Genomic DNA, 55,902 nt, shown 5'->3' with positions numbered 1-55,902 from the left:
AGAAGAAAGCCTAGGAGGCTAACCAGGCTACCCCTAAAGGGCAGTGAATGAATCTCTGAGTGATGCAGAAAGTGCAGTAGAGACTCCAGACATCTGGAAACGCCAAATGGAACATCTTGGATATCTACAAGGATTGAAGAGAGCTAGACGAAAACAGAAGCCATGAGGATTAAGATCACCAAAATCCCACAGGGGTGGAAACACATAAACTCATCGGCTTTCACATCTTAACCAATGACTACCTCCCCAATTTACTGGATGTGGAACTAGAGGATCAAAGTTTATTCTGCTGGTTTTCAGTCTTGCTTTGGTCTCATTACTTTGCAACCCCCTGTTGCTCCTGTTTGGAATTAAAATATTTACCCCATTCTGTGGCCTGTTGGCAGTGTTTAATGTTCTAATTCTTATAGGGACCCACAGGTAAGAGTTTGAAAGTCTTAGAGGAGACTTTGGGTTTAGAGGTTTTAGCAATGCTGGAACTATTACAACTTAGGCAGCTCTTAAGATGAATTAAATGCACTTTGCATGAAGAGGAATACATGACTCTTTTGGAGGCCAGGGGTAAAATGCTATGGCTTTGATCTAAAAGAGGTGCCCAAGCCTCATTTTTGGAAAGTGATTGGATTATGGGGACATTAAAGCTGACTTGTTGATGGAAGGTGAATTCTGTTCAGAAGAGGCAGGTCACTGAGGGTGTGTGCTGTGAGGTTATAGTGGTTACAGCACCCTTCCTGGCTCCTTCCTTCACTCTCTGCTACTTGGATCTCATAAAGAGAGCAGTTTTGCTCTGCCACAGCCTTCTATGCTACTTCTCCTGGGATCCAGCTGAACAAGCAAGCGTTCAGACTTCTAAAATATGTACCAAAATGAACTTGTCCTATTTTAAGTTTCAACTGGGTTCAAACTGGCCTTCAACTGGGTTCCAACTCCTAACAGCACGTTCAATTATAATTAACTCCCTGGAGAACAGAGCCTCATAATAAGAGAATTAAGATTACCTGGCACAAGTATACCCTTAAATACATCTTTTTAAACCATTCCTTGTTATCAATTAAAAAAAAAATAGGTCTTGGTCCCACCAAACATATTGTAAGTGGCCAGTGTTTGGACAAAAATGCAATAATCTTCCCCAAAGTCACAACAGCTTCAGCATTGCTTACAAGTCTGAGTTCACATCTTTTCTGAAATTGAAGTAAAATCTTAACTGTGAGCTTCTATAAAACTAAATGGGGGCCTGCCAGTTAGCTCAGTTGTTTAAGTGCCTGTTTATGCAAATGCAGTCAGGCTCAGGATAGCATGGTTCCATTCCCAGCTCCACGGGCCTTATCAGGCCCGCCCTTAAGGTAACCTGAGCCAGCCAAAAAAAAAAAAAAAATCCTGTAAAACTAAAAAACAAGTTACGTATACCCAAGATAAAATGGCATGGCAAGCATTTTCATTCTACAAAGGAGGACTGGAGGATATAAAAGAACCTGACTAAGGTCAGACAAATCCCAGCAGGGCAAATAACCCCTGTAGGTCTCTATCCAGTATATGGGGCTAATGGAGGTTGGATGTGAGCTCTAGTGGGCTTGGATACTTGCAGCAAGTATCCCTGGCACCTCTGAATTCCTCGGATCTCTGTGCACCTGCTCTCACAGCTTCACCATCTCCTGCATAAAGTCACATTGCTTGGCTTCCCAGGCCTCCTTCTGAAATCTGGGTAGAAGCTTCCCTTGCCCCACAATTTGTGCATTCTGCATTCTGGTAAAAACATGATCATGTAGATGATACTAACATCTGCTACAAACCAAAGCACTAGCCAGGGCTTCTTGAACTACAGCTCAGTGGCCACTGAGTACCTGAAAGACTGAACACAGTAAAAGAGAACCCCAGGAAACAATTATCTGGGCATACTTTGTCATGCAGGTCAACCAGGCAACGTTTCATATCTGAAATGAAGTGTTTATATTTTTGTACTCTTGAACTGTGATGAGTGGGGGTCTTGCTGATTCCTAAGATATCCTAAAGATGTCTTCTTGTTTCAGTTCAAATTATTCTCTGTTTTTGATGACACTAATCTCTTCAGCAACCGTAACTCCATCTATGCTGGTAGTTTTTTACAAGCCAAAGTTTGTTTTTTATTTTTTTCAGTTTCTCACTCTGCCTATCAATCTGAATAAAAAGAGCTAGATATACCCATGCCAAAGTGCCAGATATTGACCTGCCTTGAAATTTCCTCTATCTGATCAATTAGTCCCCAACTTTAAATTCAGGCTCACATAAAATCTTAGAATATGGACAAAACATAGGCAGATTATTTGCTAGAAAAAAATACACATAGCCTCTAATCCATTTCCTATTCCCCTATGAAACTTCACTGTCTTGACCCTTAATGTTTGCATCCCTACCATCATTTTAGTCTTGAACTCCAACCAGAATCACTTACCAGGCTCACAGAATTTCGTTCTTTTTCTGGTCTTGTCCCCCTACATTTTCCCAAACTCCTCTTGCAAACAAATTCTGAAGGTTGCTGAGCCACATGGTCCGTGATAAACACTGAAAAGCCCCCATTTGAAGTTCTAATTTTCAGTAATGATGACTTTCCCCACTCCTGAGACAAAATTTTTTACACTGACTACTCAAAGGGGGAGAGATTTACTTGGCTAACAGATTTGGCTGTTTCGGTCCATGGTCAGCTTGATCCAAGGAAGCGATAACATGACAGAAAGGTGTGGCAAAACAGATTTGCTCACTTCTTGGCAGGTAAGAAACAGAAAACAGGGAAAGGGCACTAGCAAAAGAAACCCTGAAAGCTACATCTGCACTAAGCCACTACTTCCAACTGGATTATATCTACTAACTGCATTTTCAGCTGTTACTAATCCACTGATGAGTATGGCACCTCATGACCCAATCTCCTATTCTGGAGTTACTTTATCCAGTCAAATTGATGGTTATATTAACTGGCACACCATGAGATTATTCTCTGATGTACAAAAAACCCCACTTACACAGGATCTTTACGTTAGATTTTTACATTGAAGAACCAACTCAAAATAACCAGCATAAGCTTCATGTGAATTATGTGAATCCATTAATATGGTCAGATTTATTTATTTTATTTATTTTTTAGTTGTAAAAATGCAAAACATATTCCTTTTTTTAAGGAAGGAACGGTTTGTTTAGCTCAGTTTGTGGAGGTTTCATACTCCGCTGGCTCCAATGCAAATAACAGCAGTTCATTCAGCAGAAAACAATGAAGAGCAGAGGAGGAGCAGCAGCTGCAGCACCCATCAAGCCTCTCTCACAGCGAAAATCAAGCTTCTCCAAAGACTTGGATTTCTCCACAGAAGCGGGGCAGGATGGCAAGAAGCCTTCCTCAAATCCGGACCTGGGGGAGGACTGGATCTCTCAGTCAGATTTATTAGGTTAATCAGTCTTTCCCATCCACAGTAGAATTAAAGCTGAATAATATTTGACAAGCCTATAGAATTCTTTCCTGAAGCACATTAAAAATAAAATGGTGCCAGGTTTGTCTTTCTCATATTGAAAATATAACCTCAGATCAGGTTTCTCAGGAACTTGGTCTCTCTTGTACTAGAAAGAACTCTTGCAAAAAGGGCTCAGGGAGAATTTTATAGTGGGGAACATAGGGAAGTTGTTTGTCTAAGAATTTCTCCTTGGAAGCCTCAGAGACTGGAAGCAGATATCTTTTACTCCTATATCAGCTTGAGATACAATTTCATTGAAATTTACACTCAGAATTTCAAATTAGACACTTAAAGAAAACAAGGGATCTTTCATATCTAGAAATGACCTCTTTGAGACATTCTTTGCCATCAAGCAGTCTGAGCCTGAGAAACAAGGGAAATAGCTGCCTCTTAGGTCATATTCTCAGCAAATAAATAAATAAATAACCCCAGCAAGAGTAATTCTAATGGATTATTTTTTATATTTTAAATAAATTATTCAGCTTTCCATAAGATGAAATTTCCAAAGCATAAATTCTGCTTAAAATCTGTATTGTTCCATTACAAACAGTTATAGTCAACTCTACCATTTCTATACTAATTCCTTGGCTTCCTTGGTCTACTCAATGACAGTCTTTACTGTGCTTTCCATTTTATATCAAAATATAACCAAATTTATATGAGATGCTGATTATCCAGAAACTGTAGTATTCTAATTTATCATTTGCCCCATCTATGATATAAGGTGGTTTAAAAACATGCTGTTCTGTCAGTTGCCGCTAGATGGAGGTGCAAATTTTGAACTGCTAGATAAATGTTCCTTGTTTGCATGTCCTCAGAGGGCACAAAGCAATGTACAATATTGTATTTTTATATCTTTGTAAGTCTTATTACCTCAGATACTGCTTAGTCCTTGTACTGTTTTAATTTATTTAAGTGAACATGCACTCACATTATATGAAATTAGTCAAATTAGAGAAATCTAGTTTGTGCAATAGATATGTTAATGAAGAAAATGTTTCTTTGACCTGTTTATAGTTGGAGAAAATTTATTTTATATTTTTATTTGAAATGCTTTCAGGACTTGAAAAAGCACGATAGTGTTTGTTGAAATTAAGACTAAAGTAAGGTATACATCAGGGGAAAAATGGATGATATTTACTTTGAAAGCTTACCTACCTTTCTGCTCCTTTCTGGGCTTCACAGGGGATCCTTGTGTTTTCTTACATACCACACACTTTCCTTATAAAAATCTACTTTCAAGACTGTATGTGGCACACTTATACACCAAAATGTAAATGATTAATAATGTGACATATGCTACATTGTTCAAGGAAATTGGTTATAAACAGTTCTATAATACTTAGCTTAAATATTAACAAAGGAATTCTAAGCTTTAACACATCTGTGGAGAAAAACTCTTCTCTTCAGCCCTAAAATTACTTGCAAAGGAAGAAGACCAGCTCGGGCAGAACCGCAGGCAGATTGTGATTGATTTTTGCTTTTCTCCACGATGGCATTTGGTGCAGTGCAGAAGGCTCCCCAGTTCAGGTTCCTTGCAGGGCAGTGATCTGCATGCTCTCTCGGCAGGGTGACAACCGACAAGAGAGTATACACGGACTCTAGTACTTCAGGAAGAAACGTTAGAGTCCTCCACACATACACACTTTAGTCTATGAAGGGAAAACTGAAACGAGGTAGGAACTATAAATGGTTGCGACTAAGAAGGCACGTGCAAGGAAGGCTAATGTGCTCTCACCTTGTGAGCACCTGACCTAACTCATGTCTCTGTCTCTGTAAAGAAGCTGCAATCTACACTCAGAGAAGCCAAAATTAAAAATTGGGGCACTATCCAGTTATCTAGTGTTTATTCACTAATAATGTATCTCCACATATATTTATTTATTTTATTTATTTATTTATTTATTTTTTCTTTTCAAAGTTTTATTGATAAACATATAGCAATGAGACAGTTTCAAATCAAATCGAAAGTACAGTTTCAAAAATAATACACTGCATATATTCTTCTTAGTGGTTAATTGCTGTACAAGATGCAGACTTGTGATCCTACTTACAAACACCATTAGAAAAAATCATTCTATTCATTAAGAGAATGCAACTATATATCTATCCCAACCACTTTGAATACACAGATACAAAATGGACACTCATAGTTATCTCCACATATATTTAAAGCAACTATTTTTGTTTCTCTTATCCAGGCAACTTCTTTAGGAATTGTTATTAAATTCATGGAAAGAAATCTTATAGCAAGTTAAAATTTGCAGTCTCATTAAATTTACATCTTAAATTTTTCTGGCACTTTGATTCTCAAAGGCTAAGCCTCTGAATTTAACAGGCATCTGGTAATATCTCTGATTTACAATGCTTTGGAGAGAAGGAAGGGGCAACAGAAGATACAAGTCTTTTTTTAACTACTTGCTTGTAAATTGTAATTGCCTGTTTACTGAGCTCATCCCAGCTCCAGGCAATAGTTATTATGTCTGTTCTTGGCTTTTTTATTATTACAATGTAAGGAGGGGAGAGAGGCTAGCTAGCTACCATTGCTGTGGCCCATCCCTTGGCTATTTATTAGCTGTTTTCTACTGCCACAAACTGCTGCCCTCTGCCATGTGGCACTCTGCTTTGAAGCCAGCTGAAAATAGACTAAAGCCTCCACAGACTATAGCTAAATAAACTTTTCCTTCCTTAACTTTGGGTGTTGAGGATTTTATCCCAACAAGACAAAAGTAACCAAGACACCCTGAGACAAGATTAATTAACACTTACCTGGGATACTCAGATCCACATGAGCATTGATACAATTAGTCACATGAATAGGTGTGGGTCTTATAAAAATAGAAAATAACATGTTGAGTATGTGCAACTTATGTATATCATAAATTTTCCAGAGGAGAAGGACAACTTTGTAAAGTTTTGTAGAATAATGCACTTATTTTTGTATGTTCAACAAAAATTAAGTATCGGCCAGTGAGATAGCTCAGTGATATAAGCACCTGCCTGGAAAGTGCAAGGTCCTGAGTTTGATACCCAGTACAAAAAAATGAAATATCAAAAATAGAAGAAACAGGATAAACAGAATGAAACCCCCACAAAAAAAAAAACCAGAAAAAAAAAAAAAAAAAAAAAAAAAACTAAGTATATGAGTGTTGAACATTAAAGAATCAGAGCCCTCAGGAAATTATTGTCTAGCATAGGAAATACTCAAATATAATCCTTACTGTATTTGATAAGCAAAATCTTTCCTTATGGAAGAAATAATGATCCCTCATTTTCTGGACTCTAACACAAACCATTTTGCTTTTGTTTCTGTAAGACGCAAACAGGAGGAAGAAGTCCTACTCAAATTAGGATGAATCAAGGGCAGTTTAATATTTACAAACCTGGGAGTAGAGTGTAGTGAACAGATAAGACTTTGCAGTTAGCCTGGAGTCAGCAGCCATGGAACATTGCTACCCTAAAGGCAAACAGACAAGGCAAAAGCTAATATGGAATCTGAATTTGAGTGTTGTACAGAAAAGACCACCTTGAACAGAGCAATGATTTTCAGTCCAAAGAGACAGCAAGTCAGAGTGGGTTTCATAGAGAGGCAGTCCTAGTCTCCTGTCCAAGTCGGGTCTCCTAGTGAAGAACACTACTGCCTACTCTTACTTGAAGCAACAGGGAAGAGGAACTTCTTATAGCTCATATCATTCAGTTTCTTTTTTTTATTTTTTCCCCATAATTTTATTGATAAACAGTAATGAGACAGTTTCAAACTAAATTGGTAGGACAGTTTCAATAATTAGCACATTGCATACATTCTTCCTAGTGGTTAATTGCTGTACAAGATGCAGACATGATATCCTAACGCCATTAGAACAAATCACTCTATCATATCATTCAGTTCCATGTGGCAGAAAGCAAATAGATAGAAAAAGATGGTGAATAAACCTTGAGGAGCAAGTAGAAAATGTCCAGCACAGTTGCTTATTTCTATCATAAACAAGTGCCATGAAGCGAGCTGGTCTTAAGACCAACCATATTCTCACAAAGCAGAGAAAACTGTAGGCGTTCTCCATGCTAACATACATTCTTTCAATGAGATTTCTCTTCTTTATTATTTCTTTGGTCATACTGATTAATCTGCTTCTTACTAGCAAACAGTTTCTGTATTTTCTTTCAATAATATATTTTGGGAATACAGACACCAAATATCTTCCATTTTTCCATAGAAGTTTCTATATTTTGCTTGATTGTTCCTCTGAATGTGCATGGCTTTTATAAATATGATTGGATTTTCAGGCTAAGAAGTACATACAATTCACTTGGGAAACTTGTGGAAATCTTAAACACTTAGAGTCAGAAAGGTGGGCCTGCAGTTCTGGAATTTATATTTAGGGGGTTTTCTTTATGTGTTTATTTTCAGGGTCTTGTAATTTAATTCAGGCTGGACTTGAATTTACCAGGTAGACTTGAATTCACAGAACTCCTCTTATTTAAGCCTCCTGAGTGCTAGCGGCATGTGCCCTATGCTCAGAGAGAATCTATATTTAAAACAACTTGCTTTGATGAATTTTCAACAAAAAGAAATGGTATGCATTTGAAGAAATGTATAATCTTCAATAGTAATTTAAACATTGTGTAGTATGTAAATATATTTAATGTCAATTAAAAATCATGATAACTAAAAAAGCATACTAAATGATTCTTTTTTTTTTACAGAACCAGGGATTGAACTCAGGCCCTTGCACTTGCCAGGGAAGCTCTTATTCCACTGAGCCCTAACCCCAGCCCCTAAATGAGTCTTATGCATGTGATCCAAGCAATACAACATGTGGAGAAAATCTGGTACAGTTGTTCCAATAAAGAACATAATACTGAATTGGTACATTATTGCACAACGGAATGTACACACTAATATTTTTAAACAATAAATTTTGTAAAATGGGTCCATGGTCTAAGTGTTTGCCTGGCAAAGCAAGGAACCAAGTTTGATCCCTGGTACCTCATGTCCCAGAACCCCAGGTACACCATGCTGACCCCCAAACTAGGTATGGTGACGCACACCAATATTCCCAGATCTGGGGAGGCTGAGACAGGAGGATCACTACAAGTCCAAGCCATGTAGCTAGACCCTGTATCAAATAAATAAATAATAAATAATTGTTTAAAATTTTTTGATGGTAGTTGCTGTCAGAAAGGAAAAACATCTACAGTGATTTGCTTAATTGACAACAAAACCTAAAATTTTAACTTTTTCTATGATTGATCTTCTCTAAATAATGATTCATAATGCTTTGACATTGACTTCTCTAAAGCGCCAACTCCTATAGTCACCTGATGACTTTGAAACTAGTACATTAACACCCTGAAGAAGCCACACTTCTGAAAGAACTTTGAAAGCTGCTTCACGGTGTTTAATTTTAAAATTGTGAATGAGAATCTCCACAGTATATGTCAGTTTTACACATTCAGATTTCTCTGTGAGGTTTTATTGTACAGCACAAGTTAGCACACATTTTTTTTCTATAAAAGGCAAGGTAATAAATATTTCAGGCTTATGTTTCAATGATTGTGTGGGTTCTGCCACAACTCTACAAGTCTGTCCTTGTGAAAGCAGCCATCAACCATACAAAAGCAAATCAGCATGACTATGTCTCAGCAAAACTTTATATGTGGTCAACAAACTGAATTCCATACTATGTTAGCAGAAAATAAAATATTTTAATTTTTCGAGCTTCTTAAACATGTGATAATTGTTCTTGCTTCATAGACACATAAAAATAGGAGATGGTTTATGTTAAGATTGAGATCATAATTAGAACATATAAAATTTATTTTTTTCTTATGACTAGATAAAAAGGGTTAAAGAATATATGTCCTTTAATAGTCCATAATAACGGCTGGGGAGATGGCTCAGTAGAATACGCACTTGCCTGGTAAGCACAAGGGCCTGAGTTCAATCCCTGTTTCTGAAAAAAAAAAAGACAACACATAAACCCAGGATTAAGGCCCAATTTCCAGTTTCTGGCTTTACTGTCACAGTGTCATCTTGTACAGACTGATTCTCCCTAAGCCTCATTTTTCCTTATGTTACAAAGAACTGACTCTCTTTACTTCATATTTTATGAAACACTGAGCAGTAATATAAATCGTTATGTTTTCTATCTAGAATGTTACCCAAAAACCCATGTGTGCAGCACTGGGGCTTTTGGAATGTGATTGGATTGCAACACCCTGTACTCGTAGGTGGATTAACGCATTGAACATGCTCTTAGGAGGCAAGGTCTGCTTGGAAGCCGTGGGCCATTATGCCCATGACCTCTGAAAGCCCCTCCTTGCCCTCATTGCTTCCTAGTCAACATGACTTGAACGGATTTCCCTCACTAGACCTCTTGTCATGCTATGACTGCCATGGAGCCAACCAATCATGGACTTACAATGCTGAACCTACAAGCCAAAACAAACCTCTCCACAAGGTCTGGTACTTTTTCCCAGCAATGAGCAAGATATGTGTTCCACATTGTGCCTGGCACCTCAAAGATGCTCTTTAATCATTAAAGATGTTCTTTTTTTTTCTTTAGATAAAATAAAAAAGAGATTCATCTTCCAGTTAATGGTTATTGTTCTGGTTTTTAAAAGTTTGGCATTCACTTATTACTGTATTTCTCAAAGTTGGCTGTATGTATACTGGAAGTTTTGGGAAGAGTTTTAAGCTCTTAATGAAAAAGTCTAACTATATTGACATTGCCTCACTGTATTGAAGGAAATAGGACCCAAGTCTAAACACTTTAAGAATTTCCAACATGCAGCCAAGGTAGAAAAATGCCACCAACCACTACCTTCTTTCTTATTTTGTTTCTACAGTGTTTGAAGTTAGGGGCTCTCATATATTATGCAAACACTCTATCACTTGTCTTATTTTTTTAATGAAATTCCAATTCATCCACTGTGGTCATACCAATGTTTGAAACATTATCCAGCAGCCTAGTTGGTCTTTTTTCTTTCTGTCTCCAATAACCTCCTCCCTTTCTTAGGCCTGCCACTTCTGACACCTCATTATCAAGTCCTATTACTCTTGAACCCTAAGCTGCGCAATATATTCTCTTGTCTCACTTTTTGTTACCCTTTCCTTCAACCCCACATATTACCACAAAAGGCTGGGAGCAGACATAATCACAGGTCATTTTGGTTCAGCCACATTTCCACGCTGAGAAAGGCAAAGAGAGACAACAGACGTAGCCCTATCTTTGGGGATGGCAAAGAAATAAACCAAGACTGCTGACACCAGGTTTGGAAGGCTGAGCACATAAAACTAAAGAATGGGGCTGGTTATTAAAAGAATGATACTGAAGACCAATTAGTAATTGTTACACAATAACATCTTTATTAAACTTTTATATTTTAGTAGCTTCATATTTGATAGCTTTCTCTCCAATAATGTTATTTTAAAAGCATTAACTAATTAGGTTTATACTGCTATTAAATAAAACATGCTCACTTTATTCATGCAATTCCAGGATTGCTGTATCACTTAAGAAAGGAAGAAGTTCTGTGATTTTTCTCAGCACCGCAATGTCTTCCACTGCTTCTTATTTCAGGGGCTCTCTTCCTTGCCAGTCTCCCTGCAGGTGAAGCATGGTGACCTAGAGCAAAGTTCGTCAGCACGAGCAAACAGATCCCACTAACACTTCCCCCAGCCCTATTTGTTGATGGTCATACTCATTTCCCAGTCTTCACAATGGTGTCTCTTCCAGGAGCTGCAAGCACTTAGGAAAGGAAAAGGATCAGAAAATAAAGCACATTTGATTGACACCAAATCAATGAATCTTGAATTCACCAGCTCTGAGGGTGAGATGAAGAAATGGATTTTGTGTTAAATGTGAAATGAGCAGAGGCAGAACATTGCCATAAAATGAAAGTTAATATTATCACAGAATCCTGACGGCCGTATGACATATGCCATGATTTTTAATATTAGATAAAATCTAGTACCTTTCATGTGCTTAAGGGAAGCCACTTCTTTCCTCTTTCAGAATTTTTTTCTTCCAAGACCAGTGTGTTAACTATAGGGAACAAGCTCTGATTTATTTTTCTTTCTATTTCACCCCATGCTAATCTTTCATATTATAGTACTATCTTTATTGTCTACCATCTTCACATTATTAAGCGAATTGGCAAAAATTTGCTTTTAATGATTTACAGACTTATAAATTCATAGTCGAATATAGCTCTGGTTAGAGTAAGCCAAATAATTAATTTAAAATGAATATGTGATTTTCTTTTTCTTAGTTGGAAGCTAAGAATGATTGTGCAAAGTCAGCATTGCTGGGGTAGGAATTCTCTGCACCTGCTAGAGCCAGGCTTGCTACAAACATGTAAACAACTTAATAAATGAAGATATATTGTCTTGGACCTGTTCTCTCCAGGGGTCTCAAAATTCTGCTATTTTCTATTACATTTTCTTCTGGATTAAATATTATTTTAAGAGTTACAGATAATTTTTTGAGGAACTGCTTGATTTCTGCTCTTAATATTTCACAAAAATTTGGATTCTTAAAATAATCATGGAAATTTTAGTAAGTACAATTCTAACTGTATTGCATTATTGAGATGTCATTTTGAAAAGAGTTTACACATTGACTGTCTCATTATTTTTCAGTTGCTATCAAACAAAATATTCCCTAGAGTATGTCAAGTAAGGCAAAACCTTCACAAACCATAAAAATTTCAAAATGATCCCAAAATAGAGAAAATACACAAATGATTGGTTTTTGTCTGAAATCAATTAAGAGACTAAAATCTTCTCCCTTTGTCTAAGTTTAGGATAATGCTACCCGTGTGTGTTAATTATCTTCCCATTGCTGGAACAAACTACCCGATATATACAATGTAAAAGGGGAGTATTTTAGCTTACAGTTCCAGCCCGTGGTTGGCTTGCTGGAGGTAGAAACAGCATGGTGGGAGAGCACAGTGGAGGACAGCTGCTCACCTGCTGACCTTCAAGAACAGAGATGAAAAGGCGAGCCCCAGGGACTACTTCCTGCAGCCAGGCCCCCACCTTGCAGCCTTTCAACTGCGAACTCATCTGTAGGTTAATCAGTTGAGGAGACAGCAACCTCACAATCCAATCAGCTTTTTAGGCATCCAATTAAATTGGCAATCAAAGTTAAGTCTCATACCATAAAAAAGGGAAAGAAAATACTTCTTCATTTTGCCCTTGTCAAAGATACAAAATTTTATTTTTTATTCTTTAAAGATTTTGAGCTGGGCCTGAGAACTAAATTAAAATAGGACAGGTTAACTGGAGAAAAGCATATGAATTTAATTTAAATTTTATGTGACATGGGAGCCCTTATAAGAAGATGAGGACCCAAGAAATGTGCCCAAGCCTAAATATGTTTATGAAAGGTTGAACAAAGAGAAGCAATTGTTGAAAAGTAGCTAAATTGTGTAAGGATACTGAAAAAAGATAATATTTAGTTTAATAGATTCTATTTGTACAATGCTCTCTCTGCTGTGATGCTTACTTTCTCCTGGTCCTTGGAGGGCATCTTTCATATGAGAGTTTTGATCTCCTCTTTTCAGGAATAAAAGAGGAGCTTACTTAGTATGCCTTCCTTGATCTGCTAGTTATCAAGCGCCTTTGGCTCAATGTTACCTTTATACTGAAGTGGTATATTTTGGGGTGGCATAGAGATACTACAATATCCTTTTTCCCTCAAGTAGAAAGCACTAGGAAAAATATAATATGCATCCAAATTTTCAATATGCATGCTTCTGCCCGCCTCAGTTACTCTGGAAGAGCCGAAGGGAAGACATTTGATTAGTCACAGCTGTGGGCTCCTGGCCTTATGCCAGCATGTAATAAGCTGTCTCACAGAGATATGAGTGAATTGTGAAACCTCCACAAGAGGACTGGCAGGTTTGCCAAGATTTCCAGCTTACCAAAACACAACCAACATCTAAGAGACTCAGAATCCACAGTCCTGTGCCTCATTAGAGGCTGGGGAATCCCATGTCCCCAATTAACAATGAATATAGACAAAAACAGTGAGGATAATAGTAAAGTTACTGCTTCATACATGGGCAAATATTACCAACTCCATGGCTGCCCAAAAGGAGACTTAAGAGACTGAAAGTTCTAGCATTTCAGGCAACACTAAAAAAGATCACCAGACTTGTTCCTTGCCATCTTAATAGAGAAAAAGAGAAGAAAGTTTGAGCTCAGTGTTTCACTCATCAAAGTAGAAATAAATTGCTTATTAAAATGTCCTCCAATCAGGGCCAGCATAGGTCAGCTGACGAATGTGCCTGTTTAGGTAAGCGCAAGGACAGAAGTTTGACCCCTGGCACCACATGCCGTGTTGGCTCTGGCCCTGGGCATGCTGAGCTGGCCACAGACACCTGGAGTGGTGGTACACACCTGTCATCACAGTGCAGGGGAGGCCAAAAACAGGAGGGCAACTATGAGTTTAAGCTGCATAGTGAGACCCTGTACCAAATACAGATATAAATAAATTTATTAAATAAATAAATACAATGTCCTCCTATCAAGTTTTATGAGCCAGTTTTTACCTGATCCAGGTAAGTAGCCATTCTGAATTCTTTTTGTTGTTGTTGTTTTAGAATTTTTAATTAAAAATTACAACAGCAAGACTTTATTCCTGCTTCTTCTCAATCATGTATTCCTTGTATTTGCCCTTTTCCTTACCTACTTGGTGAGACTTGGCTTTCCATTCCAGGATCTTTTTGCGGTCTTTGTCTAGTTTTAGCCTGGTGATAACTACTTTACTAGGGTGAATGCCCATGTGGACAGCTCTGTCATTTGCCTTTTCCTGCTGCACCCATTCAATGTGGATGACATATTTCTTCCTGTAAACTTGGACTACTTCGCCAATCTGCTGACCTTTATAGTGTCCTTGCACAATCTGAACTTCATCATCCTTTCAAATGGGCATAGAGCAAACTTATATTTCTGTCTCAGCTCTTTGGAAAGAGAAGACATAATTTTCCTGCGAATGTGGGAAGGTGCATTGAAATGCCTTTCATGGTTTTTGCTTCGTTCCGAAGTCACAAGAGGATTAAACTTCATTTTGGCCCCTGCAACTCCAGCAATGGCCACAAAAGGGAAGAGGATTCTGAGGTCTGATGATAAAGCCACACTAGGAAAGATGGCAAAGCAGTCAAAAGGTCCATGACCTACTCACCAAGGCATCGTTCCTCAGCTCCTTCAGAGCACACAATACATACTGTTGCATAGGAGTAGGGAATGATGTATAAAACAATACATATTCTATAGGGACAAAGTTAAGTGCAAATATTGACATCTCAAGTCATTTCGTCTGTGTTACAATGAGCATTAGAACTGCATGCAAATCAAAGCCGTCTAGTGCTAAGCTCACTCTTATTTTCTCACAATGCTTCTCTGTGTCACATTTGTATATCCCCACCTAGCAAGACAGGAAGTGAAATTAAAAAAACAAAAAGTATTATTCTCTAAAGACTATGAAAATAATGTTCAACAGTGAAGGTCAGACCTTATTTTTCTGATTAATTGAATTAGAACTTGAAAAATTTTAATTTTTATTGTATTGAGAAACAAATAGCAATGAGACAGTCTCAAAACTGATTAATAGGACAGTTTCAATAATTAATACATTGTACATTGTTATTTTCTTAGTAGTTATTCATTGTACAAGATACAGATGGGATATTCTGTCCAAACACTATTAGTACAAATCTTCCTTCTCATTAAATTAAGCAAAAGTAGCTGTACATCTATCCTAACTATTCTGTACATACAAATATAAAAGGATCCTTCCTTTGTATCCCCTTTTTTTGTTTAGTCCTGTCAGAAATGGGTATTCCATTCGCTTCTAAATACTATAGGTGGGTGATTTCAGAAAAACAATTCAACACAGTCCAGCAGTCCACAATAGTAGTGGGTTATTCACAGAAGTTGTTGACTTGAGCCTTTCACAGCTCAGCATATTAATATGGCTTTACTTTATATACCTCAATTTTATACTTTGTTGCTGGATGGTTAAGACCAAGATAAAGCAAGACCTATATAACAAAAAATTTAACTTTTGTATCTGATAAGGTCAGTCAAGTCCCCTCAGGATTTATCCTGTAACCCTGTACTGAAGTTTATAGATTCTTTGTCAGTGTCAGTCATGTGGATGAATCACAGCCATTGCTTGACCAATTTGCTGTCTTGTGAAAGCCTGAGAGAATGTTTTCTCTCCATGTGATTTTCCTTAGGCACACTCTCCATCATCAATAACATTGCTCTGTGACCCCATAATCTCCTTGATCAGAAAATTTGGGACACAACTGAGTTACATGATGTTACAGTATAGGTTCTCCTATATCCTGAGTCTTCACTGACCTTGAAAGGCTAGGTCAAAATGTTAGCTGTCCTTGCAGCCCTTCTATTTCTCTAATTTTTGGTCTGCTAACTTATGTTGTTAACCCTCCAGAAGAGAAGTTTATTATTACCCCATAACATACACAGTTGGATTTAACCTCTCTGTCTGAATATCAAACATCTTAGACATAACATGGAACATGTAATTACCATCAAGCATTGATATGTTAAACTTTAAATCACTACAGAATATGAAGATAAAAATTTAAAACGTGAAAAAATTTAAAAGTATGAATAAACATATGCATATTGAAAAAATTTTAAATGTTTATACAAGTTTTAGAAAGAAAAAAGAACTAATACCTTAGTGAGAAAGGAAACTACAATTAAAGCAATTCATAAGATACTTAGAACTTTTAGAAACTATGCCAATCTAAAATTATTATCTAATAAAGAGACTAAAATCTTAACCAGATTTAAATGTATTTATTACTTAATATAGAATACTATAAGTGAAACATTCAACTAAGGTTTAGAAAAAATAGCACAGTATTCATAAAGAATAAAAATCAATGAGAGAAGCACTAGAGAAGATTAATAAAAGTAGAATTTGACTGTTTAAAATAGATGCTACAAGTAAAATAAAAAATAAAAATGACTAGCAAATGCTTCAAAGACTGGTGCTTTAGAGACAGAGATTTGAAGACAGACTAGTGTAAAAAATTTATACAACAAATTTAACCTGTGTAAAATTAAATATACATAATCACTTCTCAAACTGACTTTAGAAGAATTGTAGACATAAAAATAGAAATAAATTATGATAGTTGTTAAAATCTCATTTTCCTAGCTCATTACCAATGGTTCATCCACAGCCAAGCCCTAGCTTCCAGCACAAATATACGTGTGTATTTACATTTCGAAACATGCTCAGCTCACATAACTTGAAGAAAACATTTAAGGGATCTGTCTCCAAGCACCCAGTAGATAAATTTATATGATCTAAATTGTTGCAAAGTCTATAAAGCACCTTGAATGCCTCTCATCTTGGTCTTATCAATGATTATTATACTCCCATTGAAATAACTTAAAAAACAGACAAAAAATTTAATGTTTCTTGAAAGCAACCAATAATATTGAATTATTTGTTCAACCTTGCATAACAATATCTGTTAAGCTGAGCAACAGATTTGATGATAAAAACACATAACAACTATTGTTAATTAGCTATTCTTCTTTTGAAAATCTGTAACATGTATTGCTGCATGTTACCCTGTTTCTGTCTTTGTTTCTGCCATTTGCTCTTCAAAATAAAACAAATTTTAAAGTCTATAAAACAAAGGCATCAAAGTCACTCTTAATAATTCCCTATCAGACAGTTCAATATCAAAAATGATTTACTCATTCAGGTTAAAATCTGTTAGCAAAGGAAATTCAACAAAAGCTTTCATTGTCCTGACAATGGAATCTAATCCAAATCCAAATTTAATGGTAAATATGATACAATACTATAATTTATTTAAACTAGAAGATGTGCATGGTATTTTTTAGATTTCCTTTCATGTATAAAATCTCTTTATAAAATTATAACCCAGCATAGTTTTGGGAGAAAGAGAAGGAAGTAGAAGAAAGGATGGAAGGAGAGAACAAGAGAAGATGAGAAGTTTACAATATTTGATAATCCTCTGAAGAATTGTCCTATATTAGTACATATTAGCCATACATCATGTTTATATTCTTTATATAGATGGTCCATGTACTGAACATATCTTTATCCATTTTTTTCATCCCTTTTCTTCTCCCTCTTCCCTTTCCCTTGATCTCTTTATCCTTTTCCCCTTCAAGAAAAATTTCCCTACTTCTGTTATCTATTTTGTTTTGCTCTTTATTTATATTTAGGTTCCCCTATTCAAGAGAAACCATGAGATATTTAAGGTTGTGTGTCTGATTTATTTCACTTAACATTATAATCCCAAGGTGCTTCCATTTGGCTACAAGTGCCTCAAGTTTATCTTTTTTTATGGAGGAGTGAAAATATCACATTTTCTTCTTCTCATTCATCACTTGATGCATAGATAAGTTGCTTCCAAAATTTATCAGTTATGAACAATCCTTTTTACATCAATAAGATATTCATATGCAAGCTTCCAAGAAAAGCAAGAAGAGATTGCATGAGTGTTTATCTACCAGTGATTAAGGAAAGAGATTAAATATGGCACCCTCCAACTTGAGATCTTAATTATAGAAGATAAGAATGATTTTTATTGATTTTGTTGTTATGTCTTTTTTCATTAAATGAGTGAACTAGACATTAAGCCAAGTCACCTCTAGTTAAATTTCAATTTGTGCTTAGTGAATTAGCTTCCTACATATAGAGAAAGAGAGGAGGGAGAGGGAAAGGCTAAGGGAGATTCAAAGGGAGAGAGAGGGAGGAAGGGGGAGGGGAAGAAAAGAGAAAGAGAAATTTTTCCTATTGTTCAATATAGTAAGTATCTATAATATTCAAAAGAATATTTACTGCCTTTTGTACTCCTTTGCTTAGACTTGATTACATATTGGTTTCTCTTGACTTTATTTAGTTTCCATGGCTTCCTCTATGTGTGACCATATTATGGGGCCTGACAAGCATAACTTCTGGGATAATAGAGGTCAAATTCAGGGTCTCTGTTGTGTTCCCATACTATGAGATTCTGGCATGAGGGTAGTGTGCACCTTTAGCTTCCATCATAGTTCTTTGTAATGAAAATAACTCCTACTTGAGGAAAAGTTACCAATCGCTGTTTAACATGATCACTTAACTCTGTGGGAATGTGCTAAAACATATAGAATTTAGTCCTGTGTATTATAAATCAGCATTATTTACACACTGGTTTGCCTGTGTAAGTAATGGTTTAAGTTATTTTGACAAACTTTCACAGCCCTCATGCTTTTCCTTTTTTTTTTTTTTTTTTTTTTATAAGTATGTTTGGAAGACATGAAGTTGGAGTCCCTAAGGCTACTGATCAGTCTAGCAATAAAGAGAACTATTAGACACCTAATTTTATGCTTTTCTCAATTTTGAGTTCTCATAGAAATCATTGATACAGGTAAACTGCCACACACAAAATTGTTAGGAATATCCTGGGAGCTATTGGGCTGTATGGGTGAGAACTCATTTGAAAGGTTAGCACTCCCAAAAGAATAAGCGTTGTTTCTGTAGAGAAGTGCTTCATCTCATGATTTTTTTTTCCATTTTGGGGAGGGATGTGATAGAGCTTGCCTGTAAAAGTCCAAACAACTTTCTGAATAAATACTAATGACAAAGAAGACTATTACCTTGCTTATTCTCTTTCTCAGAACCATCTCATAATGATTCACCATCTCATTTCTCCCCAGAGTAATTTTTCTCAGAGGTATAAGGTTTGCCGCTTTCAATAAGTAAAGTGATTATGTGGGAATAAAAGACATCAAACATAGTTCCTTTCTGTGTTTGGGAGAGAAAATCTCCTATTTGCAGATCAGTCATCTTGGAGGTGAACTGATTTGCATAAGGCTCCGTCACCATAACCACTTTTATATGAAAAATAGCCCAAGTTCAGTAATAGAATGGAGAAGATACCTCAGGAACAGAGAAGGAGTTTGCAAGTTTTTGATAAAAGAGTCCCTATTCCTCTGAAAGTGTACAGAGGGAAGAAAAATATTATCATTTAATTGCTATGCTATCAACTTCAGCTATACCACCAGTCTGATCTCATAGTTGCTTTGAGGAACCCAAACTTCTTACCTTCTACACCTTTCCTGTTTCTCGGCTATCAACATTACCCTACAGAATCATACAAGGCACAGACTTCTTATCTCCCCCTTACAGGATTATGTATATGAATATCAGTATATCAGTAATGTATAAGCTCGCTTTTTAGTGTCATGTGCCTTTAGCTACACATGAATCTCACTTCAAAGGGCAATACAGTGCATTACGGAAATAAGTCTAAGAACTAATTGTTATTTAGTGACTTTGTCAAATTTACTTAACATAAAAGATAAAATTAAGAGTTATATTTTAAGTAAGTTTAAATTGAGTATCTCAAAATCAGAGGAAAAAAACAATCCTTTGTAACTTGTTTGAAGAATATTAGGGGAAACAAATGAAACACTACATGTGACGAGAACAAACACTATATGTGAAGAGAACAAAATGAGAAGTTTCTATTACCATTAAATTCCTGCCTTGATGCTTCCAATAAAGCTTCAACCTAGACTAGGTATGGACCATAGTTGAAAAGAAGTCTTGTTCATAGACTGATACAAATAAGAATAACCACATAATTGCTAGGCAAATTTTCTCACTCTGTCCTAAGTTCCCATTATTACTGTTAAGTAGTTCTATGTTATCACTTATTAGGTATATTCTAGGAATCAAGATAAAATATTAATTTTAATCAGAGTATCACATTGACTTCAAATAGGCAGGTTCCAGGATTATACACTTAAGACTATACCAGAAAGGACTAGATAAATAGCTCAGTGGACTGAAGTCCCTGCTTAGACAAGTGCAGAGACTGGGGTTCGATCCCTGATATGCCATGCTAGCCCTGCCCCATGGGCATGCTGAGAGAGCAACTGAGCCTGGGTGTGGTGGTGCATGCCTATAATTCCAGTGCTTTGGATGCTGAAAATAGGAAGATCACTATGAGTGCAATCTGTGTAGTAGGACCCTGTAGTCCCTTACTAATATACATAAAAAAGAATATATCAGAAAGTATGTTCTGTAGTCATACATAAGAATTCACATTATATAAACATCTAAAATAAAGAAAATGTATTAGTTTATATCTTGCTTCCTCTTATAAAGGGGTAGAAAACAGTTTCAATCAATTTACAGTGGTCTTCTTGTTTGATCACCAAATATTTATTACAGTCTGAAATGACAAATTTTGTGTAATACTAGTAGACACAAGTATAGTTTCTTGACAGAATAAAGTAAGTACTAACTAATAACAAAAGAATTAATCATTATTTGGACAGTAAAGCTAAAACTTTTTTATTCATAAGAAATTGGGCAAGTCAAAGGAACTAAATATGGAAGGATAAAATATGTGATGAATGGCAAACAGTAAAGTGCCCAAAATGTGGAGAGGAATCTTGATTGCTGGAGTAGTGAGAGGCCATACATGACTGGTAAATAATGTAAGGTGAGGCTGGAGGCAGAGAATAGAACTGTATTAATTGTGAATTCCCTAATCTTTAAACTGAAATTTTTATGATTTATTCAGTAAGCATTAAAGAGACAGTAATTTTTTATACTCAGCTATCATTTCAAGCCATAAGTATATAGCCAATAATATCTTCAGTATTACCAATTTATAATAACTATGTAATATGGAAACATTGATGGGATAAATCTGATGACAAAACATTAAGCCTTTATGAAGCTTTAATATTCCCTACAGTTTAAATACACACCCTGCCTTGGCATGACCACAGCCCATTTATTCTCCCTTTCCTTACCTAAACTGGGAAAAGCATGCTTGAAAAGTAACCTGTGTTATGGCTGAGCTCAAAAAAATTCTCCAGTATTCGAGCAAATGTTTAACAACAGCCCTACACATTGGTAAGGTCAAATGAACTAAAATATCAGAGCAAGATGAGTAATTAGTAATAATTAGTGTCAATTGCTGTCTTTCCTGGAAGCAGCTCATGCTGAGGAAACAGTAGCACAGCATAAGCTGAAAGGATACTAACAGATTTTCTGAATGTCGCCAATCTTAATTTTACAAAACAAAAGTGAACATCATTTTATTTTATAAAAGATGATTATTTGAGGGAAAACAGCTTTGCTTAATGCCTTGGCTTGTTGGATTTTGTGTGGCTGTCTAGTCTTGGAAGGAGCTATTCTCACTTGGGTCTGTTTTCTGCCATGAAATGAGCCTTGAAGATTAACCAGCCATATGGTGTGTGCACCCCAATATCATATACTATCTCGTGCGTACTGCCAACAGGAGCCTCTCCTTTGTTCTCACTAATTTCACATCACAGTGGCAAAAAGTTCCAGCATTTGATAGTGAAACAAGGTCTACTGTGTTTACAAAATTGTCTGCTCGCTAAGGGAATACCTGTCTGTGCGATTCTGTCACAGCTAATGCATTGGACAGCATTTTACACCCCAAATAACATATTTTTGATCCCTGCAGTAAAAGTCCCAAAACATATAATTCAGAAATATGCCATAGGTCAATAGAAAAGTTTCAATTCTTTTTGACATTTATAACATTAAATTTTATAATTATATTTGCATTATTATTAATTACTTATGAAAATACTGATTTTCCACCATGAGAAACTGTTGAAGAAAAAATATTCTTATTTTACATGCACATATCTGGTAATATAAGTAACTGGTTGGAAGACAACACTATATATTACAATAAATGTTGTGAAATTCATATTATTCTGTTAACTGAAATCTGTATCACTTGCAATTTTTTTCTGTTTTAATTCTAATTTTTACTCTCTTTAAAAAATAAAAAAGAAAAAAATTGTATGTAATAAACGTGTAAATCATTTGTAATACTGTTATTACTTTTTACTATGATTGGTATTGTTACTATTGTTATTTGCATTAAAAAGTCTTTGGTTTTCATAAAAATCAAATAATCACACAAAATCCATATATTTTGTAAACTAGTAAGTAAATTTTACTTGCAGAAATGTTACATATAGCCAGTCTGCCTGCACTGTTCCCCTATGGAAGTTTGCCTTAAGAATTTATAGTCTCATTATTTTTTATTTTTATTCATTTATAACTTCATTTTTTATAGTTTCAATCTCAAATTGACCCATTTGACATTGAAATTGAATTATACATTTGAAGGTTCCAAACATTACTTCTAAACTGCTTATAATAGTGCCAATTTAATTTTAATCCACATTCCAAGCTTTTCATGTTTTCTAAAACAGAATTTAGGCTTGGCTATTGTTGGATAATGCACACATTTTGGAAAAAATTCACCTGAGAAAAACTGCATCTTTCTGGATTTTATGTGCTAAATGTAAAAGTACTCAGACCAAAAAATATACAAGCCACTCTCAATTATCAGTTCATAGGAATTTAGTAAGCTTGACTGTGTTAAACTTATAAAACATTTTCAAATGTTTTAAGCTGAGTTATTAAGAATTCTGGATGTTGCTGCCACCACCCCATGCCCATTCAAGGACAAAGGAAATTTATGGTTGGGCGGAAGGACACTGGAAAGCTAAGGTCTGAGTTTATTACTAGGTTGCTAGAAATATCAAGTACTGTGAATTCCTGGCCAAAGAGTGGAAGCTTAGATGTGTATGGATCTGTAAAGGGCAGTCCATGGGATTCTATATATAAAATTATGAGCAAATGATTCAGTATACAAGTGCAAACAGAGTTGTGGTCCTTGCAGAAAGAAGAGCAGGCACCAGGTACCTGAGAGGTGACAGGATCCCTTTGTGAAACACTTGGAGTTCTTTGAGAAACCAGATAGGCTTTGTATGTGATCCAGCAGAAAATTGTGGATTAATTTCTTTGCAACCTATCAGAACATTTCTTCCACCATAAAATATCTTACCTTAAAATATAATATTTTGATATTAGCAAAACAATGTGTATCTAAACAAATTTCTTTTATTTCTTTTTTTTTTCCTTTTTGTACTGGGAATCAAATTGAGGACCTTGTGCCTGCCAGATAGGCACTGACGATGCTGAGCTATATCCCCAGCCCACCAATATCTCTGATTTTAAATTTCCCTCATTTTTTCTTTCTCATGGTTGAAAGACGTTGCATCATATGATAAACTTAACTGTGTCCACTTCATTAGTTGAGAACTGTCAACAGGATTAGTAAAGTGTACTTCTAGGTGGATTTGAGTCAAACAGGCATGACTTGGTCCCTCACCCCTTCCTCTTTGGTGTGGTTTCTCTGCTCAGCTCCTGGCTGCCATGAATTAAGTTTCTCGGCTCCACCACACCTTTCAGACATGCTTATTCTGCCTTGGAGATAGTAGACCATGGAGGGGATTCCCCTGAAACCCTGAGCCATGTAGAGCATTTCCTCCTTTAAATTGTGGATATTGAGTAGTGTAGCCATAGTGAGAGAGCTAATACAGAAAGTTGGTTAACAGGGTAATGAGGCCACTATTGTGTTTGTATCAGACCATGTGGTTTACAAGCCTTAGTGGGTATACAGAAGCCTTATAATGCTGAGATCAACAAGACCACACCCATTTGAGACTGTGGGGTGTAAAAGCATAAACCATTCATTTGAAAAGAGAAACACTGGAATCCCTGGCTAAGAAGGGGTACCTAATGTGTTGGAGGTTTTTTCTTAATTTCATTGTGTTGAGCCATGGAGGAATTCTGAGGCTACTGTAGCCATGATCCAAAGGGCTCTGGTTACTTTTCAAACTGGTGGCAGAACTTGGTGTCATTTAGGAGATGTTAGCTTTACCACAGTGTAGAATTGAAGAGCTGTGGGGTCATGGTGGCTCTTACTCAGATTTCAAAGAAATACTTGGCAGGTCAGGCCATGTGTCCTTGATAGGGCAATGAATGAAGTTGGGGAATGAAGCCAAAGATAACAGTGTCTCATGGGAGTGGGAGATGCAAGAAGCATGGACTATCCACGGCAAAGATCTGTAGGAGATTAAAAAAAAAGACACCCTAAGAGAGAGGCAATACAGGCTGTAACTGGGAAAGTCATAAAGGTATGACCAACCAAAGCCTCTGCAATTCACATTTCACCTCCATGTGCCCCTGCTATCGGATGTGAAACAATAGTATTTAATGTTTGCCCCATTCTTTTCTAGTCTCTTATACTTCTTGGAATGGGAATAATTGCACTGTGCCACTGCACCTTGGAAAGATGCAACTTGCATTTTTTTTAAACAGAGATTCATAGCTAAAATTTTCTTGAATTTCAGAAGAAAGTTTGACATGAACTTTTGAAACATGTTGGAATTGTGGAGACTTTGGGGAAGGGATTATTGCATTTTCTGTTGTACACAGGATATTTGTGGTAGGTATAATTAACTTGTTGCTGTGTTTCCATAGGGATTGAGAGTGGTTTAGAGATATGTGATAAGATTGACAGCTTGACAGAGGATGGAATGTAATGGTCGAGGTTGATTATGTCAACTTCATTTTCTTGGGAACCCACAAGGAGTTGTGTTTGGTTGGTCTATCAGTTGGGTCCTACCATTATAACCTTGGTATTATATCTCATTCTGTTCTCCCTGGCAATGTTCCTCTCATTCACTTCCCAGCCACTAAAAACTAAGCATTGCTACTCTTCCGTGCCATCCCAGCATGATATTTTGTCTTGGTACTGGCTAACCATGAAGTTAATGAGCCACTGAAATCATAAGCTCAATTAACCTTGTTTTCATTTAAAGTGTGAAGTCACGTATTTTTTTTCAGTGATTAGAAAGCCAAACCATGTACGTCAGATTTACAAAACAGTTTTCTTTACAGTAAAAGCACTCATAGTCAGCAAGGTTTTTTTCAATATCTCCTAGTTTTCTGGCTTTATAGTGACTTTTGAAGTACAAAATTAATAAAATTTTGTTTTTGATGAAATTCCTTTTTTTTTTTTTTTGTATTTAAGACAGGATGTACACGGTCTCATTGCATAAATCAGACTTGTAGGGATCCTCCTGTTTGCAGCCTCCCAAGTGCTGATGTTACAGGCACATGCCACCACACCCAGTGTCAATTGATTTCTCATCACGCCCCGTGGGGGCAGGGCTGCTCAGTAGGCCTGGGGATTGAACTTCAGGCTCCTGGGTCTGCCTAAGCAGGCGCTTTAATCCACTGAGCTATTTTCCTGGCCCTCCAAATTCCTCATTAAATTTTAGGGTGAAATACTGAGATGCAAAAATTAATTATAATCATTCTAAACTATAGCAATAACTGATTAAACACATTTTAATATTTATAACTATACATATAGAATATATATATTCAGTATAACTTTTTATTTTTTATTGTAATCCTGACAGCTACCCACTAAGGAAGACATTAGACATTATGATTATCATTATCTTAAATCTCAGGTAAAACACAAGAAAATAAAATAACTTATCCAAGGCAACAAAACTACTTAAAGATGGTGTTAGGATTTGAGCTTAGGCAATCTGACTTGAAACCATTTACTATTAGCTATCAAAATGAAACACAGAAGAGGGGTAACCAGTCGCATCCCAGAGGAGGCAGTGTACAAGGTTTTGACAGATGACTACAAGTTAGTAAGGTCAATATGGGAATAGAAAAAAAAAAAGGGAACTGTGGTAGTGTTTCAGGAAAGAAGAAAAGCCTGGGAAACATATAGACACAGGACAGATTCTAAAACCTAAGAGTAGTTCAGTAGTAGTTCTAAAATTATGAGAGAAGCAATAATGAAAGACCCAGCTAGACAGGTAAGTTATTATATTAACCTGTCAAGACTTACATGACCTTCTGAGGAGCTTAGATTTAAAATTAAGAGTTAGATGGAGACAGAGAGGTTTGTAGAGAGGAATGAATGTGTACATTTGGATTTTAGAAGAATAACCATACCTATCATATGGGAAATAAATGAGAGTTCAAAATTACCTGAGACAAGAATTAGAGTGGGGATTGTTGAGGACAGCAATTTGAGAGGAAGACCAACAGAGCTGAACAGTGATAAGTAAGTGAGAGTAGTGGCTGCTCAGATCGACCCAAGGGCGCATCTGGGCAACTGCACAGATGGTGGTGGACTTGGTAATAATCAACTATGAATAAGCCATATGCCTTCTATTGAAAGCAGACGTTAAGGTTGCTTTTGAAAGTGGAACAAAAATAATGAATCATTTTAAGCAGCTTGAAACTAAAGTTAAATGCAACTTTGTTGGCATAGTTATCTAATAGCAAGAAAACTGTTACAAAACTCCAAGGGAGAAACAAATCATCATTGTGCCAAACTAACTCCTCTTCCCTTACATTAGTCATCATTATGTAATGGGGTTATTTCTCTCCTCAAATGTCTGCATTAAATATGACAATTCTTTATATCTTTATCTACAAAATATATACAAAGTATCTCTAATACCACAATCATCAACTGCAGTGTTTTGAAATCTTAGTACTAGAAGTGATTCCTTTATCCATTTATGGAAGCCCAAATTCTCTTCAAAGTAGGAGAGTTTCAAATGAACATTAGCTTCTAAGGAGTCTAGCTATGGAAGAATAATGTGAAATGCAACTTAATAATCACTGCTCCATGGAAAACAAGAATTTTCAGTATGAATCTGTTAATTACTTTTCTGTTATAAGCAAAATTTAGTTCATTTTGTTTCTAGAAGATATACAGAAGAAATGACAAAACCTGCACAGAAGTAATCATGAGAAAATTTATCCATCATTATATTCAGAATTATGAGAAACAATGATTGATTAGTCATTTAATTGATTTTATGAATGTGGATTCTTATAAGAGACAGATAATTTAATAAGAATGATCCTTTAGTGAAACAGGTGAAAAATGTGTTGAAAATATGAATGAGGATGTGGACAGTAAAGAGAGAAATAACAAATAAACAAACACAAAACAACTGATCCATATTGTATTTAAGCAATAGTACCTTACCCATTCCCAGAAAGGTTGGAGTCTTCAGGCTTTTTCAAGTTCAGGAAATACTAATTTTCTAAAGAAAAGCCTAATCCACAAACAAGAAATATAAAAAGCCTCCAAAGGCTTAGAATAAAAAACAGATTTAACCAATCAATGAAAACAATCACTAAATCATTTCAAATAATGTAAGTATTGTGATTTATACAAAGTGGATACTTATAACCACAAAATGAAATCAATAGACACAAACTATTTTCAGTTAAGAAGAAAGACTAGTAATTAATGTGTGTGTGTGTGTGTGTGTGTGTGTGTGTGTGTGTGTGTATCTAAGTGCATGTGCACAGACACAAGTGTTCTTCTTCCAAGTTTGTTTTCAAACACAATTTCCCCCTAGGGATCTAAATTTTCCCTAACAGTGAAACTTACTGTGGACAGATAATTAATGAAACTAGTCCTGGCTCTTCTGCTTGAAGACTTCTCCCTTGCCACTGATGGGAGGTAAGAAGCATAACCCAAGACAGTTCAGAAGGACAAAGTATCAATAGACACCGTCACATGGATTTGGTAATTTTAAGAAAGAAGACCTATGCATGTAATTTGCATGTTGAAATCAGTTCTTCAGTTGTGAGAGACTAAGTAAGTCAACGTTTAACCATATTGATAATTTTTTAAAAACCAAGTCTTATCATTAAAAGGTAATTACTATGAATTATAGATTCTGCACTTCTGTGAGATTATGAAGCAACTTGTTATATACAAGGCAATTGATTTAAAAATTCTGTAAGAAATGAACTTTCGAACTGCATTGTCTCTGAGTATATGATAAAGCATATATGAGTTTGAGCAAACATCAAGTATGTAAAAGGAATTTTTTACTTCCACAATAATGCATTTGATTAAAAGCTTTATATACCTTAAATGCTTCTATTATGATTTACTCATCTGAAATTTCATTTACATATATAATATTACATTTAGCAAAATAACACAAGCCTAGCTTCCCCTCAATGATTTGAGAAGAAGAAATCTTAAACACAAAGTAAAATGAACCACTTGTAACACCAAGAATTATACATTTCAATATAAGATCAGATTTTTTCATAATGAGTCAAATTTGAACCAAAATAAGTCCCTTGTGGAAAAATGAAGTATAGTCAGTGGTAATAGCAGAAAGCTGGAGAAACAGAAGTCCGGATGCTTCCCATTTTGGGTATGATCACTAAAGGGTTCTTAGACTTTGGATCTTATTCACTGTTTTTGGCTATTTCTTTCCCTGTACCAGTCAGTCACTCCATCCAAATATCTCTTTAGCATTGAATATCTGAACAATTAACATTGCACCACTTCACTTCCTCCTCACCCCAAGTCTTTATTAAAATGGGGTGGAAAGCAATGGAAGTATCTGAGAGGAATTTGCCTGTCACCACATTGCAGTGATAGACAGTTACAAATGGTGGCAGGGATGTGAGTTGCTTTGTAATAAAGAATCTGTCTCTTGCAAGGTAGATAGAATGACACACGTTCTATCTCCAGCCTGAACTGTCGACACTGAAATGTAAAAGCTTGTGGGCATGTGTGGAAGGACATTTAGAATTCTTAAATAGGTGTAGTTCTTCCCATGGGGAAATTTGAACAGATACACAGTTAGTAACTAATTTAGATGACTTAACTTATGTCAGTTGTGCTTTTCAAGAAGAAACAAAAACAATTAAGAATTTTGTGTATTAAGGTGTATGTACCACATCATTTTTCCAGAAGCGGTACTGTGAAACACTAAACTTATAAAAGCAATTTCATGGTCTGATATAATCCTACATAAATCATTCTATATTTTTAATTTTTCATATTCAAGATTATAAAGCATTTTTAAGTATATATTTTCTATGGTCTTAGAAAATAGTGCAGCACATGCCAGAGTTTGAAAAGGGGATTGAACAAATCACCTAGATATATATATTCTACAAATGGTCATGTCATCATATCTAGAAATCTAGGATCTTGGAAAAGTTACCTTACTTTTCTAGGCCTGATTTATCTTCTATAAAAATAAGAGTATCAGGTGTATTTTGTACAGAAATTCTATGTAATTTTTCTTCAGATTTTTCAAAATAGGGTAGACATTACTATCCTATTGAATCCATTTCATTATTTTACCTGATCAGAACAGAATGCTGAATAAATTTAAGATGGTCAAATGTCACTAGCAAGTATCAGCCTTATCTTGATTTGCAGACATTTGAGTGAAGTCTATAGTAACCTATCTACCATTTGGCAGAACAAGTAACAGCCAACAGACAGTGGCCCTTATTCTGAATTGACATATTTCACAACTGAAACTACAAGATGCTAAATTTCACATAAGTAGCAATTTTTTTTAATGTAAACTAGTCCCATGTAATATTTGGGACCCAGCAATATTTTAAAGTATTCATCATTTGTCTTAAATTCAAAGTTAATTGTTCATACAATATTTTCTCTGACTATCTGACACTTTCTAAAGGAAAGCATTAGATAGTTCAGGCAATATTAAGGTACATATTCCTTCCCCCTCACCTTTAAATCTACGTGAGTACCCTAAACATTAAACTTCTAACACTATCCACTAAAGACTCAGACACTGAAACGTCTTCACTGTGTACTACATCCTTTCTCCAGCATACTAGTTTTCAGAAAAGGACTTAATGCCTCCCTATGCCTTAACTGTCTTGAAAGATTTGTTTGTTTCTCTTCAGTCAGTCCTATTTGCATAAGTATTAGTCATGGTCCTGCCCCTTGTCTGTTACAAATTCTTCTACCTGATTTCTCCTTTGCCCAACACAATGTTATTCTTGTGGTGCAGTTCTGCATTTTAGCCTCTGGAACAGATCACTCATTCCTGACTTCTTACCATATAGCTTAAACATAACTTAATTCTGGCCATCCATTCTAGAATTTAGATCACATCCCTGGCCTAGGAAGTCTACATAGGGTTTTCCTCCTGCCACATTGTACTACCAACACTTCAGAAGCCTCCAAATATTATTCCTCACTCTTATTTTGGTGCCCTGACTCTCTGTTTTCTGCAGACTAATGCCATAAAGTGTGTGGTGCAGAATAAGAATTAATCTAGAACTTTTATATTTGTAAAACAGTCCTCATTTCATAGTTAGCTAGCACTGTCCTCCCATATTGTAATCACCAGTCACTTCTATTAAAATTTAAGTAAATTAAATTAAAAATTTAATTTCTGTCATGCATTTTAAGAGCTTAGTCATTACATTGACCTCATGACTATTATTATCAATATAGATTCATTTCCACTGTCATGGGATGAGGCAGTGGTCTGGGACAATTCACAAGCATTACATTTATCCTGCACTTATTTTCTGTTACTTTTAAATTATAATATATTATTAAATAATTAAGCGATTTATTATAATGCAGAATCAATAGAGCCATGAGATTATTTTCCTGCAACTAGAGGAGCCCATGGGAACACATAGTGACAACAAAGTGTGTTGCTCTTGTCCAGTGCATTATGTATTCTCATTTTGGTTGCTGTCACTGAAAAATAAAACTTCTCCACAAAGAATATTAGAAATGGAAGTAGGTGGGGGATTTTGTAGTGCTTTTGAGATAATCTCAGGGTGTTTCACTTTGATTTGAATTCAGAACATATGGAGATTTAATGCTATGTCAAGCACACTTTTAAGACCACTATCACTTGGGATATTAAGCAATAGAATCCCTCCTAGTACAGACAAAGTCAACTCACCTGTAGTGTTCAGAAATTCATTCTCCCCCAGATCAGGGATCTTCTTGTTTGGGAAGTAATGCTCAAAACTCCTTTGAAAGCTGATATAAGTAATCAAACAAGAGAAAGAAAGCCCTATTTATCTCTTTCAAACTCCCTAGTAATGTTTTAAACATGCTCAAAGTCCCAGTTTTCTGACATCATCCTCATAATCCAGTATGACTTTGAATGCAGCCACTTTACCTGCTGAATTAAATATAGTTGTTGTTCTCCCCAAAAGTCACAGATTCAGATCATTAAGCAGTTCTGCAACTCATTCTCATCACTGAAATGTGTTGCGAATGTTTCATTTTTTCAAAGAAATCTCTGAAGTGTTTTTCATAGTTCCAAAACTCAGGAGACCTACCTCATGTCTATAACAGGAGGTGGTACATGCTCTGAACTCATCTTCTTCTCAGAGTGCTTGAACAGACTTGAGGGAATAACATATATTTTAACATGATTGATGTTATGATCTGTGCCCAGCTGTACCCACAAAGCCTCATGCAGTCATGGGGTAGATTTCTAAAGTTTGCCATTAACTCATGATCCACTAGGATTATGGGTGTGAGTGCTACTGGGATTATAGATGTGAGTACTACACTCAGTCTGGGGCAGAGAGCCTGAATGCAAGTTAAGGGAGACAGACTTGTTCTCTGTAGCCATTGTTGCTGCTGTTCCTGTCATTTTGCTCTTGCTCTCTTGCTCTTTACCACTACCATGAGTGGTTTCTCTCTGCCCTGTGCCACTCTGCCCTGGAGCTAGCTGAGTATGGACTGAAACCTCCACTAACTGTAAGCTAAAAAATCCTTTCCTTCCTTCATTTTGGGTGTCAGGTGTTTTGTCCCAGCAATGAGAGAAGAGTAACTTAGACAGTTGATAATTTTAGTCACATCCTAAAAAATTATTAAATTTAGGTGACATTTTTCAGCTGGCCAGCATTTCTCTATGGATGATGCAGTGCATAAATTCACATGGAGAAGTGCATTCTTTAACATTAATATTGAAATCAGAAAGATGTCCATTCATGAAAGCGCTCCAACTCATACTGACACAAAATTATAATTAAGTTAGTCTTGTGTTGTTGCGGTGATCTCAGTGAGGAAAGCACCCATGAAAGAGAGATTGAAGTTATAGAACAAGAAGATTTCTGTTGTGGGTTGAAAGTCAACATCCTGACATTGGGTCGGGACTCTCAAATTGTCATTCCACTTTGGACTTTACCTCCAAGCTATATACTTTTCAGGTTTTCATAGTTACCACATTACCTCATTACCTTAGTTTCAGGAATTTTACAAGAATGCCACACAATTGTCATAAGGTTTACATATCTTAAATACTATTGACCATTTGCCAGTCCTAGGGCAGTGTGGTTTTTTTGTTTTCCCTATTCCCCAAGTTGCTCTATTTGTTCCTATTTTATGACTCCTGTTTTCTCCAACTGAGTTTATCTACATGAGAGGGCATGAGGGAATGAGTTTATCTATAGTTCAAGTGGACTTAAGTGACCCTTCTTTATAATAGAGTCTTTTTTGCCCCATCAGTATGTAATCATTCAAGAGTTTGAATAGTTTTGCAACTGTGGTGTTGGTTGACAACAAAAGTGCACATAAAATATCCTTATGCACAACCCCATGAAAAGCATATCACATATAACAAACACTGTTGACTTGTCAACATCAATAAATTTATCATTCTGTACTATCTACAATAGTGACTCCTTAATCGTAACAATTATGTCTCAGGATCTTCCACTATCAAATTAATTTGTCTAGCTACAGTTATAGATAAGAGCAATATGTGTCACCTTTTGAACTGCACCCTCTCTTAACAGTTCACAAAATATGAACTTAGTGTCTTGCAGAGAAAACTCCTCACCAACATTAAAGCTCTTCTTAGGTCCAGAATCACTACACAGTTAATCACTACAAATGATGTTTTTAGTGCAGACATGTTTGATAAAGTAGTGGGCTTCAATAATTGCTTCTGCTCTTCATGTTCACACTTTTGTTTTGAAAAGTCCCAAAGGGTTGTCTTTGGATGCAGGATTGTTTGTCTCTATCCATCAAAGCAGTTTTCAGTGTTTCATGGCTTAGTTGGATAGATGGGGTTGACACATACTAATGTTGATCAGCTTTTGGAATAAACTTATAATTTAAATTGGATTGTTAAAAAGCTTAACATCCACCTTCTGATTTTCATCAGCAAGTTTATCTTCTCAATAATCCCTCAGCTAGCTCCTCCTAGCTATTCTTAGTCAACACTAGGTACTCAACATACCTGAAATTTTATTATATTCATTTGCATTTAACACCATCTAGAATAATCTTTTTATATATTTTCCCTCATGAAAGAATTGGAGGCTTTTGCAGTTATTTTTATAATAATATCCCAAAAACCAAGTAGCAAGTAACATTAAAGCTTTTATTGACTTCCTCACACTCTTCTAACTCTTCTAAATTTCCTCACCTTGCATTGCGCCAACATATCCAATATTTGCTAAGTTATTTCATATATTCTATAATAGTATGAAAGATGAAAAACAATCAAAATCTCATGGAACTTTCTAAGCACATATATTTTTAATATATTCTATATTGTCTAATTTATGCAATAGATACAAGATTTATAATTAGGACATATTAAAGTAGAAAACTTGAGGATTTGGTATTTTACTCCTTACTATAATTTAATTTTTCTCTTTTGTTTTTATCTAAAAAGAAGTCACTAAAATAATATTTAAATTAATTTGTGAGAATTTTTACTAATAAATGTAAATAAAATATAGAATTATACAACTTTTATCTAATAAATACATAGCTTTGATAGTTAGCTGTGGTGTCTGTGTGAGTGAGAATAACCTAACTAATTATGTTAGCACAATTCTGGGTATGTCTGTATGAGTGAGTTACTGAAGAAGTTAGTCCCACCCAGGATATGGTTGGCACCAACCAGTAGGTTTGTTGGCTGGATAGAATGAAAAGGAGAAGAAGAAAGAAGTCTTGCTTCTGTTTCTTCAAAGGAGCTCAAGCCTTTGGCATCGCCATTGGACACCCGTCTCTACCTTCTAGCCCAGTCTCTTTAGCCTTCCAGTATAGACCCTCTGCCTTCCTGTATTTCATTCACATGGGATTGCAGTGAACTCCAGTCTTTGCTTTTTACTTAGTGTCCTAGCTCTCCAGGGTACATATGGCTCCTTTGTGGTCTTCCACATGTGACTTTAGGAGGATATTGCAAACTTACCTTGATAATCTTTTATGATATATAAAGTTTCCTTTCATGAACTCCAACTTATATAATAACTAATAAATAAAATCTAGCTAAGTAGAATCCTTGGGCTGGGATTAGAGCTCAGCAGCACAGGGCCTGCCTGGCAATCATGGAGTCCTGACTTCAATTCTCAGTACATATACAAAAAAGAAGATTCCTTAAACAGAGAGATTTGGGGGAAAATGACTGAAGTATGGGATATAAAGTAAAACTTACTCTTTTAGGAGTTCATTGAATAATGCAAGTTTAACACAAATATATTATGTTTAGTATTTAAAGATTTGTGCATGAATCCTGTCTATGCAACATCTACAACCAAAACCAGATAATTAAAATATAATAGTTGCTCCACACACATTAATTTAACTCCATTTTTTTTCTCCTCGTCGAAATAATGAATGATTACTCTGGCAGCATTTGACTGATTATCAATAGAGTATGGATGTTCTTTTAAAGCAGACAGTTGACTATCAGTCAAAAGTCATTATATTTTCAAATTTTGAATCTCTTTCACATACTAAATATGTGGTATTTTATGGTATATATGGTATATATGGTATTTTACTTGAGGAAGATGAACTATTGTATCATCATAAAACTATTCCTTAGAAAATTTAGTACATTTCCTCAATATCTGCCTATTCAACATGCAACTTTTTAAACATTTCTTCTTTCTTTCCACCTTTGTTCAGGGATTCAGTTTACTATGAAAATTGATTGCATTCAACATGCAGAATGATTCCAATATAAACAGTTGTGTTAACACTGAACAGTCTTTCTATAAATTAGAATTCTGGTATCTGAAAAAGAGACAGAGTATAAAAATACTTTTGTATAAAATGTAACAAAGCTGAAAATTAAAAGCTTAAAAAACACTAGCTATCCTCTAGTATCTAAGAGAAAGAGTGACTATGACACTACGTTGAAATTCTTTTTAAAAAATATCACTTCTCATTTAGTACAATCTGGCAGCAGAATCACATACTTCAGTGCAACAAAACGTCACATTTTTCATAGACCAAGAAAAAAATAAAATATTTATTACCAGTTCCCCAATCAGTTTTTTAATCGGTTTTTGATGTATGAATTGTGGTGTCAGAATTTGTGCTAGTACCTGATAGTCTAAAACACCACAGACTTGGCAACCTCATTTCCTCAAATGCAGTGTGGAGGTCAGCTCTGTGTAGATAATGAATTTTAAAGGTTGAGCAAAGAGCCATGTTCAGCAGCATCTCTTTACAGGGACCCACTCCACTGCAGCAGTGTGGCACAGGACACTGATGGTTCTGACCAGCCTTGATGGTCCAGGACCACTACCAAGAAAGAGGGACAAGTTGGTGCTATTAGATTTCCATATAAGTAAGGCTATTTTGTAATTCTTTTTCAAAGACAAGACAGATCTGATTATAGCAACAGGCTGCCTATCTATAAGAGAAGTTAATATGCAGAGGGAAATTGCTATCCTTTTGTTGGAGCCCTGCTATAAACAGGGACTGCTGATTTTTTTCCATACAAGTTTGGAGACAAGATTGTCAATGGCTGTCAGAACAGATCAAACTGATTTTTGTTTAGAGAATTCAGTATATTTCTCTTATTAGTAAAGTGTTTATAAAGAAGAAAACCACCAAAATCCATTCAGTCAATCCCTGAATAGAATGTAAAACAGTACTTCAAAACTAAGAGCTGCCTATTGATGCTGGTTGAAGCTTCCTGATGTGAATGAAAGACCTGGTCCATTGTCAAAAAGTTTCACACCTTCTCACCACCAATGGTTTAGGACTACTACCTTGGGGGAAAATAAACTGTCATACTTTTGGGTTATGATTTGGAGAAAGCAAGATAATTAGATACAGATAACTTTGAGGTATGCATGAGACAGGTAAGCCAAGGAAAGACTCAATAAGAATGAGCTATGTTTTATGATTACAAAAGCATATTGGAATGCAAAAGAATGGTAGAATATCAAATGTACACACAACTTGGAAACTAAACTAGGAAAGAGGAATAAATAATGAGAATTTATAAATTGTCAATGCAATATCCAGGAGGAATGGTTCTCTTACCAGAGTCAATTGGTGCTGATTCACTGGGCAGAAAAAAACCTTTTAGTGTGGAGTTTTAAACACTAGATGTGTTAGTTTTTCACAGGCTCATCCTTAAAGCACAAGTCATTTGATTAAAATCAATAAAAAGCTGTCTTCCCAAAATGTTTACCATCTAGCAACTTTAGGAAATTCTGTAGAATATATAATCCAACTACTGATGGGTAATTTACGGTATTATATTATGGCCTCAAAAAGAATTTCTGACTCAGGAGCCTGGTTCTCAACAGGAATTGCTCCATAGGAAATGCTCAAACTTACTTAAGCATTATGAATGTCAAGCTGCCTAATATCAAGCAATCATTACCATTCTGTGAAAAGAGTATATGTGATATATGTTAGAGATGAATTTATTTATTTATTTTTTTTTTTTTTGCAGAACTGGGGATTGAACTCAGGCCCTTGTGCTTGCCAGGCAAGCACTTATTCTACTGAGCCATCTCCTCGGCCCTTGAAAATATTTTTTATCAAGTAATTACTTTTCCATGATTGTATACTCACTTGATGCCTATATGATCATACTTTTAAGATTTGGTGTTTGGGAGGGGCCTTGTTACAGATCAAACATTTCCCGAGCATTTTCACTGAACCATGTCCCCAGCCTTATCCTACTGCTTTTGTTATTTTAGCTTGGAGATAGGGTCTTGTTAAGTTCCTATGTTGCCCAGGTTGGACTGAATTTATCTTCTTGCCTCAATTTCCCAGAATATTGGCATTACAGATTTGTGCCAACAGGCTCAGCTGCTTCTTTTTATCTGCACAGTCATGATAATGCTGAAGGCCTGATCCAAATTTTAGGCTGGGTGCCTGTGCTACTCTGTGCAAGTCCTCCCTGCCGCCAGAAAAGTTGCTAGAGTGGACTCTGGAAGGAACAATTGAGATCCCGAAACAGAGTTCTTTATTTATTTTCAGATTCCTGTTTCCAAACAATCTTTCCTTGGTACCTTAGGAAAACTTAGTTATATTTCAAAGGGAATAAAAAGAGAGGGAGGAATTTCACTCACCCTAATAGTGAAAATGCATATGTGCACATATGCTGCCTAGTAAGGTCTTATTTATAAGGTAGATGGAAAGAGGCAAGAAAAGCAATAAAAGATACAAATTGCCTGATTTCAATCTCTACCCTTAATGGTGTGTCCTAGGACAATATTCCTAATGACAGATATCAACCCTCAAGTAATGAGCTGTACCACAAGTAATGTCACCTAATACTGAAAATGTGAGAGGGTATGAATTACACCTTCTAGTCCTGAATTTGGAACACATTTTTAGGGGGCTAAATGGGAAGTACTATAGGGTTTGTGGGTGGGCAAGGTAAAATTAAACATATTATGTATTTTATTGTGATTGAAAATATAAATATGTAAATTCTAAATTCTTTTTTTAATTCATGAATGATTGGGAAAAAATGGACTATCATCGTGCAATCCTGTTAATCCTGGTTTTGGGTGAGGTTCTGGAATCTATCTATTCATCTATAAAATTAAGATGATAATAATGCAGCTCTTCCTGATTAAATAGATGTGTAGATGACTTAGCCTGGTAAAGGTACTTGAACACTGCCTGACAGTGAGTATTTAATAGATGTCATCATTTTTAAACAGAGTAGTTTGCAGTTGTCAAAAAAAATTAACACACTCTGTCATGTACTTTGATAGGCTTTTAGATAATAAAGTCAGTGTAGATTTGTGTTCAGTGCTCCAGAAGACCCTCATATGAAGAATATATTAGCTTAATGTATCTCCAACAGCAGTAAGTCACAGATCTAGTGAATTAGGCTAACTAGGTTCTCAGGATAATCTTTTACTGGTTCTTATGCTTGCATAATATTGAATTATTTTGTATTTCAGTTTGCCCGCCCACAAAACTGAGAGCAATACTTTATAATTCAGGAAATGAATAGGTAAAATAAAATACAGTAAGTACAACAGTTTTTTGGCAAGAATTGCTAGGTGCTATAAAATTTAATGTCACTTTAATATTTCTCTGTTTACCCAAGGAGAACTACTGAATTTTACATTTGATTCCATTAAAAAAATTCCTAGGAGAGAAATCATCCATGGTTTTATTGAGGGCAACCCTGAGCTAGGGAATTGTCTTCAGAAAAGGAAATAGCGCTAGAAAACCTCAATGTGATGTTAGTTTGCTTGGAACTTTTAGGTTCTAAATACTAAATTCCAGTTAGATATTTATGTCTCTTTTACACTAAAATCTCTTTAAAACAAGCAAAAAAATGTTAGGAAAGATCTTGTAACATCACAAGCAAACTCCTAATGATATTCATGGCTTTAAAATTTTGGAAATTTCTCAAGGACAGAGAACAGGTAAAACAAGATTGACAGAAAAAAAAATAAGCAAACAAATAAACAATAAATAGACCTAAAACTCAGAGCTCAGATTAAGTACTTGCGACTTTCCATGCTTGTAGATCATATACTCCTTGGGCAGCCATCAAAAACCAACATGCACCAATATAATTGAAACGTCTGGCTTTGATGGGCTCCCTCTGCCACTCTGCAGACATCTTGGACGTGTGATGATCTGACTGACAACCTGAGAACAGATGCCTAGAAGCTGGGGACAGTCTGGCCCAGGAGCTTCCAAGCATGTACAAACATTGAAAGACTGAACCTAAAGGAGAAGGACTTCTCCCTCTAATGAAAGCAGAAACTTTGCTCTGTGCAGTAGAAGTGCAATTGTAGCAGAAGGATCTCAGCCAGGTGCCTACATCTATGCTAGACCACGTAACAGTTAGGAGACTTCCTTGAAAACTACAAGAAAACTTGCACTATGTTCAGATTAATAGAGACTAAAGCCAAGAATAAAATCCTTTCAGATTTCCTTAGATCATGGTTTTATTTTTAGATGTTTTAAAAGTATAAGAATGGAATGTGGATGGAGAAGACAGATAACTCACTTGAATTATTTATTACTATATCATCCGTCTGTATCATCAGGAGTTGATGGCATCTAAGAAATCATGTAGAAAACCATCTGCTAAAATATGTTATTCATATTTTTAATCTTTATATCAATCAAAAAAGATTTTTAATTAATCCAACTGCACAAATATAGTCAAATAATTATAATTTTTTGGAAATAAGGAGTATAGCAATCACTTTTCAATAAAATCAATGTTCTGTCATGCTTCAAGGTTCTATATGGTTAGATTTTTGGACTTATGTGTAAACATAAGAATTATATAATTCTTTATGACTATTTTTAAAATATATTCTAATTTTTAATGTTTTTCATCATATTCTGTGGGGACTTAGAGTTCAACATATTAATACTTGATGAAAAATACCTGTTCCATGTTATGCCTAAAATGTTTGATATTCAGACAGATAGCGAGCATAAGCTTAACAGCCTAGGTTGTATGGTAATAACAATAAGCTTCTCTTCTGGAGGGTTAACAACCTAAGTTTGCAGACCAAAATTAGAGAAAAAGGAGGGCCGCAAGGAAAGCCAACATTTTGGCCCTAGCCTTCCAAGGTCAATTAAGACTCAGGACATATGAGAACTTCTACTCTAATGTCATGTAACTCGGTAGTGTCCCAAATTTTCCGATCAAGGAGATTATGGGGCCAAAGAGGAAAGTGATCAAAGATGTAGAGTGTGCCTAAGGAAAATCACATGGAGAGAAAAACATTCTCTCAGGCTTTCACAGAGAGCACATTGGCCAAGCAATGGCTGTGACTCATCCACATGGCTGACACTGACAAAGTATCTACAATCTGAGCTACAGGATCTCAGGATAAATCCTGAGGGGTTTTCACTGATCTTATCAGACCCAAAACCTACAACTCTTGTTGAATAGGTCCTGCTTTACCTTGGTCTTAACCATCCAGCAGAAAAGTATAAAAACAAAGTATAAGAAGTAAAGCCATGCTGTTATGTTGAGCTGTAGGGAACTCAGGTCAACAATTTCTGACATTGCCAGTGAAGCGGAAGACCCAATACTATTGTGGATTACTGGACTCTTTTAGAATATTTTGCTGAGTTAACACACCTATAATATTCAAATAAAGGAACTAAACAAAAAAGGGAATACAGATGAATGTCCATTTTGCATGTGTGTATTCAAAATGGTTAGGATAGATATATAGTTACATTCTCTTAATGAATAGAGTGATTTGTTCTAATGGTGTTTGTAAATAGGATATCATATCCTCATCCTGTACAGCAATTAAACACTAGGAATAATGTATGTAATGTGTGAATTATTGAAACTGTCCTACCAATTTGATTTGAAACTGTCTCATTGCTATGTGTTTCTCAATAAAATTATGAAAAAAAAATCAGTTTCCCCAGAAAATTCTTTGAGAAACAAATGCTTTTTGCTTATCAAGAAAAAGCAGAATAATTTTAAGGAAGAATCAGAAATTACTAGAAAATGATTTTTATCATGAGTAAAAACTTATTCAGATCCCACTAAAGAGTTAAGTGGAGACTGGAAGCTGAGAATAGCACATGTCACCCCATTCACACCTCCATTTTGCCATTTTCAGAGGAAGTAATTTTCTTCTACCATACATCAGATTTCTGTTTTCATCCATTTGCCAGAGTTAAATACTTCTGTGTAGCCAGATAAACTTATCAATAGGGTACACGCAGAAAATTTTTTTCCTCTTTTCTCTTGTTATCTTTCCTATTGTTATCCTCTTTCCTATTGTTATCTTAATCTTTTGTTGTCTTCATTTCTATTTGAAAGGAATTTTCTAGCATAGTAAACAGATGTAATGGTATAAAATGTTACCTTTTTGTGACAGCATTTCTTGTGTTCTTTTGATGCTCTACTGAATACCAAAGAATGTGAACACTAAGACTAGGACTTGTATCAAGTTCCATAGACCTGATATAAAAGTCCGTTTTTGAGCTGAGCACAAGCATAAGATAAAGCACAACTGTGGTGGGAGAGGATGTCAAATAAGAGGAGACAAAGTGGCCCGGACTGTGAAATTCTGAATGCCACAATTATTTTTGACTCTGCTAAGATTTGGGTTTTGATGGTGATGGACGAGGCTCTATTCATCTTCAAATTGTAGTCATAATGAGAAGTTTGCACGAACACAGCTCAGTTTGATTTCCAAAGTGGCTGTATTTTTCCACAAACTGTATCACTAGTGTACAGTTAGGATTAAATCAATCCAGTAGCATTTATCTTGTAAGTATTTGATAACCCTTGACTCTTTTTTCCTTTTTATTTTGGTACATTCAAGATTCACTCAAAATGAATGGTCTTCTGTATGGTAAAGTAGACTTAGTTTCATGAGAGGAAAACAATTTAGTATTGCAAGCAGGCTTTCTTATTTTCAGAAAATGGTATGTATATGAAACAAATGTTGTTATTGTTACATTGTCTTGGCGTTTTTTTGCTCATAGTAATATTTACTAAATAAGAACTTGGGTATTATACTAACTTGGGTTTTACTAAAAAAGAACTTGGGTATTATACTAATCTGTACAATAGAAAACACTGAAAGATAAAATGAAATCACCCATAATCTTTCCACTCAAAAAATAATTATTACTAAATGAGCTTTTAATTTTTTGTTGATATTTAATATAGAGATGTAGTATATAGTTATGAAATTAAATTTTAAATCCATGGCCATAGCCATAGTTTTAAATTCATAATTTCACATAAATTATTATATCATGATTTTTTTCTTATGCATAAACTTTGCTGAAATTACGTGATGATTTAAAGTATTCTATGTACATGTACTGTCACTTAATAAGCTAGACCTCTATTACAAAATTCTTATTTTCATTATAAACAGCACTACAGAGAATGCCCTTCATTTCACTCATCTTAAGTAAACAGGGTTCATTTTTTAAACTGCTCTAGTCATGCCCCCAAGTAACTAGCCTGCTGGCATTGCCACCTCTTAGCAACAACATGTTAAATTAAAATTGGGCAAAGAGACTATTGCATAGTTCTTTTTGAACTGAAAGATAGTATTGCACAGGGTTAGAATTGCAAAGTTGACAAACTGATATAATGCATTTCAATTGAACCTATGAAAATAAATTGATATTCTGTTAAGTAAGGTCCTATAGTGTTAATTAGCACTGAAGACAACAATGAAGAATGCAGAAGTGCAATTGTAACGGATACTGTGCTTGAGAGTTTGCTTTAATCATGAAAAATCAAGTTATTTTATGACAGTTGTCATACACTGTCTACAAAGTCCTTTAAGAATTTTATCATACTGGGCTGCTGTGATAAAGTACCATATACGATTTTAGTCTCTACTTAACATAAAAAAGCAGTTCAAGGTCAATGCTTTACTGTTTGTCTTTATTATAGCAAATCACCTTAGTCAATCAAGAGAACATTTGTCTTATCTCATGACAACTGTTTCTCCCTGACCAAACTTGACTCAGACTCTTTTGAGTTTCTTTTTTATAGGCCTTGATTTTGGTTTATATCCCTGGTTTACTTAATCAAGTGTTAGCAAGATACCTACTGAGTCAGTTTAGCAAAACTTCCCCACTGTTGTTACCTGATTGTTCTTGATGTCTGATCAAATATTTTATTCCTGTCCCTTAACATCTTGCCACTATGGAACATCCTCATTAAAAAAGCTCCTGGCCTTGATGTTTCTACTTAGAAATTTTCCATCCATTGATCTCCACTCTGGTCCTTGCAAATTCCCGGTTTAGAGTTGAATTTCATCTTTTTGTTGTACTGCAAAATTCCACTGCCTTGTCCACTCCCATTTCAATCCAGGGGAATTCTGAGTGCCTATGCAAACAATAGCAAGACCCACATTTTCCCATGTAGCTTTCTTATTCCTTTGATGGTTCCAGATGTATCTCAACTACTTCCCTTTCTATCAACATTTTAATTGGCACAAATGGGGCCTAGGAGATAGCTCAGTGGAATAAGTGTTTGCCTGGCAAGTGCAAGGTCCTAAGTTCTATCCCTGGTACAAAAGACAAAAAAATCTAGCTAATTGGTACAAATGATGTGTATATTTTTTCCTCAGACATGTTAAATATTTATCAACAAGTACAAATGAGTTCATAAGAAAAAATATGCTTTTTTATGTGTGGTACCAGGGATCTAACTCAGGATCTTGTACATGCCAGGCAAGCACTTTAAAAATATGTTTTAAGACAAAATTATATATAGATATAGATATAGATATAGATATAGATATAGATATAGATATAGATAATTCTTCATGGATAGAATATAAATATAGCCCACAGTATGCAATACATAAATATATTATTTAGTTCTATACAACTATTGTATTCTCATAGGATGTTTTGGTTGGTTTTTGCTAGACTCTTGAATTGATAGTCAATTTATTAATGTTATTGAGAATCAAGTAGCACTCCAACCTAATGTTGAATGATATTTTGATTTATAGCAATGAGTAATATGAAAGTGAGACAAAGAAGGCCTGTCTTAGTGCCGCTTCTCATTACTGAGACACAAACCCCACATGCTCATGTTAAAGGAGAAAAGCTTATTTCAGCTCATAGTTTATAGAATTTTCACTCCATAGTCAACTGACACCAGGCAGGTAGAGCGGCACTGCAGAGGATACAGTCCATGGCAGATCTGACAGGAGGAGGCACAAAACAGTGAACTTCCATCCCCCTTTTTTCTCCTCAGGCTACATGCCTATTCATTGGTGCCACTTACTGGCAGATTGGCCCTCCTATTATTAATACCAAGATTATGTGAATGAATCAGTGCACTGGCTAACTTATCACACATCCTGAATCCATATTCATGTACCTAGATCCAGCTACCTTCACAAAACCTTCACCTAGGACTGTCTGAGGCTTTGGGGGCACATACAGATACAAGTCATAACAATATGCTAAGACTTCATTTGTTTATGGTTTTGCTAAAAAAAGATAATGGATTTCAAATGTATGATATTTATTTAGTTTTCAGTGCTATAAGTGTACTACATTTAAAACACATTTTAAAGAGTTTAGCATCACTTTTGTAGTTTAGATTAGATCCCAGCAAACTTTGACCAGGGAGGAAAGGTGGGTGTTCTATCTTAGTAAAATTTTCTTCATATGCAGGTACAAAATTTTCTGACCTAGACATTCAGTGAAATAATAAATCAAACCTTGATGTATATCAGTCACAGATTTCCATGATGTGATGAGCTCACAAACTAGTCAATCTCTAGCTACCAACTTGCGTGATAACACACTACCATATATTTTTGTCAACAGTATGTAATAGAGATAAATAACTTTAACTCAGTATCTTAGGAATGTGTTGTAAAATAATTAGGAAATGATAAGTTTGTAATATTTGTTTTATTCATTTTAACATAGTGTGCCTAGTTATAAGCTTATATAAGTTAATGTTCAGCACTGACTTGTTTAAAAGTCAGCTTCATGATTCCTGAATTTGGAAGCCAGCTCCAGAGACATGAGGGGTATCAGCCCCAGGACAGTTCTGAATTTCTTGTTTCCTCACTTTGCAGCTTCTCCTCTCAACCATTGTTCCTCAACCGCAGCTCTCACTTTGAAAGTTTAGTTGAAAAGGACAGGTTTCTGTCATACTAAATAAGAAAATAAGGTCTCTTCATCTCTCTCTTCTATTCTGTATTTTTTGCATTAAATTAAATAAAGAGAAAAAAGTAAGTGGTAGATTTTAAAATAAGAGTTAAAAATCACTCTAAATTATAAAGAAAAATAACTCAGCCCAAGAGGAATTTATTCTGAAGGATGCAGCCTAAAATTAGCAGACTAAGATGAAAGACAGAAAAATAAATGTCAAAATTTCCCTATGTGGGTGGACAGGAATATCTAGAGTGCAAGTTGAGTCCAGGTGAGGAGTTAGGCAAAAGAAAGAAAATGGATTGGAATATAAAATAAGTCTGTCAAGAAAATGGCTGTAAAAAAAGTCATAGTTGTAGCACGACTTAGGTCTTTTTTGCAACATGGAAAAAGGCAACTCAAATGGTAAATAAATGCTCTTATTTTCCATTATTTAATCAAAGGAATTATTATAATTGTGAAGGGTGGAAGTGGCAATTGTTAATTTTCACTTTCTTACTTATGGAGATATAGCATTTAGAAAAAGCCAAAGTTGATCACTTGAAGCTCTAATTATGTTTAGTGTCTGCCTTCATCTCTCCTAATTTAATAGGGTTCCCCACAGGTTCTGCAAAAAATTGTATTTTCTGGAGTGCATTGTGGAGGATCTTACATTTGTGAGCTATTGTATGTCTTCCAGGAGAAAGATATTCTAAGAATAAATAAATGTGGGCAATACTGAAAGCTATATCTTTTTTCCCTTTATACTCATGCAATAGCCAATATTCTGTGGTATCTAGAATTTTAAGTCTTTTTCTCCAGAATACATATTAGCAAATACTGCAACAGACTCCTTAACTAAGGTAATCTATAGAGCTGATTTCATCTGACATTTTAGAACCTCAGGAAAAGATTTATTTCTATAAGATGTATTCTTCTAGCTGGTTATATAGTCCCACTTTCTTGAATGGAACACATTGTTTCATTTCAAAATAGGTGTTTTATAAATTTATATCTCAGTAGAGAGTTATATTTGAGGCAATATAAAATAATGGAATACTAACTATAAGCTAAGGATAGACAACACATTAGCCATAACATGCAGAGCTCAATATTTGAGTCAGTAATCATTAGAATTGACTGATATCTGAACCTAACTCAGCAACATCATCCTCAAATATGAAGGGTGACTCCATCAAGCAAAATGTTACCTAAGTTGTCTCTCCTAGATATCTTTAAAGTTGAGATATGATCCCTCAGTATTGTAACCTAAATTTAACACTGAACTTCTTATTTAATATACATGCCTGACAGGACCTTTGATGTGTAAATTTCTCACACTCTCTTTGAGAATCATTATAAATGATCATGCCAGAACAACCCTTCTGCAGGCATACGTACCTGTCTGGTCCTAGAACACTTCTCTGAGATAGGTTCAAGAATTCAGAACATATGGTGTTTGCCACAAACAAATATATCACCATTTAAATACGAGACTTAGTCTTGAATTAAGAACATCAGGAAGTCTGTTCCAAAGAGAGTAATGGAAAGGATAACTCTATGAATTTATAGACAGTGGTCATAGTGAAAGTAGCTGAGAGGACATCAATATGTATAAATGCTAACCAATTCAAGTGCTTATACTGAGGTTTTCCCCCAGTGATCATGGTCTTAAATTAATGGAAGTGATTCTGTCTTTGAAAATATGCAAGGGTTACTTTCATAATTCCTGTGGATCCCATGAGAATTAAAAGAGAAAGACAGCCATATCACCTCATTAAGAGTATGCTAAGAGCAGTGATCTGGCAGGAAGTTATCTCTTGTCTTAAATAAAAGTTTTTCAATTTCAAAATGGTTGAAGAAACATTAAATATGCTAAGCATTGAAGACATGATTTAAAATCCCTATTTTCTTTAGAAAATTTTAAAAAATAATAATCTATAAAAGATACCCATGAAATGAATGGATAACATTAATTTATACTTATGATTTTTATAACAGATCTCAAAATAATTAATTGGTTTAATCATCACAAAATCCTATGAGTCCATCAGCTTATAAAGACAAAGAATGAACAATGCATAAAAGGATCAATCTTGCTCAAGGCACACAGCTAATGGTTGATAAAGCAGAATTAGACCCTAAATTCTCCCTAAACAGTTTTAACGATCTTTTTGCAATCTCCTTTGTGCTGTACTTTATGAGACCAAAGTTTAACATACTAATTTAAACCATGAAAGAAGTTTTCTAAGCAAAAGAAGATTAAAAATAGAAAAGTTAAGACAGAGGGAAAAATGCAGGCAAAGAAAGCCCTGCACCACAAAGACAGTGCTGTCCACTCCTTGTAATTATTTTCTCTGTATGGTTGAGACTTAGGATCTTAGTAATCTTTATCCTTTCACACCATCCAGCTAGCCAACATTAGGCTCTTTCTAAGAATTCTTGTTTATTAGAGCCAATAAAAATGAGTGCACTTTGCTTACTACTGTCAATTCTGATTAGATTACTACTACATACATTGTAAAAGTACAGGATCTCTATTGTTTTAAAGAGACAGAGATGAATTTGCCAACTTTGTAAAAGTAGTGTAGAAGCTCCCTTCAGAAAGTAACTTGCTTGACAGCCCCTGCAATTTTCAATTGTATCTCTGGGAAATCAGACTAAGACTCTTAGACTACAACATCACCCTGCTGGAGAAAAATTAATGGGTGCTTTATGGAATGAATAAATAAAACACCTTATTTATTCAAAAACATGATCCAATCTGATAAAATATGCTTTGGAATAAAAGGTCACAATAAAAATTGGCCACTGTCAATTTTCAAAGAACTGCAGAATGATATATTTCAATCTAGGGAAAGTGCTTTATGAGGTTTTAAAACTGACATTCACATTTGAAAATACATATGTGGAAAATGGAGAATATTATCAGGCATGTGTGCCTTTGACGGGAAGCAGAAGCACTTTCACCTGCCTGACAGCAAGCATTTCTGAATTGGTATTTCATGACCTCATTTAAACAGCTCCTGTTATCATCTTTCTACGTTGGCTTCTGACTTCCAACAATGCAGCTGTTACACTTATTTTAGTCAATGTGACCCTGTGGCTCAAACATAAGTTTGTATGGCATGTCCACTTAACATTTTCATACTTAGACACATTATTAGTAGTCATTTCAACATTGAATTATGATTGAGATTAGATAAGAAAAGAAATGCCACTCATTCTAGGTTATTTAATAAGTAAATAACATTTATTCAAAGTTCTTAAGTTCATATAATGCAAAACTAGGAGAAAGAGTAACTTAAGACTTTGTTCTGCAGGTGAGAAAGAAAATATGATGAAAAATTACATGGCAGTGGATTTACAATGGATGGTAAAAGTATGGGGTGTGTTTAAAAAAATGACTCATTACATTACAAAACAAATTGCCTCAACCCCCTCCAAAATACTCTTTTTTTTCATTTTATTTATTTGGTACAGGGTCTCACTATACAGCTCGGACTCATACTAATCCTCCTGTTTACAGCCTCCCCAGTGCTGGGATTGCAGGCTTGTGCCACCATGCCCAGACTCGGTCACTGGCTCAGTGCACCCTGGGGGCAGGGATAGCTTGGTATGTAGAACCAGGGATCAAAACCTGGTCCCTGCACTTGTCAGAGCAGATGCTTAGTCTGCTGAGCTGTCTTGCTGACCCTCAAAGTACTCTTTGATCATAGATACTCCATCATTCTTGCAGTTCTGAAGCAGTTCTGAGGATTGTGAATAGCTTTAGGCAACATGATGAAATATAAGGTAACTGCAGCTGCTAAGTGACTTTCAACAGAAAGACATGCTCTTAAAAACATTATGGTATGCCCCAACTCACCTTTTTCTCTGAATCTGGCACTATGACACTTTCTGTTTTTTCCTCAAAGTAAAATAAGCAACAAAAGTAAGTTGTTCTAAGCAATTCAGAACATTGGGTTAGCCAAGATAGAAGACATTCATAAAAGAGGACTCCAAGCACTGCATCAGCATGTGGGAAAATGGTGTGCTGTATGTATTCAAATCCAAAGGGAATATTCTGAGGAGGGTTAATGGCAATATGTCTTCTATTGTACTATCTTAAAAAATTAAACATTTACCATGCTTTTGAAATACATCTTTTATCAATAACCATGTAGGTATCACATAAAATTGTTGCCTGAACAATTTAAGTCAAGTCCTGTGCTAAGGAGGACAGGAAGATAATAATATTGATGGAATGTCCTGATCCCAAGTGCTTAGGTAAACCAATGTGAATCCTACGAACTTTGACTTAATCTGTGAGAGACAGACAGACAGATGATAGATGTCAAAAAAATGTATACACACTATTTCAAGAAAAGAATCATAGTATAATGTCTTTTCAGCAGATGGTGTTACCTTTGAATGGGGGACCCAAGAAATGTTATATATCACAGAAAACCCACTACACTGACAGCCTTTAGAGAAGAAACAGAGAAGAAACTGAAAATGCATGTTCAGCAATCTCAGTGACCAAGGTTGCCAAGCAGTGGTTTGCCATACTCTCAAATATCTGGATGCCAATGGCCATCACATTTGAGCACTTCTTGTAATTGTAGAAGCCAAAGGTAACTTTTAGTAATCTCATAAAGTCTCAAATTTAGTGTTAAGCTACTTCTTCAAGTTTTTCTTTTCAGGAAGTATGCATACACTTTTGGCAGGATGAATATATTGCCACAAAGAGACTCTGAAGAAGGGTGGTTAACTTGGGAGAATGGATGTATGTGTTTTATTTGTTCAGAACCATAAGAGAGAATGTGTAGTCATTATAATTGTACAAACTACTTAGATAGTAAGTGATGTTTCTCAACTGTTCAATGTACTGCTGATGTACCCATTAAGTTTTTGGGGTATATGTGCTTGTTGTGTGAATCAATTGGGATTGTGGCACTAATATGTGTCAAGAAATTTCAGAGTCAAGGGAGTGTCAGAAGTGATCACTCTGCTCAGTAACATTACAGCAGAGCCCAGGAAAGATAGAAATCACTTAAATTCTCAACTTGTTTTATTGTTCCCATTGAGGAAGCATAGGACCAGATCATGCGTAACTTGCTCTTATGGCTGCCTGGCTTCTTTTGTAGGATACATTAGCATAAGGCAAGCTTCTGCAGGATCATCTACTTCATTTTTGTACCACATCTATGGAGTAGGAGAAGAAAATGGAAATCATTAATGGTAATCTAAATAAAGTGGGATTTTATTTTTTAATAATTTTAATATTTTGACATGCATTATCATCACATTAATCATGGGAATTTGTTCCTATACATATCTTAATTCTTTTTTTCCATTCCCCTCCATACTGTTCTACCCTCTCCATTTACAAAATTGTTTCTATTGTTTTCCTTCCATCATTTTTTGCTTTTTATCCTTAGTCCCTTCCTGGCCTTCCCCCTACCTCCTCTCTTAATCTCATTTGACCATTTCCTTCCTACTTTCCAATATCTATTATCACTTTTGATCCTTATATACTCTTTGGATTTTTCACACAAGAGAAACAACGCAATATTTAAACATGTGTCTCCAATTTTCTTCACTTAAAATTACATTCTCAACCAGGCATGGTAGCACACACCTGTAATTGAAGCATTTAGGAGGCTAGTGCAGTAGGATCATCACAAGTTTGAGGTCAGCCTGGGCTACTTAGTGAGTCCAGGAAAGCCTGAACTATATAGCAAGACCTTGTCTCAAAACAAATACTTTCAACATTTGTTTATTTTTCTAAAAATATCTAAAGTGTATCCTTCTTTATGGAAGAGTAGTACTCCATTAGCTATAAAAACCACATTTTATTTATGCCTTCACCCATTGATGATTAGCTGGGCTGTTTCCAAGATTTAGCTACTATAAATTGCACTGCTGCAAGCATGGGTGTGTGTATATGTTTCACTGTGGAATGATGCTTTTGACTCTCTCTTTCCCTAGAACAGAATAGTTTGTTTGGTCACTCTACTTTTAGTTTTTGAGAAATCTCTGTACTGATTTCCAAAGCAGTTGAAGCAATTTACACTTCTAACAACAACGGAGAAGGGTTTCTTTTTCCTCCACAGCCTTCCTAGTATCTTTTTGTTTATTTTTTAAGATGGCCATGCTTTCTGCAGTAAGACAGAATCACAACATTGCTTTAATATGCATTTTTCCAATGGCTGGTGATGTTGAACACTTTTTCTTAAGTTTATTTGCTGTATGTCTTTCAGCTAAGAGCTACCTACTCATCTAAGGTGCCCATTTTTTTGATTGGGTCTTTAAATTTGGTGGACCTGATATTTTTGAGTTCTTTATATATTCTAGATATTGGTTCTTTGCCCGAATAATACCTGGTAAGTTTTTCTTTCAGTTCTATAGTCTGTCTTTTCACTCTGTTGGTGGTTTCCTGTGTTTTTTTCATGTAATGTGATCCCCAGTTGTCTGTTCCTTGTACTATTTCCTATGTGAGAGTTTTGTATGTAGTGCTTCCCTACACCATGCCTTTAAGAGTTCTACTTATTCTTTCTTTCAGCAGATGAAGTGTTTCTATTTAACATAAAATATTTGATCCATTTTGATTGTAGTTTAGTGCATGGAGAAAATGTGGAACTAGTTTTAATCTCAGAATGTAGAAAGCCAGTTTTTTTAGTACCATTTATTAAAGAGACTTCCTTTCTTGCAGTAAAGGTGTTCAGCTCCTTTGTCAAACATAAGGTGACTGAGTGAATTTGGAGTTGTTTCTGAATCTTCTATTCTGTTCCATTGGTCTTTGGATACTTGTGCTGTAGTTTTATAATAAAACTTTAAATTGGTGATTGTGTTATCCTCTGCCTTGCTTTTTTTTTTTACCCAGAATTGCTTTAATTATTGTACATCTCTTCTGTTTCCATATGAATTTTAGGATTGCCTTCTCTAGCTTTGTGTGGTATGCCAATGGTATTTTGATCAGAATTCCATTAAATCTGTTTAACAGTTCTGAAAGCATGACCATTTTACTATACTGGTTCTGCCTATCCAAGAACAAGGGATATCTTCCCATTTTCTGATATCTTCTTTAACTCATTTTTAAGGGAACTGTAGTTTTCAATGTAGGGGTCTTTTATTTCCTATATTAGATTGGTTCCTAATTGTTTCATTGTTCTTCATACTATTGTGAAAGCTATGGATTCCCTCATTTCTTTCTCAGTGAGTTTGTTTTTCATGTACAGAAATGCTGTTGATATTTGAGCATTGATTTTGTCTCCTGTTGTGCTACTAAATTTAATTATAAAATATAGAAATCTCATTGCAAGGTCAAAGACAAAAAATATTAGCTTTGTCTAAAAATTGTTTAAAAAAAGAAAAATCTCTGGACTCACCTGCATTAACTAAATCTGAATCTATAGTTTAACAAAATCCTAAATTAAATTATATCCTTTACATAATGACTGCAGTTAAGAAGTCACCTGCTAAATAGATAATAATAAATGGTGAATTGGTTCTCTTGTGTGAGAAACTTAAGGGGTAAATAAGGAAAAAATTAAAAGATGTTAGGAAGTAGGAAAAACTTGGTCAAATGAGAAGAAAAACAAAGAAGGGTTTAGGGTGAAAGAAAGGAAGAGAAAAGGGATAGTAAAAAAGAGAATAGGAGGGAAAAGTAATCTAGGAACTAAAGTTTTGTAAATAGGGAGAGGAAAAAGTGTTGAAATGAGGGTAGGGGATGGGGAAAATAATTAAGAAATATTATGAACAGGCATAAAATCCCTCTGATGAATTTGATCATTATGTATTACAAACATGTATTAATTAAAAATTTTAAAAATAAAGTTAATAATTGCAATGTAGTCTCATGAAATGAACATGCAACAAAGGAAAAACACAGTAGAAGCATTGGTAAAATCTCTATAACCTCCTGTGCTGTGTCATAATTTTTTCTTTAGTTTTGGTAAATAGAATAAGTATGAGGTGATAATTTTAGAAGAAGCTAACTAAACAGTATGTGGGAAATCTGTGCAGGATTGACAACATTTTAGCTAATTTAAAATTCATAATTTTAAAATGAAATGTTTAGAAATTGTAGCTGTGCAAAAGCCCACAGAAATCTCAGAGGCACAACAAATAACTCTTCTTTATGTGTTTACCTTGAGCCTCAAAAGATCTAGGTCATACTCGGCTGATCTCAACTAGATTTATTCAGAAGTCTGTAATAATTTGCCAGGCATCTATGGAGATCTGCTGTGTGTGGCTTTGTTCCTTTACCTGTGTGGAGATTGATATTCAATTGACTAATCTTCAATAGCCTTGTGTGGATAAAAAGGACAAGATAAAGTTGACATACATGTCTTGCATCATCAAGCCCATTTTATTATCATGTGATCAGCAGTGAACAAGTAAAAATTTATGACTATTTTGATCTTGGAATTAAAATTATGGGCAAAATGAAGTTATAAATGATACATAATTCAGGAGCTAGAATATGGAATACATAGGGAAGTGTTTGAATGAGACTAACACTGCAATTACCACATATTGATGATATATGAAGTAACAATACCTTTTATTTCTCACATCAATCATGCAAGCTCCACAGCTCTAAGCATCCTCTAGTGCTGATCAAAATAAGCTCAATGTTTATATTCTTATTTTATACTTTAAATGTTATACTGGAAATATATTATATTTGATTCTATGATAAATTTTAGATTGTCATAGTGTTCTTCAAAGCAAAGCTGCAAAGAAATTTCAACATAAAACAAAGACAAATAGAAAAGATCAAATTTAATTTGAAAAATATCATGTTTGAAATTCATCTCTTCTTAATCTAATCTATATAAGTCAAAGAACATCCTGACCAAACTGTGCATTTATAATGGTTTAAAAATTAATTTATTTAAATTAAAAATGTAAAACATTTATGTGTACTCTTAGATACGTATAGGGCTTTTTCACAAATGCAACTCCATTTATGAATACCTCTTGCACCCTCCACCTTGTCCTCATGAATATCAAATATATAATCATCATTTGGAATCATCATTACTTTCAGAATCAGTAAAAATTAAGGAACATTTGTAATTGGCCTCTTCAAGTTATGAGAACATAACCTGAGAATATAAAATTGCTATATTAAAACTGACTTCTGTTTAAATAATCTTTTAAAAAGTTTCTACTGAAAAATAGACAGAAAAGTGTTTTCAGGGAGTGACACCAAAATATTTGATATTACAAAGCTAAATTAAAAGCAAAATATAACTAGGGTAAAAAAGCAAAACACTCAAACCTTCCAAATTACATATGTGTGTATATGTATTTGTCTCCTTTGTTGAAGTCCAAAAATATATCAAAGTGATAAAATAGATTCTGTTACATATGCCATGCAATTGGGTCAACATTCCTATTTAAGTCAGATGTGCCCTTCCCACCTGATAAGAATGCTGTAAAGTTATACAGCCTATTAGAATGGATAAAAGCAGTCACATGTATGTCATATACACACATATGCTTCATGGCAATTTTTCAAGTATGATAATGAATGTAGGGGGCTGGTGAGATGGCTCAGTGGTCTAAAGCACCTACTTAGAACAAGCTTAGCAAAGCACAGGGACCGCAGTTCAATCCCCCAGCACCACATGCCAGCCAGCCCCGCCCCCTGGTAAGCTGGGCTGGCCACACACACACACACACACACACACACACAAATAAAATTTTAAAAAATAATAATAATGAATGTAGGGCATCTACATAATGTTTACAGAGTGAAGTAGTTTGCTAAGTATTTAAACAGTCTTTTTGAAATTCAAAAACTTATACTTTATTATAGATTTTAGAAATGAATACAAGGTGTGCTCTTTTTTTGTGTGTGTGTGTGTGTGGTACTGGGAATTGAACTCAGTAAGTTGTGCATCCCAGGCGAGCACTTATTCTACTAAGCTATCTCCCCAGCCCATAATATGTGGTCTTTCGGATCTGCAGGAAATTATCAATGTATAGAAATATATTACTTTAATTTATTATCTTAGATCTATGGAAAAATTGTAGTTTCATGGTCAGAAAATTTCTAAAGCATTTTTAGTAAAAACTCAACAAAAATCCTTAATTTTTAAAAGTCAGAAATCTTCAATCACTTTCCTCCGATGATGTGGAGTGTGCCTAAGGAGAGTCACATGGAGAGAAAACATTCTCTTAGGCTTTCACAGAGAGCACATTGGCTAAGCAATGGCCCTGACTCATCCACATGGCTGACACTGACAAAGGTTCTACAATCTGAGGTACAGGATCTCAGGATAAATTCTGAGGGGATTTCATTGACCTTATCAGACCCAAAAGCTACAACTCTTGTTGCACAGGTTCTGCTTTACCTTGGTAGTAACCATCCATTAGGTTCTTGGCTTGCACTTTGAGTGATGGGGAGATTCTGGAGAGTTTTGTGTATTAAAGTGACATGATCTAGTTGATATTTAAACTACACTAAGAATAGACTGAAGGCCCAAAAGCTACAACTCTTGTTGCATAGGTCCTGCTTTACCTTGGTCTTAACCATTCAGCAGAAAAGTATAAAAAATGAAATATAAGAAGTAAAGCCATGCTGTTATGTTGAGCTGTAGGGAACTCAGGTCAAAAATTTCTGACACTGCCAGCCAAGCAGAAGGCCCAATACTATTACGGGCTACTGGACTCTTTTAGAATATTTTGCTGAGTTTACACACCTATAATATTCAAATAATGGAACTTAACAAATAAAAGGGGATACAGATGAATGTCCATTTTGTATCTGTGTATTCAACGTGGTTAGGATAGATATATAGTTACATTC

At 35.3% G+C, this 55,902-nt stretch overlaps 1 pseudogene; it reads right to left on the bottom strand.

Annotated features, from left to right (window-relative positions):
* Nucleotides 1-14,116: 14,116 nt before the first annotated feature.
* LOC101577298 lies at nucleotides 14,117-14,550 on the bottom strand (annotated as a pseudogene).
* Nucleotides 14,551-55,902: the final 41,352 nt, after the last annotated feature.

The sequence above is a fragment of the Octodon degus genome, unplaced genomic scaffold (assembly GCF_000260255.1).
Source record: "Octodon degus isolate 3935 unplaced genomic scaffold, OctDeg1.0 scaffold00048, whole genome shotgun sequence".
NCBI lineage: Eukaryota > Metazoa > Chordata > Mammalia > Rodentia > Octodontidae > Octodon > Octodon degus.
The sequence above is the reverse complement of the archived record's forward strand: the minus strand, read 5'-3'. Positions and strand labels throughout refer to the sequence as shown.